The following is a 72,089-nucleotide window of genomic DNA, read 5'->3' as shown; positions in this document are numbered from 1 at the left end:
ATATAGTGCCAGTTTCTGACTGGTAATTCAAAGAATATATTGGGGTTATAAATACCCTCATTTCTTGCTACTGGTATATAGTGCCATTGTCTGACTGGGAATTCAAAGAATATATTGGGTTTATAAATACCCTCATTTCTTGCTACTGGTATATAGTGCCATTGTCTGACTGGGAATTCAAAGAATATATTGGGGTTACGTGCACCCACAATTTTTGCTACTGGTATATAGTGCCATTGTCTGACTGGGAATTCAAAGAATATATTGGGGTTACGTGCACCCACAATTTTTGCTACTGGTATATAGTGCCATTGTCTGACTGGGAATTCAAAGAATATATTGGGGTTACAAATACCCTCATTTCTTGCTACTGGTATATAGTGCCATTGTCTGACTGGGAATTCAAAGAATATATTGGGGTTATAAATACCCTCATTTCTTGCTACTGGTATATAGTGCCATTGTCTCACTGGGAATTCAAAGAATATATTGGGGTTACGTGCACCCACAATTTTTGCTACTGGTATATAGTGCCATTGTCTGACTGGGAATTCAAAGAATATATTGGGGTTACAAATACCCTCATTTCTTCCTACTGGTATATAGTGCCATTGTCTGACTGGGAATTCAAAGAATATATTGGGGTTACAAATACCCTCATTTCTTGCTACTGCCATATAGTGCCAGTTTCTGACTGGTAATTTAAAGAATATATTGGGGTTATAAATACCCTCATTTCTTGCTACTGGTGTATAGTGCCATTGTCTGACTGGGAATTCAAAGAATATATTGGGGTTACGTGCACCCACAATTTTTGCTACTGGTATATAGTGCCATTGTCTGACTGGGAATTCAAAGAATATATTGGGGTTACAAATACCCTCATTTCTTGCTACTGGTATATAGTGCCAGTTTCTGACTGGTAATTCAAAGAATATATTGGGGTTACGTGCACCCACAATTTTTGCTACTGGTATATAGTGCCATTGTCTGACTGGGAATTCAAAGAATATATTGGGGTTACAAATACCCTCATTTCTTGCTACTGGTATATAGTGCCATTGTCTGACTGGGAATTCAAAGAATATATTGGGGTTACAAATACCCTCATTTCTTGCTACTGCCATATAGTGCCAGTTTCTGACTGGTAATTCAAATAATATATTGGGGTTATAAATACCCTCATTTCTTGCTACTGGTATATAGTGCCATTGTCTGACTGGGAATTCAAATAATATATTGGGGTTATAAATACCCTCATTTCTTGCTACTGGTATATAGTGCCATTGTCTGACTGGGAATTCAAAGAATATATTGGGGTTACGTGCACCCACAATTTTTGCTACTGGTATATAGTGCCATTGTCTGACTGGGAATTCAAAGAATATATTGGGGTTACGTGCACCCACAATTTTTGCTACTGGTATATAGTGCCATTGTCTGACTGGGAATTCAAAGAATATATTGGGGTTACAAATACCCTCATTTCTTCCTACTGGTATATAGTGCCATTGTCTGACTGGGAATTCAAAGAATATATTGGGGTTACAAATACCCTCATTTCTTGCTACTGCCATATAGTGCCAGTTTCTGACTGGTAATTTAAAGAATATATTGGGGTTATAAATACCCTCATTTCTTGCTACTGGTGTATAGTGCCTTTGTCTGACTGGGAATTCAAAGAATATATTGGGGTTACGTGCACCCACAGTTTTTGCTACTGGTATATAGTGCCATTGTCTGACTGGGAATTCAAAGAATATATTGGGGTTACAAATACCCTCATTTCTTGCTACTGGTATATAGTGCCAGTTTCTGACTGGTAATTCAAAGAATATATTGGGGTTACGTGCACCCACAATTTTTGCTACTGGTATATAGTGCCATTGTCTGACTGGGAATTCAAAGAATATATTGGGGTTACAAATACCCTCATTTCTTGCTACTGGTATATAGTGCCATTGTCTGACTGGGAATTCAAAGAATATATTGGGGTTACAAATACCCTCATTTCTTGCTACTGCCATATAGTGCCAGTTTCTGACTGGTAATTCAAATAATATATTGGGGTTATAAATACCCTCATTTCTTGCTACTGGTATATAGTGCCATTGTCTGACTGGGAATTCAAAGAATATATTGGGGTTATAAATACCCTCATTTCTTGCTACTGGTATATAGTGCCATTGTCTGACTGGGAATTCAAAGAATATATTGGGGTTACGTGCACCCACAATTTTTGCTACTGGTATATAGTGCCATTGTCTGACTGGGAATTCAAAGAATATATTGGGGTTACGTGCACCCACAATTTTTGCTACTGGTATATAGTGCCAATTTCTAACTGGGAATTCAAAATGCGCAAGGCTCCCGGAAAGGGACGTGGACGTGGCCGTGGGCGAGGTCGGGGGAATGGTTCTGGGGAGCAAGGTAGCAGTGAAGCCACAGGGCGTCCCGTGCCTACTCCTGTGGGGCAGCAAGCATTGCGCCACTCCACAGTGCCAGGGTTGCTTGCCACATTAACTAAACTGCAGGGTACAAACCTTAGTAGGCCCGAGAACCAGGAACAGGTCTTGCAATGGCTGTCAGAGAACGCTTACAGCACATTGTCCAGCAGCCAGTCAGACTCTGCCTCCTCTCCTCCTATTACCCAACAGTCTTGTCCTCCTTCCTCCCAAAATTCCCAAGCTTCACAGAACAATAACCCCAACTGTCCCTGCTCCCCAGAGCTGTTCTCCGCTCCTTTCATTGTCCCTCAACCTGCCTCTCCACGTCACGATTCTACGAACCTAACAGAGGAGCATCTGTGTCCAGATGCTCAAACACTAGAGTCTCCTCCATCTCCGTTTGATTTGGTGGTGGATGACCAGCAACCCACCCTCATCGACAATGATGTGACGCAGTTGCCGTCAGGGCATCCAGTTGACCGGCGCATTGTGCGGGAGGAGGAGATGAGACAGGAGTTGGAAGAGGAAGTGGTGGATGATGAGGACACTGACCCGACCTGGACAGGGGGGATGTCAAGCGGGGAAAGTAGTGTGGATGTTGAGGCAGGTGCAGCACCAAAAAGGGTAGCTAGAGGCAGAGGCAGAGGTCAGCAGCTTAGGCGAAGCCAGGCCACACCCGGAATCTCCCAAGATGTTCCAGTTCGTACCCAGCCCCGAAAAACTCCCACCTCGAGGGCACGTTTCTCGAAGGTGTGGAGTTTTTTCAAGGAATGCGCCGAGGACAGATATAGTGTTGTCTGCACAATTTGCCTCTCGAAATTGATTAGGGGCTCTGAGAAGAGCAACCTGTCCACCACTTCAATGCGCCGTCATTTGGAATCCAAGCACTGGAATCAGTGGCAGGCAGCAACGGCAGGACAAAGGCCGCCTGCCGTTCACGCCACTGCCACTGCCTCTGCCACTGCCTCTGCCTCTGCCACTGCCACTGCTGACTGTGCTGGCGATGCACTCCAGAGGACGAGCCAGGACACCACTTCATCTGCCTCCGCCACTTTGTTGACTTCTCCCTCATCCTCCCCTGTTCCTGTCTTATCTCCTTCTCCTGCACCATCAAAGGCACCATCAGGCGCTTCTTTACAACAACCCACCATCTCTCAGACATTGGAGCGGCGGCAGAAATACACTGCTAACCACCCACACGCGCAAGCCTTGAACGCCAACATCGCTAAACTGCTGGCCCAGGAGATGTTGGCGTTCCGGCTTGTTGAAACTCCCGCCTTCCTGGACCTGATGGCAACTGCGGCACCTCGCTATGCCGTCCCTAGCCGTCACTACTTCTCCCGGTGTGCCGTCCCCGCCTTGCACCAGCACGTGTCACTCAACATCAGGCGGGCCCTTAGTTCCCCGCTTTGCACAAAGGTCCACTTGACCACCGACGCGTGGACAAGTGCATGCGGACAGGGACACTACATTTCACTGACGGCACACTGGGTGAATGTAGTTGAGGCTGGGACTGCTTCCCAAACTGGCCCGGTGTACCTCGTCTCCCCGCCTAACATTCCTGGCAGGGACACGAGAAGAACACCCCCCTCCTCCTCCTCCTCTACCGCCTCCTCCTCCGCCACCGCCTCCTCCTCCGCTGTTAGATTGACCCCAGCTACGAGTTGGAAACGTTGCAGCACTGGCGTTGGTGGACGTCAGCAGGCTGTGCTGAAGCTGATCAGCTTGGGGGACAGACAGCACACTGCCTCCAAGGTGAGGGATGCCCTCCTCGATGAGACGGCAATATGGTTTGAGCCGCTGCACCTGGGCCCAGGCATGGTCGTTTGTGATAACGGCCGGAACCTGGTAGCAGCTCTGGAGCTTGCCGGACTCCAACATGTTCCATGCCTGACCCACGACTTCAACCTAGTGGTGCAACGTTTCCTAAAGAGCTACCCCAATGTTCCAGAGCTACTGGTGAAAGTGCGGCGCATGTGCGCCCACTTTCGCAAGTCGACAGTAGCCGCTGCTAGCTTAAAATCTCTCCAGCAACGCCTGCATGTGCCACAACACCGGCTTTTGTGCAACGTCCCCACACGCTGGAACTCAACGTTTCAGATGTTGAATAGAGTGGTTGAGCAGCAGAGACCTTTGATGGAATACCAGCTACAAAACCCTAGGGTGCCACAAAGTCAGCTGCCTCAGTTTCACATCCATGAGTGGCCATGGATGAGAGACCTTTGTGACATCCTACGGGTCTTTGAGGAGTACACAAGGAGGGTGAGCTCTGAGGATGCGATGGTGAGCCTTACAATCCCGCTCTTGTGTGTTCTGAGAGAATCCCTGATTGACATCAGGGATAACTCAGATCACACAGAGGAGTTAGGGATAGCATCCTATCCGTCACAGCTGGAGAGTAGGTCCACACATCTGTCCGCTTCACTGCATTTAATGGAGGAGGAGGAGGAGGAGGAGGAGGAAGAAGAGTTGTCCGATGATGTGATGGTGATACAGGAGGCTTCCGGGCAACTTCGAATCGTCCCATTGTTGCAGCGCGGATGGGTAGACATGGAGGATGAGGAGGAAATGGAGATTGAACTTTCCGGTGGGGCCAGAGGAGTCATGCCAACTAACACTGTGGCAGACATGGCTGAGTTCATGTTGGGGTGCTTTACAACCGACAAGCGTATTGTCAAAATCATGGAGGACAACCAGTACTGGATCTTTGCTATCCTTGACCCCCGGTATAAAAACAACATCTCGTCTTTTATTCCGGTAGAGGGGAGGGCCAATCGCATCAATGCTTGCCACAGGCAATTGGTGCAGAATATGATGGAGATGTTTCCAGCATGTGACGTTGGTGGCAGGGAGGGCAGTTCCTCCAGTAGGCAACCAAGTTCTCACCGGTCCACACAAACGAGGGGCACACTGTCTAAGGTCTGGGACACCTTGATGGCACCCCCTCGCCAAAGTGCCGCCACGGAGGGTCATAGTGTCACCAGGCGTGAGAAGTATAGGCGCATGTTGCGGGAATACCTTTCCGACCACAGCCCTGTCCTCTCCGACCCCTCTGCGCCCTACACGTATTGGGTGTCAAAGTTGGACCTGTGGCTTGAACTTGCCCTATATGCCTTGGAGGTGCTGTCCTGTCCTGCCGCCAGCATCCTATCTGAGAGGGTGTTCAGTGCAGCCGGTGGCATCATCACTGACAAGCGCACCCGTCTGTCAGCTGAGAGTGCCGACCGGCTCACTTTGATAAAAATGAACCACCACTGGATAGAGCCTTCATTTTTGTGCCCACCTGTGTAAAGCACCCCAACATGAAACTCCATGTCTGTACTCAACCTCTCCAATACCTCCGCATCCTCATACTCATCCACCATAAGCGTTGCACAATTCTGCTAATACTAGGCTCCCTCCACCCTGATTTCCCCCAACTCTGCTGGTTAGAGGCTCCCTCCACCCTGATTTCCACCAACTCTGCTGGTTAGAGGCTCCCTCCACCCTGCTTTCCCACAACTCTGCTGGTTAGAGGCTCCCTCCACCCTGATTTCCACCAACTCTGCTGGTTAGAGGCTCCCTCCACCATGAATTGGTCCAAACTGGGCTGTTTAGAGGCTCCCTCCACCATGAATTGGTCCAAACTGGGGTTTTTAGAGGCTCCCTCCACCATGAATTGGTCCAAACTGGGCTGTTTAGAGGCTCCCTCCACCATGAATTGGTCCAAACTGGGGGTTTTAGAGGCTCCCTCCACCATGAATTGGTCCAAACTGGGCTGTTTAGAGGCTCCCTCCACCATGAATTGGTCCAAACTGGGGTTTTTAGAGGCTCCCTCCACCATGAATTGGTCCAAACTGGGCTGTTTAGAGGCTCCCTCCACCATGAATTGGTCCAAACTGGGGTTTTTAGAGGCTCCCTCCACCATGAATTGGTCCAAACTGGGGTTTTTAGAGGCTCCCTCCACCATGAATTGGTCCAAACTGGGGTTTTTAGAGGCTCCCTCCACCATGAATTGGTCCAAACTGGGGGTTTTTAGAGGCTCCCTCCACCATGAATTTGCCCAAACTGGGCTGTTTAGAGGCTCCCTCCATCATGAATTGGTCCAAACTGGGGTTTTTAGAGGCTCCCTCCACCATGAATTGGTCCAAACTGGGGTTTTTAGAGGCTCCCTCCACCATGAATTTGCCCCAACTCTGCTGGTTAGAGGCTCAATCCACCCTGATTTTCAAAACAAATGTTGGTGCCAACCTCAACTTACTACAAGGGCCAAATTCACTGCTGGTGACAAGCTCTCCTCACTGCAAGTGCCAAATACACATGTTTCAAGGTGTTTTCCTACTGTCAGAGAGGTGGTATTGAGTGTGTAAAGTGTGTAGTTGTTAGGCTGTGATGTTGGGGTAATAGAGGGTCTTTGGTGTGTTAGATGCCCCCAGACATGCTTCCCCTGCTGTCCCAGTGTCATTCCAGAGGTGTTGGCATCATTTCCTGGGGTGTCATAGTGGACTTGGTGACCCTCCAGACACGGATTTGGGTTTCCCCCTTAACGAGTATCTGTTCCCCATAGACTATAATGGGGTTCGAAACCCGTTCGAACACACGAACATTAAGCGGCTGTTCGAATCGAATTTTGAACCTCGAACATTTTAGTGTTCGCTCATCTCTAATGATAGATACTCCTTTAGGTGTCTGTCTGCATTCACCTTAATGTAAAAAACAAGAAGCTTTCTTATGTCATGTTTTTGCTTCTGTCATGATGGAAGATAGCGTTCGTCATGTTGTTTACATTAGTGTCAATGGGAACGGACACAGACGGAGGGATGTCCATCTGTGCCCATTACTCTGCCACAGTTAATGTACGTGATGGATGACAACAACGGATTGTAGTAAGGGTAGTGTGAACATAGGCCTATATATAAGCTATAGTAAACTGTACTGGAATTATTTTTAACTTTTTCATTCATCATGTTGCAAGTGACCTAAAAAAAAAGTAATCTTTGCAGTATGTAATGCAGATCGGATACTACCTATATCCATGACTGGTAATAAATGAGCCCATATGCTGAAACAAAAAAAAAAAACAGTATACTTGCCACTCCACAGACAACAACAGTGGGAGTCAGATCAGTTGACTAAAATAGCTGCTTTCATGAAGGTTTCAAGATAACACCTACTCAGCCTTGGACCCATCTAGGAGCAGTTTCCCGTGTCTGCAGCCTTCTCAGCCATTTCTCCATGTATACTGTTGTTGTGGCTCCACATGACTGTTCAAGATGAGCACACCACCTCTATGGCCCACGGGTATTGGTCACATTTATAGAAATAATATTAGTTTAAGGCTCCATACAGGGATTAGCTGTCCTGGTTATATCCATGACTGGGTGCGGTCAATTGACTAGTCTTTATGGCTATCTTAGCTAAATGTTAATTGAAGAGTTTGCTATACACACAACCATTATTGGTTATAGATTTACAGTTCACACTCACATTGCAATGAAAAAGATCCTCATCCCATCGGAGATAATAAGTGGGCAAATGTATAAAATGACTATGCCATAGCTGCCTTCCTGATCTTTTCTTATCCCCCAGCTTTCTTATCAGATCTTGCCTAGCCAACCAGCAACCAGTATTTTGGATTTTTGTGCCCTTTTACAAGGTGTTGTATTGTACTGCCCTGGATATGCTGGTACCATAGACCATGCTGCCATCTCAGTTTTAGAAAGCATGCCCTTTATTGCCAGCATGATCCTACTTTTCCACTGCCGGAGGACAATAAACCTGTTTCAGCATAAGTATACTGTATAAATAGCAAATTACTATCAAACACAGCCATAGTGGACAAAGTGAGGTTCTAATGACCCCAACCCGATACTGCAGCCTTATACTTGGGCCTAAAGTATATTTTATTAACCAGAGCACTAATATTTGTATTTTGAAACTACAATGAATGAAATATTTATATTTTGCTGAAAATCCGGCCTTGTAACTAGATCCTATGGTATGATGTTTAACCCTATCATCAAATTGCTGCAATTTTCCAGCTTCCAAGCAAAACATGATGATTGCACATTGGTGTACAAACAAGAAGGTGACAAGTCCTTGTACGTTGAAGCAAATTGCACATTAATGAAAACATACAGCACGTCATTCATGCACACAAACCGATTCTGATATGTCATGGGTTTCTTTAAGAGTCCTTATTTGTTCTCTTATGTATTTAGCAGAATTCCCTAAAAAAAATTGGTCTATTTTTTACATTATTGTTGCACAATAGAATAATATAGTATTGTATTTTATAATTTATAGAATAGCATTTTTGTCTAAAATGGTTTGCTCAATTTTCTTACAGTTTTTTTTTACCATTTTTTCTGCAGGATACCATATTTTTCTTGGGAGTGATTCTAGTTCTTGCATATATATCTATATCTGACATATAGGCATGTATTTTTCTTACTCATACTTATGATAATTCCTCTTCCCATGTTAGTTGTAATGTTTTTTTCTAACCAATATCCTTACCTTTTATTCCCACCTCCATCACTGGGTACTCGTGGCCACTTAGAGAAATGCTGGTAGTGGTTCCATAGTACGTGTCACCAACATGTGTGATAAAACATCTAGGTCTTGCATATATCTGACAAGATATATCACAGCTGTACCTGATATATACATGAATAGTTTATCAAAGATATTCAGGGATTAGGGAAATGTCATGCATTGTGTTGGGGTTGGGGGATGTGCATCACACATGACATTTTGTGTAATCCCTATGTTTGACGCCACATGAGTTTTTGCATTTATATTTGAATTTCCTTTACAGAACATCCATGACTATACCATGTATAACTGTGTATTATTTCCATTATAGAAAGTCATATGGCGCGACATATAGGGATTACAGAAAATGTCATGTGCAATATAAATCTAATTATAGCTTTAGGGATGTCTCATGACACCATCACTGATCCACTTCCTCTATTTTCTTTCCACTGTTTACTTGTAATTGTGAGTGAAGTTACACGTGGTTAGGCATATCCCCTGTAACGCCCATAGAAGGCAATGTAGCATTACAAATGAATGATCATTCATGATATGCATGGACCGGCCAAGTCTGGCATTCATGGCTAATTAAAGGGCAGGGTTCATCAACAGCACAATACACCTCTATGATATCTGTATGCCATAACAGGGTATATGGACAGGACTCGTCTTCATGAGACATCTCCTTTAAAGGAGGTCTCTAGTCTCCTGAATGCATAACATACTGATACTCAAATTAAATACTATAATAATAGTCTTAAAGATGTGTTCATGTTTACATCTACTGTAATATGGTTAAGATTTTACGTTTCTAAAGAATCAAATTCAATACAATCTCACAAAATGCTAAAAAAAAACCTTGACAGGGTGAAATTCACAAGACAACCTCTGGATGGCCCATATAGGATAGACGTCTCATGCCAGAGTATCGCAAAATCAAGTTTTTTAAAGTCATCTTTTGTCTCACATGCCAAGATTCTGTATCTTAAGCTAGAAGAAAACATAAGGTAGGGCACATCTGTATGTTATAAATCTGGATCTCCAGTCTCGATGCCCAGTAGTTTTGATTAAATGTAATGTAATAATGTAATGGTATCTATTAGTAGGTGTCACAGTAATAATGAAAAGTTTAGGACTACCGCTTTACCATGCGTAAGGTGAAAATGTTAGTCTGGAGGTATGGCATCATCTATGACTACAGATGTAGTTGTACTGATATCACATGAACACCACTACCCAGTATGTATACTTTGGCAACATATTTTTTTTTTTTTATTGTCTAATGAATTTTCCAAATTGTATGCTTACAGTTCCTATACAGATCTTTGTATCTCCATGGTTACAGACTACAAACAAATCCCATGTCTGATCCCGCAGTCATTTTTACTCTATATGTCAACTACTACTTACTACCGTAACATACATTCAGATGACAAATAAAAGGGAGTATCTCTGCATACTTAGACTATGTAAGATTTGTTTGCAGTCTATGACCATATAGGGACATATATAGGAGCCGTATACACAAAGTATAAAGCTATAGGAGCCGTATACACAAAGTATAAAGCTATAGGAGCCGTATACACAAAGTATAAAGCTATAGGAGCCGTATACACAAAACGTAAAATAATTCTGGTTAAAACTTTTTTTTTTTTTTTTAAATAATAAACTGGTGCAAAAATAGTATATGGTGTCTTTGCAACATTGTTTACAATGACTGTCATTTTTCTATTTTACCTACGACATTGATTTCCATTTTTCCAACCGAGATGTAAATCTTTATTACACACTGTCTCCATTAGCTCGATATTAATGTAGGGCGTATTGATCTGCTACATAGTCACAGAATGGGGTTTGAAGCCGTCTTCTAGGATTTGTGATATCTCAAGTAAATATTTGGAGAACTGTCTGGCTTTCGTCAGAAGAGGTCAAGGTTTAGTTTCGGCTGACATGTGCTGCCATTTAGTCATAATATTTTGATTCCATTAACTATATTGGCCACAAATGTTAAATGCACAGTAAAGCATCAGTCAACCTACAACTGCTCTAAGCTTTTTTCCCTACAACTTTACATCTGTTTTTGGTTTCATTTAAAGGGAATCACTCATCAGAAAAGAGAAGGGGTTTATTTACACTAGTGTTTAATACCTCGCTAAACACTACTTGTGCTCTAACCCTATAGAATAAGGAGGGTGGAAAACAAATGTACAACACAAATATGCTCCGTCGGCAGGAAGTTAGTGATATTATGAACAGTATCTGCACAATATCATGAAAGAGACTTTATAGAATGGCCTACAAAGAAGTTATATATGGAATGAAAAGATTTTGTTATTTTTTGAAGAATTATTCCCTTCTCTGCAAACCGAGAAGGGTATAAATGCTTCTATCCCGACCCCTATGGTGGGACTTATAGGAACAGCAAAGCAGTGCTTCTCTATGGTGTAACTCCCACAGAGGAGAGCGGGGCTATGGTAAAATCCTAGCACAGCTGAGCTACACTACTACGCTTTATGGGGGTTATAGGGAATAGTTTAGAGTAGTACTGCTTAGCTGTCCCCCTAAGTCCCACTCTAGGAGCCAGACTGGCGATCAGTAATACCAATCTTGGGAGAAAACCTTGAGAATAACCTTATATTTTCTTGAAGGGACTACAACCTCCCAGGGGGTGGTTACTGTAATGCAGTATATTTTATTTGCAATGGCAACCTGCACTGTTACACACAGGGTTGCGATGTCCTCTCTTAAGAAAAAGAGGCAACTATATGTGTCTATACACTAAAGCAGAGGGACAGCTAAAGCACCTTCATATAGCATTCAGAGCTTAGCTTATTTTAACTGCCATATGACTGCAGTCAAATCTGAATTATAAAGTGAACTTTAACCACTTCCGAACTGCCCATAGACTTTATACGTCCGGGAAGTGGTTGCCTAGTTCTGACAGGACGTACCGGTACGTCCAGTCAGAACACAGTAGCTGCACGGAGATTGTGCAGCTACTGAAGCTGGGAGCCGGCTGTAACTTCAACCAGAGCTCCCACAGAGATGGCAGGGAAGATTTATTACCTCCCCTGCCTTCTCGATCGCTGTGTATACAGCACTCAATGAGCGCTGTATACACGGCTATGGACCCAGCGGTCACATGATCCGTGGGGAGCAGCGTCTTGCTTGCCGACGACACCATACAAAATAAAAATTACCGTAATGGAGAGGAAAATCTATATTATAAAGTTTTTCACTTTGTGTTATTAAATAAAAAAATAATAATAAATTGAAAACCAGACACAATTTCCCTCCTATTTTGTTTATATTTTCCCGGATATAAAAAAAATTAAAACACATTTGAAAATAAAAACAACATAAAAATAAAGCTCTATGTGTCCCCGAAAAAAGACGCAAAAATTAGTTGACTGAGACATAAGGGAAAAATGTTACAGCCCTCAAAACTGCACATACAAAATAAACCTAAAATGTGTCTGGTCCTGGACCACAAATGGGCTTGGTATTGAAGTAATTAAATGGTCACTAACTTTTCAACAAACTTTGCACAAATCAATAGTACAAGTGAATATAAAAAATCAGATTTATCAGATGTACTACAGGTTTTTGTGGGCCCTTGGGCAACGGAGCCTCAGTGGGCCCATTTGGAGCAACTCATGAGCACTGCAGCCAAAAATCAACTGAAATTGGGTGTTTGTTTTGCTGAGGCGGGCCTCCTGGAGTGGAGTGTAACCCCTCATTCACATCTGAATTTGGTAATCCATTCGGACCCCAGCGAATGGAATACTAAATGCATTTGCAGGCGCTGTGCAGTAAAAGCACATGGACCCCATAGACTATAACAGGGTCCGTGTGCTTGCCATGAGATCTCCGCAGGGAACATGTGGAGAGGAAAGTACTTCACAACTTACTTTCCTCTCTTCATCTACTTTCTTGAGGCGGATTCTGAATCGCGGCATAACATTTCCTCCCGACTAGGCCCATTCATTTGGACCTAATCCAAAGTGGCATGCCACGACTGGATGCTGGTGCACTGTTTGCTCCAGTCGCGGATAGCCATTTTTTGGACCGAATTCTGAGGCAGCCTCTGCGTCAAAATCCAGTCCAAAAAACTCCTGTGTGAACCCGGCTTTAGATGTCCAGTGGGTGCTCCTATCCAGTGACAGCTGTCTCTGTGTGCACACTCATATACAGAAGGCTGATGGTCATTAATAATCCCACTTACTGGAGTACCAAACCCAGAGTGAGCAGAAATAATAATGAAAAATATATAGGTTATATTGAATTGTTTCCCACACAGCTATAAATCAATCTCCACATCCTGCTCTATAACATGCCGACTGCCAATTGGACTGGGTTTTTTTTACATAACAGGATCCAATAGCCCGTAAAAGAACTATGAAAGGCAGAGTAGACTTGAAGATCAGAAAATGTTCTGGATAGAAATAACACACAACATCTACCATTGAGAACCAGCAGAATTTTTAATGAACCTGTGTGGGAAAATTGATAAGCAGCAAAGAAGAGTACAATAATGATGAATGGAGCCCTTACTATCGTTTATAGTTTCCAGTCTGTTTGGATTTTGTTAACCAGCTGTGGAAAGATCCATATCATGCAAGGGAAAATCAAAGCTCTAATAAGACAACTGCTTTGGTTTCTGTTTATAGTTTATTGGTCTTTGTTCTTTTCTTCAATGACTCACATGGACATTCCATTTAGGCATCATTGCTATTACACAGCAACATTAGGACTGGAGAGAACATTACTACTTGATGTGGTGACCTTGTTGTATAATTGAAAAATCAAAACCTTCCAGGGACATTTGTTGAAAAATCTAAGGGCATGTGTTATAACGTGATGGAACAAAGAGTTCCAGAAGAAATGACAGTAACAATTGTTAGTTTTAGGAACTTATATGTTTGTGCTCATATAATCACTACTTTGATATTATTTTAGTTTATTTAGATTTCAGATTAGTAAATAGGATTTTCTAGGCCTGTATCTACATACCTTGGCCCAGGGCTACTTTAGCTATAGGACTTTAGCTATAGGTCAAATAGTGTACTTACACGGACCTATGGCAGCAGGGGGACCCTTTTCAGCCATCATACATACAGGAAACAGTCCCATATTTTGAGTGCTGTCCTGATGCTCCAGGACACAGGTCCTAATTTCAATGCCATTTGCTAGAGCTACCTTCAGTGGTGGCGCACAGAATCATCAGCCAATAACTACAGCATCCAGGCCTTGACTAGTATTGTCTGTTATGGAGAGACACAATGAGCTCCTAGCCAGAGATAGCACTAGAGTCAGAGCCTCCGAGCACTTAGACCACTGAGGGGTCATTTTACTATGATGGGCCATTCAGGGCACATTATATTGTATGGGGCCATTGAGGAGGCAGTATGATGTGTGAGGGATACTAGGAGAACACTAATGAAACCTTTGAAATGAATGTGACCAGCAATGTGTTAAAATGGCCCTGCCCTGACCAGGGCAAAGTGACCTGTTGACACCTTCCTTACACCTGCCTGCCTTACCTCTGCCCCACCTCCTGGGCATCAAGCACCTTGAGCACATGCCCCAGTAGTACTTCCAAACTACTAAAACCATGAGCTGTCAAGCAATGAGACACCTGTAACTGGGTACAGGAATGACCTATGAAAGAGTTTAACTATTTCCTCTTTAAGGCTGAGGCCCCACATTGTGGAAACTCAGCTTTTTTTGTTGCAGATTTTGCTGCATTTTTTTGAGCCAAAGCAAAACTACAAAAGTAATGGGAAATATGTAGGAAGTATTTAAACTTCTTTCTACCTTGTCCTCAATCCACTCCTGGCTTTGGCTCAAAAAATGCAGCAAAGTCTGCAACAAAAAAAGCTGCGTTTCCACAATGTGGAAAGACTAAGTAAGTTAGGGGTAATGATGCTCTAAGCACAAGGTCACAGACCCTAACCTCACTACCTTGGTGTGATCAGATGAAATGATGTCATTTGGTTTTTAAAGGGAATCCCTTTAAGGGAGAGTTCACACGGAGTAACGTGCTGCGTGATGTGGCACGTATATGGCGTGTGAGACTTTGAGCGCCGTATACTCTCCCATTGATTTCAATGGGAGCCTGGATCGTATATGCCACATTATTTTGCGGCCGCAAAATAACGTGGCGTATACGATCCAGGCTCCCATTGAAATCAATTGGAGTGTATACGGCGCTCAAAGTCTCACACGCCGTATACGTGCCACATCACGCGGCACATTACTCCATGTGAACTCCCCCTAAGAAGGTGATACCACTAGCTCTGATAGAGAGAGCACCTATAAATTGAACCCTTGTGATACTTGAACTATAAAAAGCAGCTATACCGGATTCATCTTCATTCCCCAGTTTATTGATTGGGAAGTGTTACTTGGACACTTTATGGCATTATAGGAATTGGACACTGTGGGGCAGGATTCTCAAGAGCAGCATTCAACATTGGTCTTAATATGTTGAGTGTAAGCGGTACATACGCTTCATTTAGGGTATGGCACATCCTACAGCAGTACATGTACCAATACTGAAATCCATGTCAGCCCATAGTTAGAGATGAGCGAACACTAAAATGTTCGAGGTTCGAAATTCGATTCGAACAGCCGCTCACTGTTCGAGTGTTCGAATGGGTGTGCACACTCGGCTCTGCTATATCAGATGGGCTGACCGGCACATGGTGTAGTTGAGCAGAACTGGCTCAGCACTGCTACCAATAGGAATGCATTGGCCAGCCTTCGGCCAATCAGCGCTGGCTCTGCCGGAGGAGGCGGAGTCTAAGGTCGGACCTGAATGGAGACTGGTGTGGAGCGATCTTAGACTCCGCCTCCTCCAGCAGAGCCAGCGCTGATTGGTCGAATTCCGTACTCTGGCCAATCAGCGCTGTCCAATGCATTCCTATGGGAAAAAGTTTATGTCACAAAAATCACAATTACACTCCCGATAGAGCCCCAAAAAGTTATTTTTTAATAACATTCCTACCTAAATAAAGGTTATCCCTAGCTATCCCTGCCTGTACATCTATCCCTGTCTCTTAGTCACAAAGTTCACATTCTCATATGACCCGGATTTGAAATCCACTATTCGTCTAAAATGGAGGTCACCTGATTTCGGCAGCCAATGACTTTTTCCGATTTTTTTCGATGCCTCCGGTGTCGTAGTTCCTGTCCCACCTCCCCTGCGCTGTTATTGGTGCAAAAAAAGCGCCAGGGAAGGTGGGAGGGGAATCAAATTTTTTTGGAGTTTGCCACGTGATGTTCGATTCGAATCGAACACATCGAACAGCCTGATATCCGATCGAACATGTGTTCGATAGAACACTGTTCGCTCATCTCTACCCATAGTAGCTGTCGATTTCAGTCTTCAATTATGTCAGAAAAACTGATGCAAATGATGGTCAGTGTGATGGGGCAATGGAGTCGACCACAGTACACCCTTGCCATGACCCATTTTTGAAAAGTAGGGAGGGCAATAGGCAACCAGTAGTTGTGATAATTTTTTCGCACATAGCATGGAGTATTTTAGATGAGCTAACTTATGTGTGAACAAGGCTTTACTCTTTGAGGATACCTGAAAGTTGTTTGTTAGGAACAGGCAGCTCTTTGTTTTGTGCTATGTTTTATGTACTGAACGTAACATAAGTTACATACTGCTATCTGTACATCCCCAGATTTGTATTAAATTACTCCTACAGAAGAATTCTTCAGGGCTTTAGGTGGATTTATTTCCTTTGGAGAAATGACCATAACAAACAATAAATCTAAAACATAGGTTCTCTTCTGCACAATTTCTGTTTGGGTTTTTGTTCAGATAATTTGTAGACTACTTTGACACATACACACTGATCTATGTACAGTGCAGAGTATTTATAGAGTCCACGGATAGTTCAGGCAATGGGAGGACACGTATTTTGAGAACGCTCCCCCAGAATATCTTTTACTCCTGATCATAAATGTATTAAGGAATTTTTATACAATTATAGTTAAATGTATTGTCTAATAAAGAAATGTCTAATAATATGCTGTAATGAATATATCTAAAGAAGATAAGGCAATAGGCGAAATTATATTTATACCAATATCTATAAGATGTGGCAAATTCCAGGTGTGTTGTTTAGTAGAGATGAGCGAACACTAAAATGTTCGAGGTTCGAAATTCGATTCGAACAGCCGCTCACTGTTCGAGTGTTCGAATGGGTTTCGAACCCCATTATAGTCTATGGGGAACATAAACTCGTTAAGGGGGAAACCCAAATTCGTGTCTGGAGGGTCACCAAGTCCACTATGACACCCCAGGAAATGATACCAACACCCTGGAATGACACTGGGACAGCAGGGGAAGCATGTCTGGGGGCATAAAAGTCACTTTATTTCATGGAAATCCCTGTCAGTTTGCGATTTTCGCAAGCTAACTTTTCCCCATAGAAATGCATTGGCCAGTGCTGATTGGCCAGAGTACGGAACTCGACCAATCAGCGCTGGCTCTGCTGGAGGAGGCGGAGTCTAAGATAGCTCCACACCAGTCTCCATTCAGGTCCGACCTTAGACTCCGCCTCCTCCGGCAGAGCCAGCGCTGATTGGCCGAAGGCTGGCCAATGCATTCCTATGCGAATGCAGACTTAGCAGTGCTGAGTCAGTTTTGCTCAACTACACATCTGATGCACACTCGGCACTGCTACATCAGATGTAGCAATCTGATGTAGCAGAGCCGAGGGTGCACTAGAACCCCTGTGCAAACTCAGTTCACGCTAATAGAATGCATTGGCCAGCGCTGATTGGCCAATGCATTCTATTAGCCCGATGAAGTAGAGCTGAATGTGTGTGCTAAGCACACACATTCAGCACTGCTTCATCAAGCCAATACAATGCATTAGCCAGTGCTGATTGGCCAGAGTACGGAATTCGGCCAATCAGCGCTGGCCAATGCATTCTATTAGCCCGATGAAGTAGAGCTGAATGTGTGTGCTAAGCACACACATTCAGCACTGCTTCATCAAGCCAATACAATGCATTAGCCAGTGCTGATTGGCCAGAGTACGGAATTCGGCCAATCAGCGCTGGCTCTGCTGGAGGAGGCGGAGTCTAAGATCGCTCCACACCAGTCTCCATTCAGGTCCGACCTTAGACTCCGCCTCCTCCGGCAGAGCCAGCGCTGATTGGCCGAAGGCTAGCCAATGCATTCCTATGCGAATGCAGACTTAGCAGTGCTGAGTCAGTTTTGCTCAACTACACATCTGATGCACACTCGGCACTGCTACATCAGATGTAGCAATCTGATGTAGCAGAGCCGAGGGTGCACTAGAACCCCTGTGCAAACTCAGTTCACGCTAATAGAATGCATTGGCCAGCGCTGATTGGCCAATGCATTCTATTAGCCCGATGAAGTAGAGCTGAATGTGTGTGCTAAGCACACACATTCAGCACTGCTTCATCAAGCCAATACAATGCATTAGCCAGTGCTGATTGGCCAGAGTACGGAATTCGGCCAATCAGCGCTGGCCAATGCATTCTATTAGCCCGATGAAGTAGAGCTGAATGTGTGTGCTAAGCACACACATTCAGCACTGCTTCATCAAGCCAATACAATGCATTAGCCAGTGCTGATTGGCCAGAGTACGGAATTCGGCCAATCAGCGCTGGCTCTGCTGGAGGAGGCGAAGTCTAAGGTCGGACCTGAATGGAGACTGGTGTGGAGCGATCTTAGACTCCGCCTCCTCCAGCAGAGCCAGCGCTGATTGGCCGAATTCCGTACTCTGGCCAATCAGCACTGGCTAATGCATTGTATTGGCGTGATGAAGCAGTGCTGAATGTGTGTGCTTAGCACACACATTCAGCTCTACTTCATCGGGCTAATAGAATGCATTGGCCAGCGCTGATTGGCCGAATTCCGTACTCTGGCCAATCAGTGCTGGCCAATGCATTCTATTAGCTTGATGAAGCAGAGTGTGCACAAGGGTTCAAGCGCACCCTCGGCTCTGATGTAGCAGAGCCGAGGCTGCACAAGGGTTCAAGCGCACCCTCGGCTCTGATGTAGGAGAGCCGAGGGTGCACTTGAACCCTTGTGCAGCCTCGGCTCTGCTACATCAGAGCCGAGGGTGCGCTTGAACCCTTGTGCACACTCTGCTTCATCAAGCTAATAGAATGCATTGGCCAGCGCTGATTGGCCAATGTATTCTATTAGCCTGATGAAGTAGAGCTGAATGTGTGTGCTAAGCACACACATTCAGCTCTACTTCATCGGGCTAATAGAATGCATTGGCCAGCGCTGATTGGCCAGAGTACGGAACTCGACCAATCAGCGCTGGCTCTGCTGGAGGAGGCGGAGTCTAAGATCGCTCCACACCAGTCTCCATTCAGGTCCGACCTTAGACTCCGCCTCCTCCAGCAGAGCCAGCGCTGATTGGCCGAATTCCGTACTCTGGCCAATCAGCACTGGCTAATGCATTGTATTGGCGTGATGAAGCAGTGCTGAATGTGTGTGCTTAGCACACACATTCAGCTCTACTTCATCGGGCTAATAGAATGCATTGGCCAATCAGCGCTGGCCAATGCATTCTATTAGCGTGAACTGAGTTTGCACAGGGGTTCTAGTGCACCCTCGGCTCTGCTACATCAGATTGCTACATCTGATGTAGCAGTGCCGAGTGTGCATCAGATGTGTAGTTGAGCAAAACTGACTCAGCACTGCTAAGTCTCTGCATTCGCATAGGAATGCATTGGCCAGCCTTCGGCCAATCAGCGCTGGCTCTGCCGGAGGAGGCGGAGTCTAAGGTCGGACCTGAATGGAGACTGGTGTGGAGCGATCTTAGACTCCGCCTCCTCCAGCAGAGCCAGCGCTGATTGGTCGAGTTCCGTACTCTGGCCAATCAGCGCTGGCCAATGCATTCTATTAGCCCGATGAAGTAGAGCTGAATGTGTGTGCTTAGCACACACATTCAGCTCTACTTCATCAGGCTAATAGAATACATTGGCCAATCAGCGCTGGCCAATGCATTCTATTAGCTTGATGAAGCAGAGTGTGCACAAGGGTTCAAGCGCACCCTCGGCTCTGATGTAGCAGAGCTGAGGGTGCACAAGGGTTCAAGTGCACCCTCGGCTCTCCTACATCAGAGCCGAGGGTGCGCTTGAACCCTTGTGCAGCCTCGGCTCTGCTACATCAGAGCCGAGGGTGCGCTTGAACCCTTGTGCACACTCTGCTTCATCAAGCTAATAGAATGCATTGGCCAGCACTGATTGGCCAGAGTACGGAATTCGGCCAATCAGCGCTGGCCAATGCATCCCTATGGGAAAAAGTTTATCTCACAAAAATCACAATTACACACCCGATAGAGCCCCAAAAAGTTATTTTTAATAACATTCCCCCCTAAATAAAGGTTATCCCTAGCTATCCCTGCCTGTACAGCTATCCCTGTCTCATAGTCACAAAGTTCACATTCTCATATGACCCGGATTTGAAATCCACTATTCGTCTAAAATGGAGGTCACCTGATTTCGGCAGCCAATGACTTTTTCCAATTTTTTTCAATGCCCCCAGTGTCGTAGTTCCTGTCCCACCTCCCCTGCGCTGTTATTGGTGCAAAAAAGGCGCCAGGGAAGGTGGGAGGGGAATCGAATTTTGGCGCACTTTACCACGTGGTGTTCGATTCGATTCGAACATGGCGAACACCCTGATATCCGATCGAACATGTGTTCGATAGAACACTGTTCGCTCATCTCTATTGTTTAGAAGACGCTTATCATCATGTAAAAAAATGTCTGAAAGAAGAGTTTCATGGAACCCAACATACTTCTAAATTCCAGGATAGGATCCTACTTTCCTCAATGAGAAAAAAATAGCATTTTATATTATTTCTAATTACACCTAGATGTCAGAATTATTTCCTTGTAGGCGTTTTGATAACAGAAGATACACCATCAGTGCAATACAGAAGCTGCCTGTGCCTGCAACATCCCAAATTCAGTGACTACTATTCTGAAAGTGTTGATCACTAAGGGTAAGTTCACGTGGGTTTTTTTAGTCAGGATTTTGAGGCAGTATCCACCTCAAAATCCTGACCAAGAAGATGACTCCCATTGAAATCAAGAAGAAGCGACATGCTCATTCTTTCAGGCAGAGTTGCCTCGCGACATTCGCCTGAAGACACTCCTTCCCAACTAGGCCCATTCATTTGCGCCTAATCCAGAGCGGAGTGTGCGACTGGATGCTGGTGCACTGCACGGGCATCCAGTCGCAGCTACCAGTATTTTGGACCGGAACCCGAGGCAGCCTACGCCTCAGGTTTCGGTTCAAAAAACCCTGTGTTTACTTACCTTAGAGGATGATGGCTCTGCCCCCTGCCTGCCTTCACCTTGCCTCATTTCTGGAAAGTGGTGGCAGCCAAGCTGGTGCTGATTTTAAATACTCATAATTTATTTGTGCAAACCCACGATTTGTGTAATAAATTGTCACTTTAATGCCTCTCTTTTATGCCAGAAAAATGCTGTACAGGCATAATAAATCTGCCCTAGTGCCTCGGAAAAGGGAGGCAAGCCAGGTGTTTTAGCTTTATTGGCCATTGGGTTACAGCTGAAATGCATTCCCCAGGTAAATGGTAAGTAGCAGATAACTATCCAGCCGTCTGTATGATCAGAATAGGCTATTTCTTCCATTGCCCCATGGTCCAATTCTGGTGCTCATTGTAGGCTCATGTGGAAGCACTGCATGGACCCTCTGACTAGTCTGCACCTACATAGTCCTATGTACAACAAACTATGATGTGCTGTGTGTTCTGACATGTTTTATGAAATACCAGATGGGCTAACCTTTACGCCTCATTCACATCATCAAGTATTAGTCTCCATTGACCCTGTCACACAGATGTCCTTCCTTGGGCCACTTATAGGAGGTACCACAATGCATAGCAAAACAGACTTGCTATTTCGGAACTACTGTGACCCAGTCTTCTAGCCTGGTCCTTGTCACTCAAATCCTAACACTCATTTTTCCTTCTTTCATCCTCAAGAACTGGCTGTTCACTTGCTGCCTAATATATCTCACCCCTTCGATGGTGTGATGGCAATACTATTCACTTCACCTGTTAAAATCTACCCACTCCCCATAAATAGCCTGAACTGATTTCAGGGAAGACCCTCTTATTCTAGAATAAGTTAATAGAAACCATCTTATTCCTGGAATGCCAGATGAGCGCTATACAGTCACGTGACTCGGCTATGAAAATGAAATGAGGCTAATACTTAGCTTTTCGGTGATTATTTGCTTGTTTACTGCATTGTGCCTGTCTATATTTATTCATGTTGCTTATATAGCACCAATAAATTATGCAGAGCGATCGTCATTGGATTAGAAGTAATCTAACTACAAATGATCCAGGGAATTATTCTGATTGTTAAATATGGAATCAGAAAGGAATTCTGTAACATGGGGTTCCTAGCATTTTCTGGATCAATGATGTAGCCTTATAGGTTGAACTTGATGGACCTGTGTTTTTTCAAGCTTGTTACCTATCATATACATCAGTCTTCGGTAAGGCTCACTATGTAATTTCCCTATCTCAGACTTAGACACAACCACCTTCTAGTATTGTTTTGTAGATTGAGACCAAAGGAAATCCATGCCACATAAATGTAATTGCTGAAACACCTTAATAATATTTATTGCCATAAATCATGTACTTTTCAACCACATGATATTTGGCAATGGTGCCTACACAGTAGATTAATATAGCCATTGAAAACCGCATAGCGCAGCCTTACAATAAAGCAGAATTCCAATGGAGAACTTGGCCGGTAAGTAATAGATGTTATTTTAATATGTGGATTAAAACTGTAGCAATGTTAAACCTAATTATACAATGCTAAGAGAGCCAAAAATGACCCAACGGATACTAAACTACACCTTGTATTTACCTTGCTAATCCAGGAAGTCTTTCTATGGCAATAAAGTAGATGAAGGCGGCTATAAGTCCCCACATCTGGAGTGCTGCAGACTGCGGAGCACGTGCTAAGAACACGTCCTCCTTCTGCAGGTTGTACATAAAACTTGTAAATTCTTTTTGCAAGAACACAATTGTATTTTACATTGGCTGATAATGGGGAAATGACATGTGTATGTCAGGACGTGCAGAAACCATGAACATAGGTAAAATAACAGAGCAACCACTGGAAGTGATTTTTTTTGTTTTGTTTTATTACTTAGACAACTATTGGGGCCCTTTGATCATCACAGTAAATCCAACCACAATGTTGACATGTTCTTCTAGATCCCCTTCTTACTCCTGGTCTTTCTCCTCACCATGGGTGATAACATAACATAGATTCTTGTAATCCAGGTTACCAGCAACATCTGGAGGGAAAGCGTTAAACATCTGGCTGATCTGGAAGATAAATGTGAAATAAGGTTACACTGAAACTCAGTAAAATCATAGTAATATCTGCTTTTCCTGATTTTAGCAATATTTTATTGTGCAATCGAGTCCAATGTGGGCCACATGTGTGATGCTGGCAAATATTGTTTGTGTTGTATTGTTCAAAGAAATATCTCTCTGGCACCACTTTTATTGTCCAAGCAATCTAAGTTTACTGTCTGCCCTGTTGGAAGATTTCTAATGCTCAGTGTCATTCATCAAAGCACAACATGCACTAAATCATGGTTAATACATACAGATGTGGCAGAGTTAACCCGAACTGCAGATGGTTAATCCGCTGCAGCAAGATATCTTAGCACAGAAGACGACAAAAAACAATGTTTTTCCAATGACTTTTCATTAGCTTTTATTGTCTTCTGTAAAAATATCATACTGCAGAAATGTAACCAATTGCAGAAGTTCGGATTAATTCTGCTATATCTGTATGTAGTAATTTTTTTTCCATACACTTAAGGGGGCAGTCCAGGCAAAAAAGGACAACCCTTTTAACTTTTAAATCTGTTGGGGTCAGTGAAAAAAAAATGTAAAAAATGCATACTCACCTGTCCCTGATGGACCGGTGTCCTCCCGCACTTCCCAGTTCTTCTGCTCCGATGGTGTATCCCAGGACCACTTCTGGAGTTGTGCTGAAGCCGTTGAAGCCGTTCAGCAGGCCTCAGGAAGAGAACCCGTGATATCACAGGTAGCGACATTCAAGTCCTTCTCTGAACTGGGAGGCACGGGAGGACACCGGAGCAACGGGGGCTGGTGAGTATGAATTTTTAAAATTCTTTTCACTGCCCCCAGTAGATCTAAATGTTAAATGGATTGTCCATTTTTGCCTGGACAACCTGTTTAACCTAAACAGGTGTTGTTAGGAATGGCAAGGTATGTTCCTCAAGTTCTGGAAACCAGGGAAGGAGTTGCAAATAACCCTTTATGCTTACCATTTTAATATACGAGGCTGCGATAGCAAAACTAATCTATGACTAAGACTACTTTGTAGTGAATAAATTGAACAATATTGTGGAAGAGAGAGAGACCTGGAAGTAGATCAGTATTTATATGAATTCCTTAAAGTTGTATTTTAACCTTAGACATTTGTGGTTTTATAAAATTTTCAAACAAAAGTTTTTTTTATTACAAAACAGAAGTCTATGGTTTATAATACATATTACATATTATATATTTGGCCCCATATCCATGAATGAAATTGAAATTTGCCAGATTATAAAAGCACAGAAGAATCCTACCTCCTCCTGGCTGAATCTATCCGCTTGAGTTGTGAGCATTTCCCGGATACTAGTACATAAGAAGAAGACAAATCAGAGATGGGACATTTCAATCATAAATATTGTAGCTTTAGAGGCGCCTTAAATGCAGATTCTTCAGGGAGCAAAGAACACGATTGTGGTGGTAACAGCATCACGTCTGCCTTGAATATATTGCTTTACTAGAATTAACTGATGTTGTGGGCTCTGGAATTCTTGCCCTGGATTGCTGTTCAGAAGACTTGTATTGGACTATGTCTGATCTGTGTCCTTGGCTTAGACTTCTGACTTGTCAAAGCACACTTGTTTAGCTCACTTGGTTACAACTCCTGGTTGTCTACCACTACTTGCTACATTCCTGTTTTGGTGACCGCCTTTTCTCCTACTGAGTAGCAACTATCAGCAGATGAAAACTTCTGCAACATCAATAACCTCAAATTCCAACCAATAAAGGTCCTAACTAGAGATGAGCGAGTAGTACTCGATCGAGTAGGTGTTCGATCGAATACTACGGTATTCGAAATACTCGTACTCGATCGAATACTATTAGCTGTTCGAAGTTAAGATTCGATACAGAACCAGTGTTGATTGGCAGAATGCTATACATTGCCAATCAACGCTGGTTCTTCTCTTACCTTTAGAAGTCTTCTCCCTGTGCAGCGTCCCCGCGTCCTCTTCCGGCTCTGCATTCACTCTGCTTAGGCATCGGGCCTGGGCAGAGCCGACTGCGCATGTCCGCGCGGGCGCGGGCATGCGCAGTCAGCTCTGCCTAGGCCCGATGCCTAGCAGAGTGAATTCAAGGCCGGAAGAGGACGCGGGGACGCTGCGCAGGGAGAAGAATCCAGCCCGACCCTCACTCATGGACTTGGTAAGTAGAATTTGATCGAATGTTGCGTACCCCTGAAACGAGCATTTCCCCCCATAGACTATAATGGGGTTCGAAACCCGTTCGAACAGTCGAACAGTGTGCAGCTGTTCGAATCGGATTTCGAACCTCGAACATTTTAGTGTTTGCTCATTTCTAGTCCTAACACATTACGGTAAAGGGTGAAGATCAGAAAAATAACTCCTCATCTTTACCAAACCAAATGTGTTCAAGAGAGTCCACATTCTCCCAGTTATCTGCAATGACTATTGGACAAAATGCAGCAATGTTATACATAACAATTTGGTTATTGATTTCCTTTTCCAATCTGTATTGGAGGAGTAATGGCTATATCAGTGCTTCTATTTGTACTGGATGTTGTACATCATTCATATTTTCTGTTACATGTGGTGGTTATTGGCTCATGTCATTGTGGTCATGATCAGTCGACAAGAGAGCAATCCCTCGTGTGTCCGCTGACTGCAGCTTTTATGCAGGATATTATATACCAGATTATCGGTGTGTAAACAGGGATGCGCTCCCAATAAACAATACACCATAATGGACCATGCTGATCAATCACAGTAAGGGTTATTCTTCCCCCAAGTACTTTGCATCAGGTCGTGCAAAAGGCTGATGCAAACAAATCCCAATGGACATGTTTATCACTGATTGATGTTTGTTCTTATGTTTGTTATATGGATAGATATTAAATGACCACTTCTACCTAACATTTATGACATATCCACATCTATCTTTTGCTTTATTTGTCAGTCCATAGACCCTGAATCGAGCAGCAGTACGCAGGTGTGACCACTGATCCATTTGAAATCTTCTGGAACAGGGGTTCTGGATCTGTGTTCCAGTGATCAATGGGGCCACTATCCATTATACATTCAATCACCTGCCCTATGTATAGGTAATAATACAGTAAACATTGCATACTTACTAATCTGCTTTTATATGGCCTTTACCATCAGGATCAAAAATCTTGAATGCATTTAAGATGGTTTCTTCTGGATCAGTGCCTAAAATAGATATAATTCATAAAACATCTGTCTTCAGTTTTCATCATTTTAATGTGAAGCTAGTCAGGTCCATATCTATCACTTTCCCCGAATGTCTCAAGAAAGGAGTTACTTCTGACATTATGCTCTTCTGTCCGCTTTGGCCCTGCTTAAAGAGTCCAAAAACCATAAACTACTTTAGCACCTTGCAAACTTTAAATTACTGAAAGAGTGACAGGGCCTGGGGAAAAGCTGTCAAGTGGCGTTGAGTGAAATGAACTTATTAGACAGCACCATCATTGATGTCTCACTCAATATTTCCAGCCGTTCTGTTTGTTACCTGGAGGGCAATATCATTATTACATTTTCTTTGCTGGACATTGATACATGTGTAAAAAGGGGTCATAGAGTTAAACGTTTTTCTTAAGATGCCTATTGTTAGAAATGTAATAGCCATAATATACAGAAACAATTACTTGTCAACTTCAGTCAAATAGTTAGAATGTAACAATATCATGGTAATACTGTATATAAGATGTGTCATACTCATATTATACTGTAGGTCACACATAAAAAAGAGAAAAAACCCAGTGAATACTGTTTTATCTGTATTGGTACCCATATATATATTCACTTTATGAATTTATGGAATCAGAATATGACGTATTATTGGGATAGACCATTATTATCAAATTAGCGGAGGTGCTACTCCTGATTTCTCAGCTATTTTTATAAGTGTTTACAGCAATATCTTAAAGGGAGTTTCCAATCAAAGCAAATTATCCCTATCCATAAGACAGGGTATAAGTTGTAGATCGGTGAGGGTCTAGCCAGTCAAATCCCCACTGAACAGGAGTCCTTCCCATTCTTAATGGAGTGGTGATTGGGCAGCATGCAACGCACCATTCTTTCCAATGCAAGAGCCAGAGATAACGAAAATACAACAAAAGTCCCCATTCTCCTGATCAGTAATGATCTAAATGGTCGGACCCCCAATGATCTGCAGGTTATGGATACAGGATAACTTGCTTTAAATTGGTTATGCAGTTTCTACTATTAATGTCCCATGCTTAAGATAGGCCACTAATATTAGATCTGTAGGTGTCCTGGTTGTCAGACCTTACTGAGAACGCTGCTCCACACTGTCTTGGTTCAGCTGATCTACTCGTTCCCAGAGCACTAGGACTACTGGGCACTTTAGTGTTTGCTACTTCATAAGGCCGGGTTCACACGGAGTATTCTGGCTCGTCATTTGGTACGTAGACGCTGCGGGAGGATTTGCGGGCCGTATACGCTCCCATTGTTTTCAATGAGAGCCGATACCGTACACGTGGCGCTATTTTGCGGCCGCCGCAAAATCACGGCTGCAAAATAGCGCCGCGTGTACGGTACCAGCTCCCATTGAAAACAATGGGAGCGTATACGGCCCGCAAATCCTCCCGCGGTGTCTACGTACCAAATGACGAGCCAGAATACTCCATGTGAACCCGGCCTAAGTATAAAAGAACAGATGAATAACTAAGGAACTTCTCTTAAGAGACAAGTAACCGCTGTCACTATGTACTCCTTACCTTTCCTTATTATGTCTTAGTTAATAATCGCCCTGGTCAAATAATACAATAGTATTATAATACTTGGGGTCCATCAATTACTAATATATACATTATGATAGGTCCCATTACCTAGTCCAAAGACAAAGCAAGAATGGAAAAACAAGTGGAAGAAATGTGAGAGCTGGTAAAAGTAAAATTTATTAAAAAAAGAGATTTCGAAAATTGGATTTACTGTATTGCTGTAATTTGTTCCAAATTGTATGAAATGTTGCTCAAACTTCATAAATTTGTCGTACTCTCTATTCTAGCACTTCTGTCCTGAGATGTTACTCAAGTGTCTATTCTACTCCCTTACTGAAGTTGAAGATACGATCATTTTGGAAACTTTTGTAAAAGTTGCATTTGATAAGTAGAGCCCTGCAGCTTGACAGGCTAGCCGCATCCACTTGCAGGGCAGTGAACAGTGAAACTAAAAGGTAAAAAAAAAAGTTGAAAAGTTACAAGAATCGTCATCGTCACCCTAGTTGACCCTATTTTTGATTGAATAGTATTCGATTGAGTAGGTATTCAATTGAATAATACGGTATTTGAAATATTCGTACTGGGTCGAATACCACACGGTAAACACAGTAAAAATTTGATTCCCCTCCCACCTTCCCTGGCGCTTTTTTTACACCAATAACTATGCAGGGGAGGTGGGACAGGAAGGAGGAAAACGTAGGCATTGAAAAAAAAACGTATACAGTCATTGGCTGGCTAAATCAGGTGACCTCCAATTTATAAGAATAGTGGGTGTCAGTTTCGGTTCAGATGCGACTAGTGAAATAGAGAGGGATAGATGTTCTGCCAGGGTTAGCTAGCAATTAGAATTATTTAGGCAGTAATCTTACAACAACAGCTCTTATAAGAGCTAAACTTAGATCTACCACTGCTTGAAGATTGGATATACACCATCAGTATATACAATCTTTTTGCAAATAATTTACCCAAAAGCCCTTGTTAGGGCTCCAATTCCGTATCACTTTTTCCTCCAATCTACCTTGCCCATCTCCAGTTCTTGTTGTAAGCTCAGTATATACTTGTAACATACAGAGGTATACACAGGTACACACACATACACAATGACAGTTAAGGGTGGGGGCTGTTTGATTTCCCCTTGCCTATGCCATCTGTGGTTGTCATGGGCAATGTGATTTAAAGGGGTGCATGCTAATGTTTCTTTAGCTTAAAATTTGTCTTTCTGTCCATACTAATGTAGAGGAAAGAAGGTTTCCAAGTATTTTCCACTTTCCATAGAGGTTATATTGAGTTTGGAGTGTGTAGTTGTTAGGCTGTGATAGTGGGGTAATCTTGTGACTTGGGCATGTTATATGCCCCCAGACATGCTTCCCCTGCTGTCCCAGTTGCATTCCAGAGGTGTTGGCATCATTTCCTGGGGTGTCATTGAGGACTTGGTGACTCCAATTGGTCAAATTTTGGTTTCCCTGAAATGAGCATTTTTTTTCCCATAGACTATAATGGGATTTGATATTCGATTGAATAATCGAATATTGAGGTTCTACTCGAATCAAATATCGAATATTTCACTACTCGCTCGTCTCTAGTAACAAACAATAGGGCCATCCTCTCATTATCCAGGACTGGGCCCCTGGTATTTTATAGGTAGATGTGCTTTGAAGCCATTTGGGGAAATTATCTCAATTCATGCCGGATTTTCATTTCTCTTGCGTAGAATTGCTGACATGCTCTTCCGCCACTACAGAACATGTAGAAGAAGCAGGTAGAGCAATTTGATTAGTAAAATGACTTGTGATATCACATAACACCACATGCGTCCATTGTGTTATCAGTGGGTACCAGGTCTGGTTGATGTGGAGTTCATTAAATAAAAATGATAATTGAAAATTCAGAGCAATAAAGCCGAGGGGAACAATATAATGCTATAGTCATGAACATATATAAGGATCAAAAATGTTCTACCTCTCCGAGTGTAGAGAAATAGTGGCAAGTAATATGCTGCAAAAGACTGTATAATGAGAACATCCTAACTAAGATTCTATCATTACTATCTATTCTCCTCATTCACCCAATGAAAACTGTACACTGACATACTGTACTTCTAAATAGCAAGAAACAGCAATGTCACCTTATAGTCACATATAGCCACAGACACCGACAATGTTATCAGCCATCCAGAGGAGAATGAGGCCATGCGTGGCCATAAACATTTCATGAATGTTGTCTGACATGAATTTTGGTCATCATTTAATATGCATGCTGGTGTTTTAATTTTGTCATGATGGAGGATATTTTGGGAAAGAGGGTCAGACATGTTGGATTTCAACATGCTCTTACTTAAACAAAGCACTGCCACAGGTGTCTGGCAGTGGCTTACTCCCATTGAGACACATATATCTAAGTTGTCAACCAAATGAGTGTTGGGCAGCTAATCTAGTCAAAAATTTTGTGTTAGGCCCCATAAACCCAACGGAGTGTGCTTCTGATATGGGGCAAAGTTTGCAGTGGAATACACTTGGATGTCACTTGGAGTGACACCCGAGTGTCATCTGAAGGCATCCCAGTAGGACCTGCTCTGTGTCATCGGAATAAATCAGAAGCCCCATAGATGTATATCAGAATGAACGTGGATGACATTCGGATGTCACTCAGAGTGTCATCCAGGTACATTCCACTGCAACCTTGAGCCCATATTGGAAGCACACTCAGTCGTGTGCATGGGGATTTGTGTTATTTTTCCTAGGCAGGCCATATATAATGGATACATTTAATAAAATTTGTGAGGTGTAACTCAAACTATGATGTTGTTTGTGGTCCGGAGGCAGTAGTGTCACCTAAAAAGACTTTGTATTGCAAAATTCAGCCCAAGGTAATTTCTTTTGGCTGTCATATTGGTATAAGGATGTTAAATGATTGATCATCTACGTCTCAGTTTGGCTGAGGGCTACAGGTAAAATTGACTTATGTAGGTTTCATCTGGAGCAGTCCACATTCTTAGCTTCTTGAAGAAAATTATACTCATAACAAACAATGAGAATTGTAGATAGGAAAATATTGGAAACATTGCATTATAGACACATTTGTATCTTTCCTGCTTATGTTCCACAAACACAGCATAATATATTGTGTAAAGGAACACACAATTCTGTTCATACAGGATTCATACTGTTCATACAGTACTAGATGATTTTCCAATATTTTCCGACTCTGGCGCAAACTGACTTGTAGCTGAATTATGTGTCACGTGCCATTAGGGTCTATTATCTGTGGGTTTATTTGTAAGTATATTTCATTACACCTAATGATAGTATATTCTGAGCGTGCCGTGATAACAACACAGAGTGATTTGAGTGCAGTGTTGTTTAGTTTCTGTATGGCAGGTGAACCTCAAATACCCGAGTATAAGCTGACCCGAATATAAGACGAGGCCCCTAATTTTACCACAAAAAACTGGGAAAACGTGTTGACTCGAGTATAAGTCTTGGGAAGGGGGGGGGGGTTTGAATGCAGCAGCTACTGGAAAATTTCAAAAATTAAAATGGTCGGAGTTTTTGGGTGCAGTAGTTGCTGGGGAAGGGGAGGGGATGTTTTGGTTGTCTGTCTGCCCCTTCCCTGAGCTTGAGGACTGGGGTTTTTTCTTCCCTCGCTTGGAATTGAGCCTGGCTGAATATAGGGTATCTGCAGTGCTCCTATTAACCCCTTCCCATGAGGAGCACTGCAGATACCCTATATTCAGTAGACCGGGCACTTTCAGACACAGGGATACCTAATGTGTTTCACAGTCATTTTCTACTTTTGTATATATTCTAGGGAAAGGAAGGATTTAGAACTTTTATTTATTTATTTATTTATTAAATCTTCTTTTTTTTTTTTTTTGCACTATTTTATGGGAGATTCTATACATTGATATTGTGGCTGGTCATAGACCCCCCCCCCCCCAAGCTGACTTGAGTATAAGCCGAGGGGGGCTTTCTCAGCACAAAAACTAGGCTGAAAGATTCGGCTTATACTCGAGTATATACGGTAATTTTTTTCTGATGGACCCAAAGTACCCAAATCTGATATGATTTTCTTCATAGATGTAACTTGAAGCTCCTGAACCCCAGTTAAAATCCTTTAACGGGGCCCCCACTTACCATGTGTTAGGGCTAGTTCACATCTGCGCCCTGGGTCTCTGAAGAAGACGGCAACTTGTAGTCATTTTTCAAACAAAATGAATGGGTTTGAAAAGTGTCTGTCCGTGAGCGCCGGTGAACATTTTCTGCTCTCCATGGCGAAACCGTTTTTTTTTTAACTTGACACAAAGTCAGACATGCAGGACTTTGTGTCCGATTAAAAGAACCCGGTTTCGCCATGGAGGGCACAAAACACTCACTGGTGCTCACAGCCAAACATGGTCTAACAGGTTTCCGTCTTCTGTCTGCAGAAGACGGAAACCTGAAAACAGAAATCAAGTGCTGGTGTGAACCCAGCGTCATCTATAATAATGGAGTTTTCTTATCTTATATAGAGGTCGTTCAGCTTCCTCAGGCTCCTGTCCTTAATCTTCATGGGCAGTTCAAGTTTTTATAGATTTTAGCTCCTGTAAATCAAACCTTTTAACTCCTACTAAGCTCTTATTTAAATCCAGCATTGTATGTGCTGGGATATATGTGATGTGTAGGCAGGATGGCAGTCAGGACTCATTCCTGGATCGTAAGCTTATTTGTATACCATTATTATCTTTAATATTTATCGAACACACGTATGTCATATATGTAGTATATCATATGTAGTACCAGAAACTGCAATGAAAAACATATTCTCAATCACATAAGTACTATGCACCTAGAAAAAATGAATAGGCTTTTCTGTACTGTATACGGCTACCACTAAACAGACAAATACCAGTAATCTGCAATAAAAACATACAAAGGCTGTTATCAGACACTTCCAAGTAATTGGAGCTAAGAGCTCCCACCATACAGCTGTCCATACTGTTACATTGCTTCGGCCTACTCACTGAAGTCGCTCAATACCAGGAGGGCTGGCTAAAATTAGCATTTAAAGTACAGGCATCACCCTTCAAAAAAAGACTAAAGAGTATAAGTAAATGTAAGTAATAAGTAAATGTCCTTTACTTCATTGCTGAGTGGTTCAGAAATTCAACAGCGTAACTAAATTTTCAGACAACTTCTGATTTTCTGGCAATATTTGTGTCATTAATCAATTTTGTAATATACTTTATTAACAAATTTTGGCTCCTTTCTGTGAAATCCTGGTTCCCTTTATTCTCTCCCTGGCTTCTGTATTGAGATCTGTTCCTGCCTCTCACTGAATGTTGTTGTGTATGGAGTACGGACTTGGAGTACGGGGCTGTTTAACATGTATTGAACAGTTATATTGCGAGCATTATAACTTCTGAGACAGGTTACATCAATAGCCCTAAAATCTAGTAAATCTGATGATTCAGTTCAGTTTTCATAGTACAAGACACCACATTATGAGAATTTTACGGTAATAACTTCAGATTTAAAACATTACAAAACTGAGAAGAGGGGCTTACAGACTGAATATTGTATCATCGGATTGATTGTCTAAAATCTCTGCGATTCCCATGTGCCCTATGTGCTCTACTTCTACATTAACCATTAGTATTCCTCTTCAGATCACTTCATCTGCTGTATTATTTGTTACATGTATATTCAGCTCTTCATTTTGTATGATGCTGAGTCAATAAAGCAAATGCATTTTCCTTGGGATTTACTTGTTCAATATCCAAGTGCATCACTTAAGTTTCACTTGAGCAGACTGTCGATAAAGGAAATAAAAATCTCCTGAAATATACTTAAGGGCAGAAAGATGCATTATTGTAGTTTGAAGATTGTGTGCTATGTGCCTTCAAGGGATCACTGAGCGTCTTTCCTTTTCAATCAATATCTCTTTACGCTCAGATCCCTATTGTCAATCATGCTGCCGGTGGCAAACATGAGGCCTTTCACAAAGCTTGGGTTCCCACCATTTCATGCAGTGTTCTACATTTGTCTCTTACTATTTCTCCGGGCTTTGTCTGAAACAATGTCATATATAACTCATCCTTTATTGATTAGTTGGTAAATAAAGTGCTCCTTTTCATGTGTATCAAAGTTATTTTCTCCACAAGCTGCAAATGCATTTTTCTAGCACTCAATAGAAAGCATCAAGCAGTTAATATTACGTAAATAGACTTTTAGGGATAACTCTTAATTTTACGGCAGCTCTCCATCTTCCCTGCATAAGCTACTGTTGATTTAATGTAAAAAAGACATAAAATGGAAAATATAAATGAGAAGTTCAGCTATTTGTGAAACAACTGTAATACTGGAAGGAAAATATTATCCTGCATGGACAAAAGGATGACTCCTGAGCTTAAAGGAGAACTAGCAAAGGTAATATAGAAACAGCTTTTCATTTTAATCTATATTAAAAACGTATCATCCTTTATTCTTGGAAGAAATTGCAAACAGTAGCATCCAAAATTGCTCTATATTTGCTCAAAAATGTACATTTAAGGCCTGGTTCACATCTGTGCTCAGTATTCTGTTCAAGGAGTCCAGTGTAACCCATGTCTGTGATGTCATTGAGGCGGACTTTTGTGTAGCCCAAGAGAGGTGAGTACCACTGTTTTTATGATTGTCCCCCTGGGCCTCCGATCATTATACTCTGGGGTCTGAAAAATAGTTTGTGTGCGGTGCACCCCAAAATTTCGGGTTCTGCTGAACCCAAAACTTTGCAATATTTGCAACAAACACTATTGGGGCCACAAAGGGACATACTACTGTGTGGAGGCTGTTACGGAACATTATACTGTGTGGTGCAGACTCTTTGGGACATTATAGTATGTGTAAATGGGTGATCATACTGTGTGGGTGCTATGCCATGGGGGCCCCATGTCAATCCTGAGACAGACTGCCCCATACCATTAGACTCCTAAGAAACTCGCAGAAAAGTAACCTTTCGTTGCCAAACAGCCATGATCCATATCCATGGCTGAAATGAACCCTGCATTTCCCCAACAGTGGATGAAAGTAAGGGACAAGTTTTTGACCGGAGAGTGGACTTTAATCCTGGATCACCCCATATTACCACATAAGAAAGGGCAGTGGATAAGGGAAAGGAGGAAGGAGAGAATGATAATTCTATGTGTTGTAAACAGCCCTGTAACTGGATGCTGCAACTTAGAAAACGTGGTCCCTCCATGTTGTCTGACTGGAAGTGTTAGATTGCTGAAATAAAGCAAGTCACAAGCTGGAGCTCCTTATTTTTGCAACTAACATCCAAGAGAACCTTCCCCCCATCAACCAGGAGGTTGCCATCAGGGTGTGCATTGGGGACAGTACACCTCCTGTGTCTCCCTGGGGTCTGGGAAAGGTTTTAGTATGAAAGCTGCCATATTCCATCTTTGGCCTACTTCCCCTTGCCATCTCCATTACCGCTCTACCAGGGATGCTGCATTAGTAAAAAGAATAAGCTGTTGCTAGCGGCAACTAATAAGACATTAATTTTTGTTTCAGGACACCAAAATATTAAACTGACAGCGCCTGGAAAATAAAAATAAAATATAAGCCATCTTTTGTTGAAATATGATGGCTTAGATTATACATCTGATGGAGCTAATGCTGATTCTTCCACCCGGTACCTCTCCAAACCCCAATATACATATGCACGCAGGATTTGGCATGAGGATATAAATGTTCTGAATATGACAAGAGGTATAAATCCCTGCAAGACTCCGTTGGTGGCAGCTTATCTTCCAGAGAACAGGCAGAGCAGACATATTGAAATCCAACAGCCCTACCCTTCTCTTCCTTGACATCTCCCCGCAAAGGAAAGTCCGAGAGCCCCCCATACACATTAGATGGTCATCTAAATCAGTTGTATGTTCCATTGAGGGGAAATACTAGTGCAGTGTTCATATGGTGCTCCCCAATTTGCTAAGTCTTACCCAATATTACTTTTCAGTTTTGTGCCACTTTCTATCAGTAAAATGTCCTGAACACTGTTCATTATATTCTTCTCACTGACATAAATACCCAGCAATAACCGTGGGATAATTCTGCAGCCATGGTTGACAGAGTTTTATAGTTCTTTATAGTATGAAGACTCTGCATATGCTATTATGGCTGTCGTTATTATTTTTGCAGTGTTTACTATGAACAGTTTTATTAGCATGTAGACTTCAAGAAGCATTAAACAATATGCATATTATAATTAGATGTATTATCCTTCCTAAATTACATCTCTTCCTTCTGCTTTAAAGAAATCGCTGCCAATTCTGAGGCAAGCTAATGATCTGTGTTAAATCGTGTAAGAAGATTACACAACAAGCTTCTTACATTTAATGCAGAATTGACAAACAAAGCTGGATTGAACCGAAAACACCTGTCTGTGCTTACCATACTGGCCAACATTGTATGTGCATTACCCACGCTAGGTCTTCTACTATGGATTCCTATCATCTCCATGTGTGGTGACAGCCAGGTAGTCAAATAAGCTAGTCTTAAAATGCACATGTGTTGTAATTTTAGGCCTTATTCTAATGTAAATTTTATGTATTTTGATGTGAGAATGAAAATAAGCCTTATCTCCCTCAACAACAAAAGACAGACATGTTGTTCAACTGGTCAGATCCTACGTATACCTAAAATTTTATTTAACATATATGTCCAGTTTAAGAAGGAGTACTGTGTTAGGGAGGGTTCACACGGTGTAACGTGCCGCGTGATGTGGCACGTCTACGCCGCGGGACCCTTTGCGGGCCGTACACGCTCCCATTGATTTCAATGGGAGCGGGGGTCGTATGCGCCAAGCTAGTTTGCGGCCGTGATGAAAATGAAAATCACGGCCACAAACTAGCGCGGCGCATACGATCCCCGCTCCCATTGAAATCAATGGGAGCGTGTACGGCCCGCAAAGGGTCCCGCGGCGTAGACGTGCCACATCACGTGGCACGTTACACCGTGTGAACCCTCCCTTAGGCTGTCTTTAAAGTATAATCTAACAGACCACTCGGAAAGGAATATGTATAATGAATTCTTGAAAAAGGAATACTTAAACAAGTTTTCCTTGATAGAAGAGTTCTCTAGTACTACTTTTCGGAAGGTAGTGCCCTAGAGATCAATGCCTGGTTTTCTATGATACCTACATAGTCTGGGATTAAAGCCAAAAAAGACTAGGGACCTACCGTACAAGAGGTGGCGCTAGAATCAGTTATTTTTACTATTAAAGAGAATTTATTTCCATATTCTTTCCCCGTAATTCCTAGTAGACTATGCATTGTCTGTTTAACTCTATGCAGCATAAATTGGCTCCCAATCTACCTACAGAGGTATAGTACCCCTTTTTTTTCAATGTAGATTGTGAGCCCCACATAGGGCTCACAATGTACTTTTTTTTTCCCCCCTATCAGTACGTCTTTTTGGAATATGGGATGGAAATCCATGTAAACACAGGGAGAACATACAAACTCCTTGCATATGGTTTTTCGCCCTTGGCGGGATTTGAACGCCAGGACCCAGCACTGCAAGGCTGCAGTGCTAACCACTGAGCCACCATGTGGCCCTAGGTCTAGTACCCCTTTTGAAACAATGCCCTTTTAGCCAGCCAAACCAGTACCCTGTTTTGCACTGAAGGGCAATAACCCCAAAACAGCTGTCTGCAGATGGGTCTCTATTTCTTTTCAAAAAGTTGTTCTGGTTTAGCCTTAATCCCACACAATGTTTCTAGGTTTCATAGAAATCTAAATGGAAATATCTTACAAAAGTGGTGCTAGAGTGAGTTTCCTTTATTCCATTAAGGTAAACTATGATGGATGAGAGCAACAGACTTTTATAACGGTAGTACGAACTTATCCTTAGCAATTTATTATCCTTATATTTTTTATGGTAGTCAGAGCTTTGTATTTCTGATACAGAGCTCCAACTCTCAGACAGAACCGTAAAAGATAACATGCTGATAATGGTCTTAAAATAATTTAACCTTAAAAGACCATACAATATTATTTTATAGTCTACAACATCACAGGTAAAATTTGGAAGTTGCAATTCCAAGAAAGGATCTTTTTTTACGCCTGTCACTTAGAATTGTGCCATATAACAGCCCTTCTTTCTAGGACTATAGAATATCCCAGGTCTGAGAGCTGTCTAAATGCTAGAGAATGTCGTGATACTAAAGTACATTCTTAAATGGATCAGGTTTAGCTATGTACTTGATGGTTCCAGGTGCCTTGTAATACAGTATATTGTACCTCACTATTATCACATGTAGAACTAAGAACCTGGCAGCGAGACCTATCGCCGGTGTTAGAAATTTGCATGAATATTAATACCGAATGTTTAATGCTCTATCACCTGATTTAAAATCAATCTATCAAGAAGCAGATCCCAGAATTCTTGTACATTGTAGTGTCATACATTTTCTCTGCAATTGTTAAACAACAATGTCCAAGAGTAGTTTATGTTGAAATGCAACTTATTTATATCACTCAGAAGCATTTTCATATTAAGCCCATAGGAGGCATGATGTATGTAATTCCTTTATTTAGTTCTTAGTCAAACATTTCTTTATGAAAAAAATAAAAATTGAGTCTGCAGAAGAGAAATAGAAAGTTTTTTAGACTACTTAGGTTTCTTTATTAGGCATAGTATAACACAATATCCGAAGAGTCATATGTTTACACATAAAAGGGCATGGAATCGTGTGGTAGATGAGACAAGTGATGTAAAGCAGATCTATCAATATAAAGTGGGTGCATATAGCTAAAGCCATGTATACTGGAGCAGTACCTAGATAAGGAAATGGCATCAGTTTCATTATAAGTATAATTGAAGCAGAAAGTTCACAGAGGAAATCTCTGCGCTCTATCTGTGAAAAGCGTTGCAGTAAAAACCACAATGTGATGCTGCCGCAGTTTTGCCTGCAGTGCCTTTTTGCTGCGGAACGCTACCTGGGGTCTTTGCCTTATACCCGATTCCTAATGAAGAGCAGGGGTGAACCTTCCCCTTTCGCCGCCCGAGCTAACTGCAGAAAGCCGCCCCCCCCCCTGCCGGGAGGAGGGGGCGGATCGGGGGCATGGCCGGGTGGATCGGGGCGTGGTTGGGTGGATCGGGGGCGTGGCCGGGTGAAGGGGCGGGGCTTAGCCCCGTTTGCCGGCAGAGAGTAGGCCCGGAGACTGCCTGCTCTCTGCCTGAACGTGAGGGGAGGCTGCCGAAGCAGCGTTGCTCCAGTGGCCTCCCCAAACCACCGCTCGGTAATAAGCCAGTCCAGGACAGCTTGTTCTGGACTGGCTTAGGTTAGCAAAAATGCCGCCCTCCCTGAGGCCCTGGCATAGTGCCGCCTGAAGCGCTCGCTTCAGGTCGCCTCATGGGAGGTGCGGCACTGATGAAGAGATATAAGTAGTCTAGAAAATTTGCTATTTTTCATCATCCTTTCAGTTAGCCATTAAAATGTAGCAAGTACTAAAGACTTCCAATTTTTATCTTTTATAACTACAGGCTAATACGGTACAATGATATGCATATATTTTTTCCTTATAAAATTAATACCAGTCACTCTAACAATAACTAATGCTAGAATTAATCCTACATAAACATTATATGTATTTTCTAAATCTTATCTTGATATTCTTATCTTTTGTTCATCATTATACCTTTAAGTTTTTCACCAAACATTGTAAGGAAGACAGTAAAATTGATAGGTCCAGGCGCCTCCTTCACCATGTCATCTAGTTCTTCACTCTTTACATTGATACGACCTAAATAAGAACATAACAACAAGAAAGATACCAACTTAAAAGGTTTTTAAGGCTACAGTATGTGTATATCAAGTTCAGGCCTGACACGTGGCATATATCTGACTATCTCTTGCCTATGGGCTTCTTAATATATACATCAGGAAAGGCTCCTGCATAATAAGAAAGCTAATGAAAACACAGTAACATCTTTCTAGCCATGAAATCCATGGACAACCAATATAAAAAGTGGTTCATAATTGTCTGGAATAATGAAAATTGTATATCCATGCACCCATATTCATGGATACTGTGAAGAGTGTGTCTAAAACCATAGATAAAAAGATAAAAGCAAGAAAATTGCAAACCAACATGTAAGATTCAAAAATAGTTTCTTTATCACTAAAATTGGCAGATTTAGAGGTTCAGAAATAGAATGTCGTATATTAGTCAATACCATACAAGGTTAAGGGGATATCGTCACTCCATAGGGAGAGACCACCATATAGGTGTGTGGAGTCTTATTAAGCCATGAGCGCTTAATAGGCGCTGCAAAGGAACATGGGAAGAATATGCAAATCTGACTTCCATGATGTAATTAGGAAGACAGAGTCTCAATCAAGCAAGCCTATAGAGGGCGCTCCCTTTAACATCATGCCGACCTTTTCAGAGGCCTTTGTTTGCAATGATGTTGGGATTTAACCAGATACAGTCTTCTCAGTCAAGGACAGCTGTTTCGATGTACTTGCATCTCGTCAGCTTGGCACAGAGAGGACTGATCTGGCAGAGGTGAGAGGCTTAAACAGGGTTAAGAGGATATCGTCACTCCATAGGGAGAGACCACTATATAGGTGTGTGGAGTCTTATTAAGCCATGAGCGCTCCACTGCAAAGGAACATAGGATACCATACCATACAGTAATTTATAGTATAATTATAACCCATAATAGTGTCCCTAAAGAAGGTATTACTAAATTCATTGAAGGTTTCTGTCATGTTTTTTCTTATTGTGTTTTATTAACACACAGTTTTGCAACTTTAATTCCTTTTTGCCATGAATCCTGCAGATGCAAACTTTTTTAAATGAAATTTTTCACAGTAAACTTCCCAGAAGTATGGAGAGGAGAAGATATTTAAGGTACTGCATATATACTTCACTATATTTATTATATGTTAGAAATTGGTTGACGATAGATCTTTTACTCAGATGCATGATAAAGCATAAGAATACAAAAATCTTTTTACCTTTTATTGCTAATGTGACAGCCCAACTATGTGCTTTGAGGTGAGATAGACCTTTGTCAGGTTTAGACTAACTGTGTGATAGATATACCAACATATATCAGCCCAAATACAGGACACTCTATTGGCCTCTTTCTGGTAAACGGAGGCCTACAGATATGTTTGCTGTATATACTAGGAACTTTTCTAGTGCATAGAGTAAATAGACACTGCAAACGCAATGTAAAAGCAGCCCATATATATACACCACCCATATCACCTAGATAAAGAAGTGTGTTCCATAATAAGGCCACTTTAACTAGCATAATGGTAGACAAACTCTTTCCATAATTTTATATCAGCTTTTAATATTGTTGTTGAGAAAATGTATCCGCTTCTCTTGGTAGAGCTGCATTTATTCCAACAGGCTGGAAGGTTTTCAGAATGAACTGCTTATTTCGGGTCCTGCCAAAGCATCTCTTGTGAGTTCACTCCAGGACTTTGTCTTGGCCAGTCCAAAAGTTTAATTTTATTTTCCTCTAGCCATTCAGATATAGATTTCTTTTTATGATCTGGACCTCTGTCTTCCTAAATAACCCAATCTTCAGCTTTATTGTACATGCAGAAGAGATATTCAGTTTAAGAATTTTCTAGAACTGTATAGAATGACTTCCTCAAAAATGGCAAGTGTACCAAGTCCGGACACACCACAGTATTCCACACCATCACATTATATTATATTGTACTATATTATACATTATATTATATTATATTATATTATACTATCACATTATATTGCGCACATATCCTTTATTCTTCTGAGTTCCAATCACATCACATTATCTAATGCTGGGCTCACACTAGCGCTCGGTTTACGTTCAGGGACTCTGTCCCCAAATTGACTTTAAAAACACTGACAGAAAAGTGACTTTTTTCTGCATTTTTCAGGCGGAAACCCAGCAGACCCTTTATGAAGTCTATGAGGTCTATTTCCGTGGGTAACCGCTTTTTAAGTGGATTGGGTTTCCATTTTTCAAGTCTAGATGTTTTATATTTAGGTACTTCTAATAGTATACTATCGTGCTGATTTTCACTTTCAGTAGTCATACTTTCTGCAGTTTGTACCCCATTGTTCAGAGAGTTGAGCCAAATTTTAAAGTGATCCTATGGATAGGAAAAAAGGGGATAACCTACCGATCGGTAGGGGACTAACTAGAGAGACCACAATCCCAAGAATAGGTGTCCTGTACACCCATCTGAATATAGCAGCAGGCCAAACACATACTCTGCCTCTCCATTCACTGTCTATGGCACTGCCTGTGATGGCTGACTATAGCCAACTATACCAGTAACTTCGAAGTATAAAAAAAATAATTAAAAAAAAAAAGCAATGTGTGTTATTTTTATTTTTTTTACACTGTTAAGCTGCTGGCACACAGAGATATGCAGCATTTCTATGTACCAGTACTTTTACCTCTAAAGAAGAACATACATATTAAAGTTTTTAGGCTCAGAAAATCCTCCCTCTCATAAAAGGTGAGCCTTTGGTTCACTTCGATAGGTGGTTGCCTTGCCCAGAGGTCTTGGGAAGAAGACCCAATATAAAAGAAGACTTACTATAAAAACTGTCTGAGATATTCAGAGTCATCTCCTTAAATGCTAGGAGGTCAAGGCATCTCAAAACAGAATAAAAAGGCAACATTTCATTGAAAGTGGAAAAAAAGAAGCTTCCTGTCAAGGAAGAAGGAAGTGTTTTATATTCCTAAAATCCATCATTTGGAAACAACGATCACCACCAACATCTCTCCTAAGCCACTTATATAGTTTGTTAGGGGCTGTTAATGACATAGTGATCATAACTGTTTGCTCTTTGACACAATCTTTCCACTTTGAAAATTGAGTTTAATCCGTATTGAAATGAGTTGTTCTGCGCCTCGGGAATTTGCTAGAGCAACAGTTTTCATCTCTGTTTGTGGGGTACACCTAAACAGCTCATTGACATATGGAAAAATTAATCTTCTTGGCAGCAAGACTGTACTTTAACACAAACAAAGATATATTCAATGTGTTCAATTTGTGGTGTAGAAGTTCTTTTGGGGAGGTAGTGTTATTAACATTATACTAATTAAAATAATAGTTTTAGCACAGTCATAAATGTCATAGCCGATTAAATGTCCCCATGGTCATCTATGACATAGTGTGATATCTAGTTCTGAACTTCATCATTCACCTGGAATTTAAGATCTGTCTGCTTGTAAATCTGTCTGCAGTCAAAGGCTGACATAACATAGATGCAAGCCTTGGACTTGTTTAGTCTGTGCATGTATCAACATGAAATTCACACTAAGTTATTTACTAGGATTGGACATACGGTAAAGAGGTTTTCCCAGGAAGATATTTAAGTTTCTTGACAATTAAATGTTAAATATTTTTGTATATATAAATAATTACAATGTTTGCAGAGTTTTAAAGATTCTCAAAAAGCATTTTGGAGGCTACATTGGCACTGCCATTGTTCTGTCAGGGCTCGCTCACATCTGCGCCTGGGACTCCGTTCTGCAGGTTTCCGTTTCCTGCACAAAACGAGCAGGAGATGGAAACCTGCCGGCATGTTTCAATCCCATTCATTTGAATGGGCTTGAAAAGTCTCCGGCCGTGAGCTCCGATGAGCGTTTCATGCACTCCGCAGCAAAACCAGTTTTTTTAAAGCGGACACAGAGTCGGACATGCAGTACTCTGAGTCCGGTTTAAAAAAAATGGTTTCGCCACAAAGCGCATAAAACACTCACTGGAGCTAACGGCCAGACTCAGCATGACAGGTTTCCATCTTCTGCATGCAGAAGACGGAAACCTGAAAACTGAGTGCAGGCGCTGGTGTGAACCCAGCGTCAATGTTCCTGTCTAGTCAAAGGATCAGGACAACAGACTTATAGAATAAAGGATACAAAGTACTCTCTGTTTCCATGCTTCACTATTGACTCAAACATAAAAACAAGATGGAAGCTTTCTTCCGATGTGTTTATTCTTTTGTTTTTGCATACAGCGCTTTATCTTCATGTTAAAACAATATTGTCTAGCATTTATCAGAAATGCAGATATGAGTCCCTTATTGTGTTAGATTATATTCTGGTGCACTTTCCCTGCCTGTTTCTTTGTTTTTGCAAGAGACAGTTCCTGGATTTATGGTTGTATCCATTGGCAACCTGTCTATACAAAGTCATTTGCAACCAAGGCACCTAAAGAGTGGTGGGGCCCATACTGGACCAAATCAGTGGTAGCCATCCAGGAGCCTTTGAAAGGCCCTAATGGGCAAGAACAGTTTGGGCAGCACAAGAGAGTCTACACAATATTTGGTAGGTTATTGTAATGTTATGGCCAACGTATAAAGGGGTTATCCAAGAATCATAGAGAAGTCAGGGGCAGCTGTCCTGGATGTAAAATTAAAAAAAAGTAACATATAACCATCCCTGCTGATCAGTGTACAGTCCCAGTCCCTTTCACTCCCATGCTGAGAGTTGCTAGGTTGGAAGTCAAGAGGCTCTCATGACCAGTGAGGCCCATCAGTGTCCCTTATCCCTTGTGAGGGACTGGAGACAGGCTGATGATTGGTCTTAGAGGTCGTGCAAGTCTCTCCACTTCCAGCCCAGCAACTTAGGGCATGGGGGTAAAAGGGGGCCAGGACTGTACAACAGAGCACCGAGATAGGCCACCATTGAGATTCCTGAATACCCCTTTTAACAAAGATCCATCTACTACAAAGGATCGACACACTGCTATGCAATAAATAAAGTTTAATGAGTTTTAATGGATGCTATTGCCCAGTCTATTTTATGTAATGTATCACTTTCAGATAGATAAATAGATTTTGAGGTTTATAATTAGGGTTGAGCAATCGTGTTCGGAAAAGATTGGATTTCGATCAGCGATCGAGAAAATTTCACGATCGCGATCGGAATTCCGAACACGATCTTTTTAGGTGGGATCGAGATCGGTACTATTTCCCACAATGCTTTGCTTAGCCTTCACACTGAGTATATGCTCTGCTAATTCTGAGTGGAGTGTATACTCAGTGTGAAGGCTCCGCTGCGGTTCCATAGGACTGAATGGAAGCAGCCGGCACACAGCCTTAACCCCCTGCGCGCTGGCTGCCTCCATTCATTCTAATGGGAGACTAAACTAACATCTCTAGTAGCTACTTACCTCCGGAGATGGCTGCTCCGGTGCCCGGTGTTCTCCTTCTTCTTCGCCTCGATGCCGCTCCACGCTGCTCTTCTCGCCTCGCTGCCGCCACCTCCCAGGTTAGTGTTTAAAGAGCTAGGAAGGCGGGGCTTGTGGCTTAGGAGAGTGTGGGCGGGTACAGGGTGGGGAGACGCCTCCCCTCCCAGTACCCGCCCACACTCTCCTAACCCGCCCACACTCTCCTAACCTGGGCGGCAGGGGGCAGCGAGGCGAGAAGAGCAGCGTGGAGCGGCAGCGAGGCGAAGAAGAACACCAGGCACTGGAGCAGCCATCTCTGCAGGTAAGTGGACACCAGGGGGGACTAAGTAGCCAGAGGATTAAAAAAAAAAAATCCTCTGGCTACTTAGTGATTCACTACACTGCGTGGATTCTAACAATTAAAGCGTTCAATTGTTAGATTCCATGCTGTATAGTGAATAGGATTGCTTTTAAAATCCGATCTCCGATTAATAAAAAAATCCCATTGACTTACATTGGGATCGGAATTGGGATCGAGATCGCGTTCGAATGAAAAATGATCGGAAATCGGATTTTAAAATCAATCCTGAAAAGTCAAGATCGGCTCAACCCTATTTATAATATATAATGAAGAACATAGGCAGTGGCCTCTTTTTCTAAAGAGAGAGCGAACTTAGTGCTGAAATAAGTGAATCTTTGATGCATTTTTATAAGAGCTATCTTATGCACTTCCAACTTACCTACTTATACATTCAATGTGCGTATACATATATGTATATACTGTATATTTATATATATACGTATAGTTACAAAGTATAGACTATAACTAATATGTAATTGTATTGTAATAAAATGTAACAAGTAAAACCGTGCTTCACTACACACAAAGTGGCTCTAACCCCATAAACAAGAGGATCACATTAAATCAGTTTGGCAGACTTCCCTTTTGGCTCACTGACTCTGACATATCTCCTTTGACTCACGCAGCTTTAGTTTAAGTATAATCATTTCCTACATACTTGAGCATGTGAATTTGATTTAGATATCACTTTTCCTTTACCCAGAGCGGCAAATGTGTCTCTCAGGTCTCCTTTATCAATGAAGCCATCTCTGTTCTGGTCCATAATGGTGAAGGCCTAGTGACAAGGAAACAGCACAGCATTAGTAAGATCCGCAGGATCTCCCATCCTCTCTGATCCACGCTTACAGCCTGTGACACATTTCACTTTCAGTTAAAAATAAGCAACAAACAAAGCCTGTGTGAATTACGCACGTTTAGTATGCTAATGAATCCTGACAAGGGGTTTAATTAAAATACAATTAACCCACCCCAAGTTCCTTGAACTAAATTAATACTAGGCACAATATGCTGCTGGATCTGTTCCAATATACGATTAGATACAGCCAGCATTAACTCTCTACTGGAGCTGAATAGACAACAATACCCAAAGCTATAATGACACAGTACACTAAATGCACATCACAGAATTATTTCTCTGATTAACCCCGCGGTTTATGCACAGAATCCAAAAACACATCCACATCTGCAGAATACAACCATATTTAATTCTGCTAAAAACTATAAAATTGTTGTTTTAATCTAAAAAATCATGTTCTGTAGTGCAACATGCCATTATAGCTTTAAATATTCTGGCCTCCTCAACTCCACATTTAATGTAACCACTTCTATACTGGAATGTATCCAGCATGTAGTAATATGAGCCAAACTTCCTCTGTATATAAAGCCTAGTATATCACTCCCTAATAATTAAGGTTTTTACATTTTAAACAATATAAGGCCTTTTTCACATGTTTCTCATAGTTTGTCATTATTATTACAGATGAGCTATCCTATAGGTCATTAATATCAGATCAGTGATGATGTTAAATCAGAACACATAGCAGTGATTTGTATAATTATCCTTTGCCTGATGTACGCAGGAGCCTGTGCGCACCTTTTATTGTCCTCCTGGCTCCCTTGGCTTCTGTGCAGTACCATAGAGCAAGAGACAATAGAGGGGAGGACAATAGGAGGTGCACATAGGCTTCCAAATGCCTCACCGGTGCTGTGTAGTTGAACGATAATTATGCACATCACTGCAGTGTACTCTGTTGGGGTGAATTGAATGGTATGTGGGAAGAGGGGAGCTGTTACTTGTGGGGGGCACTATTATTTTTTTTGGGGGGGACTAGTGTATTATCTGTGAGAGTGCACTATTACCTATGTAGAATAGACTGTATTAGAGTGCTATTATCCATGTGGAAGGGAGAATTAGTTCCTTTGGAGGGCACTATTATCCACTGTGATGGGGGACTATACCTGTGGGGGAATTACTAGTTGTGGGGTTACTATTACTTTACTGGGGTCAACATTACCTTGTGTGAGCCACAAATAGTGGCTTTTAGGTTGTTACAATTAGGTAGTGGTAGGGGAGAAAGAGAGTTCTGATCCTGGAAGCCATGTGAGCAGACCAAGGCTCTATTACTGACTTAAGCATATACCCGGAGGCCTAGGAATGAGGCCCCAGCGAACCAAACTACAGACTCGTTTTGTTATTGTTTCCTTTCTACCTTTTATTCCCATTGTATTCTATGTATTGTATTGTTCTTTTACCTGTATTTGCTTGTCCATGCATTGATGTATATATCTGCATATCTTAGTGGCTAGTACTGACTCACTTAGGTTAATAAATATATAAAATTTATAAAGCTCGTTTCATATTATCCTATGAGCTCAGCACACTCATGGGGCATGAGTGGAAAGTAATGAGGGTGATCATGGGTGTGACAAGTGGCTTGGAAAGCTGATATCCTTCACAGACATCACAAGTCAATTCCATACATAGCACCTCCCAACCTAAGAGCGGCCCTGATTACAGTAACCAAAAGATTTTACTGTTACGTTGACCATACACACTAGATTAATATTATCATATCTCTTATAATTTTATGTAATCTTATATGTATTGGGACAGCTTGAGTCTCCATCAGATGAATGAGGTTTTTACCCCCAGATCTGGTATTGATCAGCTGTCCAGGTAGCCTCCGTCACCAGAACTTATACAAGGGTTGGCATCGAAAGCAGATAATTCCTTCTACTGTACAACGATTGAGCACCCATTCAAGGGAATAAGAGCATAGATCATCAGTATCAAAAAGGGCTCAAAAGCAAATCCCCTTGTTTGAGATAAAGTTTGCAAGTTTAATATTAAAACTAAACATACTGATCCCATCACATAATGTATTATTGATAACAAGAATGGATTTATTACTTTTCCATAGAATGGTCTATAACAATATAAATGTCTTCAGCTCTTCTTGTCCTTTAGTTTGTAATTCCAGGTGACAGAAATAAGTCATGTATTATATGAATGTTATCATAGTTACCTCTTTAAATTCCTGGATTTGACTTTGATCAAACATGGAGAACACATTGGAACCAGCTCCTTCAACTTTCTTTTTTGCTTTCTTGGGAGACTTAGAAAAAATAACAACAGACAAATGAAGTTTACAAGTGCTCACATCCATCGATGAATACAATTATCTATACTTTATTTTATAAAGCTGTACATTTTATCTGTATGCATAATTTCAACTTTACATCATAATTTATAAGAAGTCTTGGTTTTGATGTTAGGGTGGATTATTTTGTTCTGTATGACTTTATTTACAATAAGACTGACAATGGGTTTGCTCTTCAGTCATCATAGCAAGAAAATAATGCGTTGAACTTAATCCAATTTTTTTCAATTAAGTCTAGGTTTGTACTGAACTTGATAGACTAGGTGAATCTCATGATGTTTACGTCTAACAAACCCATTGTCTTTCAACAGTCAGGATATGCCAAAAAAGTGTTGGCCAGTTATATATGGTTTTCAACACAGCTGTATGCAAGAACAAAACATATTATTTAGCATTTCTTATGGTAATCTATTGGCTATGACCTATTTTCCTTGTACATTAGGCAGACCACTGAATTTAACTGACGAATGCAATGCCTAAAATTGTGGTCCTTCATGCAATCTATTATAGAGATAGACACAACTAAGATAATTTTCTCTGCATGAAGCCCTAGAGATAAGTATATGTTCTCAGGTCAGTGGTCAGTCCTGCCAGAGATAACTGGCTTAAATTACAAACCTTTTTGCGGCACCATTGCTCAGAGAATGCAGACATTGGAAACTCTATCCAGAGCAACATCTATTCCTCGTATATCTTTGTATTGGATAACTCTAGTCTGCAATATGTTGTTTCTCCACCAATTAACTTTTTTCTAAGTAAAAACTGACTTGATAGATTCCCACAAATGGAGACTCAGAGCAAGTTTTACAAGTTCACAGAAGAACCATTAAAATTCCAAATGCAACCTCTTTTACACCCTTGTACTTTTGCCGCTATATGCTCAGATAATGACACCACCATGTATTTCAAGTCATGTGCGGAACACACACGATCTGTGATTTCAGCTGTCTCTCCTAATACTTTGTATCAACAACTTTTTTTTCTTAATAATGAATCAATTACACGGAAGTGCAAAGTTCAACACTCATTTCAGTTGTGCGGCTGATTCTGAAGTTGTATGTTAAGTGTAAACGGAGGCGCTTTTCATAACCAATACTCCAGAAGGAGAGCCGCACATTATTTGATTCACAGGGTAACACTGTTAAATCACACATGCTTATTAAACAACATAAATTAAGATAACACATAAACCAGTGATAGATCTGGGTGTGACCTCACATTCTCACACAACCAAGAGCCTAAAAGTCTCCCCATGGTACTCCTAATCTCTAGACGAGAAATCATTGAGGGTGGTTTGAGTTTTATTGGATATTGTTCTGCTGAACTATGAAATGACTTAGACTTCTATTTTATAATTGCTCAGCGTCTCCGGGAGGAGTCCTGGCTTGACATTTGTTTATCTGTAAAATAATTATGAGTCCATCAATGTGATGGATACAATGGTAAAAACACAGTTTATAGCTTATAATTAAAGGAACATTACCATGATACAAATACATATATGATTTATGTTAAATATGGCCACTTATACTTCTATACTGCTGTAAAGCTCAGGCCATGCATAGAGAGGCACAGCGAAAAAGTGCTGCGGGAAAAACCACAGTGGAAATGCATCTATGGACTCTGCGGACTTTCTGCTTCAATTACACCTATAGGGAAACAGCCAGTATTTCCATAGGTATAATTGACATGCTGAGATTTCCAAAAATCATTGTGAAACTGGCCTGGGCGCAGTTGCAGTAACCATTTGTGGCAGCGCCCTTAGGCTACATTCCCAGAAATGAATTTTGTTGACATCCGTTTTTTGCCATGCATCACACAGCAGCATTCATTTCAATGTCAGTGAATGGGTTATTTTAATGGTCCGTTGTCATAATATAGGTTATGTCCTATTTTTGGCCATTTTCACAGATCCCGCCATACACTGAAATGTGTTGGGGGGGCCATAAAATAGGGGTTCATATACTGTGGGGGGCATAAAAAGGGGAGTCATATACAGTGTGGGGGCCAAAAAAGGGATCATATACTGGGGGCATAAAAACAACGGGCTTATACTGTTGGGGGGGTCATATACTGTAGGGGGCATAAAAAAGCGGGTCATAGTGTGAGCAGTCAAAAAGAAGTCATATCGAATCATATACTGGGGCAAAAAAGGTTATCAATATACTGTGGGGGCCAAAAAAAGGAGGAGGTCATATACTGTGGAGGGGGGCTAAAAAAAAAAGGAGGTCATATACTGTGTAGGTGGCCAGAAAAGGGGGGCATATACCATGCAGGGCCCCCTCCCGAAAAAAGTAGGAGCCAAAAAAAAGTTGATGGTATCATGTGGGGGCTAAAAACAAGGTGGTTATGTACCATGTTGGAGCCAAATGATCTGCAAATAGGAGGGTGTGTCCCACAATTTTAATTAAGGGGCCCAAAAGTAGTCTGTGTGTACATTAAATGTATGGATCCGAATAGTAATGTAGTGAGTTCACCAAAAATTCACCCCAAATGTTGTGCGATGCTACAGATAGAGAGACAAAGTTGTGGATGGTTCTTAGTCTTCTATCTCTTCTCCGCTCTCACTACGCAGTCACTGAGCCCCAAGTCTGAACTAAACAGCCAAGTGATTTTAAACAACATGGTTGCTAGGGACACACTGCCTGACAACCACACTTAAGGCTGAAGCCCCACATTGCGAAAGCACAGCATTTTAAAGTAACTGCAAAGTAAATGAGATTCTGGCAAATTCCATCAACACGTCACATACCAAATCTGGGGAAAGCGGGCATTTTTGAAAATCGCATCATGTCAGTTATACTTGCGGAATGGCTGGTGTTTTCCATATAAGTATAATAAAAGCAGAAGAAAACTGCAAAAACACAATGAAAAACACTTCAGAAAACACACATAATGTGTTTCCCAGCATTTTTTTTTTTTTGTTGCGTTTCGCTACGTGGGCCTTAGCCTCAAAGACTGTTAGGCGATGTATCCATTAGCAACCAGTTTATTTGAAATGATAATTTAGTTCAAATCAGAATTGGAGACACAAAAGGACAAAGGTAGCGTATCAGCAGCTATGCCCACCTACTCCTATGCCTGTCCAACTACTCCTATTGCTGCCCACCTACTCCTACTGCTGCCTACCTATTCCTATTCCTAACGCATCTACTTCTATGCCTGCACACCTAAACCTATTCCTGCCCTCCTACTCCTATGCCTGCCCACCTACTCCTATGCCTTCCCACTTAGTCCTATTGCTGCCCACCTACTCCTATTCCTGCCCACCTACTCCTACTGCTGCCTACCTATTCCTATTCCTAACGCATCTACTTCTATGCCTGCACACCTAAACCTATTCCTGCCCTCCTACTCCTATGCCTGCCCACCTACTCCTATGCCTTCCCACTTAGTCCTATTGCTGCCCACCTACTCCTATTCCTGCCCATCTACTTCTATGCCTGCACACCTAAACCTATTCCTGCCCACCTACTCCTATGTCTGCCCACCTACTCCTATGTCTGCCCACCTACTCCTATGTCTGCCCACCTACTCCTATGCCTTTACACTTACTCCTCTTCCTGCCCACCTACTCCTATGCCTGCCCACCTACTTATATGCCTTTACACCTACTCCTATTCCTGCCCACCTACTCCTATGCCTGCCCACCTACTTCTATGCCTTTACACCTACTCCTATTCCTGCCCACCTACTCCTATGCCTGCCCACCTACTTCTATGCCTTTACACCTACTCCTATTCCTGCCCACCTACTCTTATTAATAGTGTTTTTCTCAACAATAAATTGTAGGCAGAGAACCTGTTGTGAATCTTAAGACTAAGGCCCTCTGTACAGTATCTCAAAGGAGAAGAAAATACTAAAAGAGAAATATAAATGCAAAGGCAATAACCAGAGTAAAACTAACCACTGTGACGAAAATAAAATGGCACAAAATAGAACTACATTTCAGACATTCTGAAAACTTTAAGAACTCTTCCTAGAAAATTGGGCTCTGAACTTTCCTTTACTGTGATGTCTATTATTTTTACAAGGACATGTTGATTTCTCAGCTCAGGTGGTACATTCCAGACAGTTTATCAGGAGAGCATCTATTTTCAGACATATGAATCACTGCCCCCAAAATCCTCCTGCATACACAGCTCAGTCCGAAGTGTCGCCAAGCTCAATAAACCCTCCCTGGGCTCATGGAATATAAAAATAGAGAATACTTTTATGTCACCCTCAGTTACATTCCAGTGTTTTACTTAAAACAACACAGCCTCCGCTCAGTAAATTTGTGTGGTCTCATTGCACACGTCATTACTGTTTGTCAGTATCCTACAGCTCAAGCTAAACGTGTAATTATTTTCACTCTGCCGCTTTTGTGTGGACTAATCCTTTGAAAGTAGATTTACCAACCATTTGAAATATTACGATGCCTTCAACATTTCTGTAATATTGAAGAATCCCTTCAGACATCAGAAAGAACAAATTCCCAGCAGAGTTCATTTGACATAATTACTACTTGAACATTTCTAGAGGATTAGAAAAACAATTATCAGCTTTTTCCACATCCTTCTAACACTAAGACAAATACACTTATTTCATTTCTGAGCATTTTATCCATTTCCATCCATCAGAGAGGCACAAAATAAATACATAAAAAATCCCAAAATCACCCAATTAATTCTGACCTGTGGAACAAAATCAGATTTAGCTTCAATCAAGGAGGCCAGATTGGGTCAATACTTTCATCCCAATAGCGAAAGTTTTACTACCGTAGAAACCGACAGATGAACAGATGAATAGAGATAAAGATATATGCTGATTTTAGATATGCCGGGTAGATTTATTTATATTGCCTAATAGACAATGCATTGTTCGGCCTCATTTACATCTCTGTATCCGTGGATGTGCAAAGTCCATGCTATTCACAGACAGCACCCCAGGTGGTGCGCTGTCCGTGGTTGTTCCACTTTTCATGTGTGTCAACTATTTTGTTTCTTCTTCTATACTTTGTATGTCTCTGGGTCTGTGGAAAATGGATGACATACGGATTATCATCTGTTTTTTTCACACACCCAAAGACTTTTATGTTATATGGACGCCTGTGATCAAGATTGAGCATAGCTGGCACCAAGACCCATATTCAAATACCACTGTACTGTTAGGCTAAGGTCCTTTAACACAGATAAGTGATCAGGTGATCACATGATTATTGCTCATTGTACAAGCAGCGATCAGTCGATGAACAAGGAGATGCACTTTTATTGGCTGATCACACATTTTACTCTCCGTTCACACCAGCGCCTGGTTTTCACTCTTCAGATCTGCTTGGGGACCCGAAAAATGGAAACCCAATTTGTTTAAAAAGTGGTTATCTGCAAAAATAGATTATAATGGGGTCCACCTAGTTTCTGCCCAAAAAATGTGGAGGGAAAAGTCTTGCTTTCATCACTTTTCATTCTGCATATTTCAAGCACAATGGGGGACAGAATCTCCAAAAGCAATCCAGGCGCAAGTGTGAATTTAGCCTTATGAAGGCCCAAAAAATCATTGTTGTTAACATCTCGCCATGAAAACAGGGAATGATCAGTCGTTCCCATTCAGTTTGCAAGGGCTCATGCAAAAGGCTCTTTAAACAAGCACCGATCAATGTTTTATATAATCAACCGACTCTAATTTGAGCAGAAAATCCATCCCTGCTCAGATTTGTAACAGATTATACCCTATGTATTGCATTAAATTTCTGTAAAATAGAATATACAGCATATAGACATTTTAAATGCATTCAATTAGACTTGTATTTTTTTCACTGCATATTGCAGGGGATTTTAAAGCCCCATCTATATGGGTTGAACTGTAAATTGTTGTAGATTTTCAGTATAGAATCCACACCAAAATCCTTTAGCAATTCTGTAGCATGTGAATTCACCCCTCCACTCCATACATGCTGTTTATAAGTAGGAGTGCTATGATAATACAGAATTCCTTGCAGAATACAGGCTGCCATAAACATCAAACTTCACATTATTGTTGGAATTGCTGTAGTCATACCCTTCAACGTTATATTTTCAATGGAAAATGCAATCTAATAGTTACTTAGACCATATCTCCAATTATAAAGCAACTTTTCATAAGTGAATAGAACAGATGAATATAAAACTTTATAATGTATCATATTAAAGAAGTAAGTTTTCTTTTCCATTTATGAGGCTGAGTTACTTCTTACATAGGAGTCTATGGAGAGGGGTGAGAGGAGAAGGCTGCTGGAAAAGACACGCACTTACCAAAGCTGCTGATCTCTGCTACAGTGTGAAATAGCTATTTTGCCAATATTGTATCTTTAAAGATAAAACTCTGAGCAGAACAATCCAGCAGCCGCCCGACCCCTCACTTATGTGTGTGAGGATGAAAATATACATGGAGATTATTAGAGATAAAAGTCTAAGTGTAGCGAATAAGTAGGAAAACTGTGATAAGCGGAGAAGGACACATCTATTCTTTAATCAGATGTATAACAATGTTTCTATATTGACCTGCACTATTCATCTGTGCAAGGTTGTTTTAGAATTGGAGGTATGCTTTAAGAGTAAGAATTAGAGAGGCAATTTACTATAAGAAGGTTATATACTGTTCCTAGCAAATCATGGATAACAAGTATATCAGCCAGGACTCATTGAGGCAGATAAACTAAAACGGTCTAACTTTTAGACTGTGCAAAGTTAGAATAGACATCCTTAAACAGCCCCGGATTTTCCAGTGTCTAAGGCTACATTCACACGACATTGATTAATGACAGGTGATGTCCATTTTTTTTCTAACGGACTTCACGCAGTGGCATTACATTCAATATCAGTGAATGGGAGCTATTCACATTATCATTACCGTTCATGGATCCCTCCAAACACTCAAATGTATGCATGGGGGATCTGTGAAAATGGGCACCGCTCAGGTGCAAGATGGTTATTTTGTACTTCGTTCATCTGAATATAAGGTCTCTTGTACATGACAGTGAAAGACAGATATGTGATGTCCATTTTTGCAATGTCCATCATACGTCCGATTTGAGAACACATTGAACTGAATGTGTCTTTTTTTTTTTTTTTTGACGGTCTATTTATATTGGCTGTCAAAAAAACTAACCTGCAACATCTTTGTCCCTTTTTACAAAAACAAAAACTCAATAGAAAGCAATGTATCAATTTTTATCTGATATAATATGGATTGTCATCTGTATCATATCCTTTAAAAATGGACCAGTGGGTTGAGTCAAAAAATAGACCAATGAAATTCATCCAATGTTTTCACTGACAGTTAAAAACTAATGCAAAGCCAATGACATTTGGCCATCAAAAATGGAAAACTGGAACGAAACAGATACCAAACTAATGGAAAACTGACGTCAAAATAAACATTAATGTCCCTTTTTAATGGATTCTGAATCCATTAAATCATTACTGTCGTGTGCAAGTGGCATAAAGCTGTTTGAAAACCTGGGGCACTTTAAGACTGTCTGATCTAACTTTACACCACTTATTAATTGGCTTCGATTCTGACAAGATTGTGGTGCAAAAATGTGGCGGAGTTGCTGAAATTGAGGCAAAACTTCCAAAATTGTGTCGCAATGTTAGGCTCACAGTTTAGAATAGTAAACCTTTTTAATAAGCCCCTTTCAAATGTTGTATGAGGTACAAAAACTATTAGAAAGTATCTAAAAAACACAAAGAAAATGAGCTGAAAACAGTTTTTATTGTTGCAAATTACACCAGTATTCCCGTGTATATTTATTAATTTATCTGCCGCCATTATGTTTGTAAATGAGACCAATATATGCAATTTGCTTCTTGTACCAGCAGAAATAGGCCGCCTAGACTGCAAATACATATAAATATATCTATATCATTTAAATCTAAGTATTAACAAGCCGTATTGTATGGACTTTCACAGCATTTACTCCCCGTATGTCAGGTTTAGGCTCCAGGGTTCTATAAAACCTGTTGGTGCATAACTGGATTTTGTGTAGCTTTTGTTATTTGATGCATTTCTGATCTGTAAAAATATTCCACTAAGCACTTAGTGGCATCACCGAGACAGATGAAGTCATTATTATAGGTAACATATGTAGGGACGTTTTTATATTTGTAGAATTCTGTGTATTTTAACATGACCAACAGCTTTTTATCACACAATTAACAGACCCCAAACCATAGAAAGTGAACTTTGATATGAATTTGTAACCTACCTGAACCATTAGTTGTTGACTATTTATAAATGAATGCCATCAATTTACACCACCCATATTCTTTGCAGAATACACGCTGGTCAAGGCAAAACAATCTAGATAACAACTTTAAGCATTATGAGTAAATTTAGCAAAAGCTGGCCTACTAGTGGTCCATTGTATACTTTACGGGGAAATCTATACAGTAGGCCCAATAGAAGCACTATATGGAATATCATTGGAATAAATGGGTATCCATTGATTTAAATGATTCATAGGCACCCATTATAATACCGCCACATATTACAAAGGCTTATTTAAACCAGATATCTCCTTTAAATGACAATTCATTTATAACAGGTAAGATTGATGGGTAATGCTATTTAATAAAAACTATACTTCAAGAATAGTCAAGATGACATCTAAGCTTGACAAACATGTCTGGATTGCTAACAAACAAACAATCATAGATTCTATAAACGATTTTAGATAACAGTTATTGGTATTTATCGCAGTAGTAGTATTCTCTCTTATCAGAAGATTTACTAATAATGGTTCACCAATAAGGCACAAAAATAGTTACATATATACTCTTACACTGGCCTTAAACATTAGACTTTAAGCCTATCATGTTACACACAATTTTCAGCCAACCAATTGTTTGGAAAAAAAAAAGGACAACCAATTGCTATGGTAGACTTTTGCATGCCAAGAAAAATCTGAGGTGTTGAAAATGTTCACTGATTCGGCAGCTGAAAATAAAACTGTGGCATGATCTAACAAATTTGCCCCATCAGTTGCCATTTTGTACAGATTCAGTAAATTTCTGGTTTAAAACTGTTGCCCTGGACATTTTATTTCTTCTCGTTGATGGTGGGATTTTGTGTTGAATGTCACCGATCGTTGCCGCTGATAGTTACGTGATGTGTATGGCTAGTCTGAGACTACTAGGTGTCTTGTTGGTACCAGTGGCTAATGACATCTATGGACCTGATGTATGACAAGAGTGTCTTTTTGGCATACATCTAAGCAGAACATGTTGATACAACTTATTTCCCGGTTTAAAAAAGATATCCATCATACTGTTAGGTAGGTTTTGAGTTTTTCATGGCATACACACAAGACCTAAACTATAAACAAAATATGAGCAGAGCCTGAAATTGCTAATCATTTTAGTATTCATTAACATAATACATTAGCATCCATACAAACTATAAGTCAGATAGAAATATAACAGCAATACACATTGTAGTATACAATATAGAGTTAAATACTGCTACGATTTACCATAACTAATAGGTCTTACCATGTTGCTGCTGCTCCCTTGCCCCCTCAGTGCCAACTATCAAGCCAGCTGAATCCATAGTGATTGTCTTTTTATAGTGTCACTCGGGATTAAATACGTTTGTTCCAAGTTTAGACAATAGATGTAAGGTTGGAAAAGTTCAGTAATTGGATATGAGAATATCCAAGGCATCTGTCCCAAGGGCCATTGTTCTTCAGGGAAATATTAGTTGATTGCGGAAAGCCTTTTTACATTTTATGTGGAGTGCTTCTGGACCTGTAAACATTATATGGAATGACAGCTGTGAATAAAAGCCTTCATAGAACAGTATGTCGCAGACACAAAGGGTGCATAGAGAATATAAAGCGACCCATGTGATCGCAACATGTTCCTAGAACTCCTAAGGTTCTCCTTCAGCACCATGTTCAAAACTGTGACGCTAACTCTTTCATAAAAGGAAAATGTTTGTTTTGGTACCGTGTTAGCCAGTGGTTATAAAATATAAAAAACAAAAAAACTTTGCAAGTCTTCAGTAGCTGATACCTTTTTTAATGGCTAACTCATAATGATGACAGAATATGACGTTTCGAAGCTTCCTCTGAGCTTCTTTCTGAAGAAGAAGCTCAGAGGAAGCTTCGAAACGTCATATTCTGTCATTATTATGAGTTAGCCATTAAAAAAGGTAGCACCTACTGAAGACTTGCAAAGTTTTTTGTCTTTTATATTTTATAACTCTTTCATGACAATAGACTACAAGTTTTCTAATACGGCAGTCATGAAACCTTATATCTGTCCTCTACTTTTTGCTAGCAGAAACTGGATTCAGTCAAGGGATGTACATGGTTAAAGGTTAAGGATTAACCAAAATCATCATTACAACCTTGCATTCAATTGGACCCTTTACACATTACAATGATTGGCAAAACAATCAATAGTTAATCAATAAACATTCATTCTCAATCATTGCCCTAAGAAAATGTAACCAATATAGGGTTGTTTTTGCATATTGGTTGGCCGTTTGCAAAGGTTTCAGAAGTAAGCCCTCCTGTTTTCCCATTGCTTAGACATATCTCCTCTCAAAGAGGACAAACATAGAGGAATAACACTGCTATTACACACAGTGCATTGAGGAAAATTAAAACATGTTTGTGTTAAACCACTCTCCTTGACCCGACCCAGTCTCTTTGTAGCTGAAAATAATGTCCTTCTTTATGTAACACACAGTGAGGATATCTCTTCAGCTTCCCTTAGTGGCCTCCACACACTATGATGTCACTTTAGTGGCCAACACAGAGTAAAATGCCCCTTTGTAACCTCCACACATATAATAGTATAATGTGCTCTTAGTGGCCTCACACGGAAAATTACCTCTTTAAATACACACACTCAGTATAATGCCCTCTTAGTGGCCCTGCACAGTATAATGCCTGCTGTAGAGAAGTTAACTCGGTAGAAGCAGTGGTGTGGACCCAAATAGTCAAGGCAGGGACAAAAAATGTGCAGGAAACTGGTTTATTTAGAAAAAAACAGGAAAATAAATAAACCTTGACTTCAGGCACAAAATGAGCAAAGTAAAATATAGCCTTAACTTCAGGCAAAAACAAAATGAAAACCTGCTCGTCTGAGCAACTAGCTAAATAGAATGCTAAACCTAACTATACGTGTGGCTCACTTCTAGCCACACGAACAAAACAGGCGCAATATAGTTTCACCAGACTAAGGGTTACAGGACAGAACCCTACACCTCCTTCTACCTCATGGAATTGCAATGCAAGAGCTGCAGCTTCTTCTGGCCCAGTAATGAGGCAAGGATCTACACCTGGGCTGAGGCCTACTCCAGATCTGTCCTGGACCACCCATATGTCAGAAACCTAGGGCTGCGATATCTGGACTCCAGCACTCTACCTGTCACCTTCTCACACTGCTTATTGGTCCTGACATAGAGTAATTTCCCCTAGAGTTCTCCAGACTGTATAATGTTCACCAGGGTTATTCTGCTGGATCAATGAAGGCTGGCAGGGGACTCTCTGGTGCCATAGGGTCAAAGCAATCCTGCGCCATGATCAATAAACACATTGCTTGTTGGCTGCACATCTCCTCATGTAAACAGACTACATGGACTGCCTTCCTAATACACCATAGTCATCATTCACTTGTAATAAAACTCATCGGTGGTTCTGTTAGACCAAACAATAATTTGTTAAAATGAAAGAAGTGTCAATCAACTTCCTACATTGTCAGTTTTTTGAGTAGTTTATCTGTTCATGTAAATATAGTAGCAAAATATGTTTTGGATTTGCAATATGCATGTGAACATACTTTGAGGTATCATAGTCCTTTGTTCTGATTCTGGTTTCATTTCTGTATTTTTCACCCTAGTCAATACAAATTTAGAGTTTAGTTCCTCTTACTATGCTGTAGTCATCCCATGTACCACATATAGTAACATTAAAGGATGAAGAGGTCACCAGCATGTCAACGTCAATGTTACAATAACTACAGAACGGTATAACAACCCAGAAAACCTTCAAATTGCAAAGTGCTGAAGTACAACAAATACCAGAATATATGCCACCATAAAATACCCATAATGTAATAATCAGCTGTCTGGCATCCACCATGATGTATGTTTCAGCACCATTTTCTTCATGAATGAAAATTTAATATTTTTCAATATACATGAATTTTTGCATTACTGTGTATACTCGAGTATAAGCCGACCTGAATATAAGCCGACCCCCCTAATTTTACCACACAAAAAACTGGAAAATCTTATCTCCAGACACTGTATTGTTTGCACGCACGGTGTACTTACATTCTGTTGCAGTTGTTCCAGGGAGAGAAGGTTGCCCAGCCAGAAGGTCCACGGGGAGTGCAGCAGGATGCCCTCACAGTCCGGCTCCTGCGACAGCTCCAGGTGATGGTTCAAGTGCAGCTGCTCGTCGCTCTCTGCCTTCAACTCCCGCCGGCCCGGATCCGCGGGGAGCGCCATCTTCCTGTGGACCCCAGCAACATCGTCACTTAACTGGGCAGAGCGTCAGCAGTTTTGGCGGCACGGTCCGGACCCGTGCGAAGCGCCATCTTCCTGTGGACCCCACCAGCATTGTCACTTAACTGTGCAGAGTCAGCAGTTTTGGCGACAAGGTCCACGGGGAGTGCCCTCACTGTCCGGCTCCTGCAGCAGCTCCAGGCTGGTGATCGTTCAGGTACAGCTGCTCCTCGCTCTCTGCCTTCAGCTGCCGCCGGTCCGGACCCACGGGGAGTGCCATCTTCCTGTGGACTCGACGCCGAAACTGCTGACTCTCTGCGCAGTTAGTGATGATGCTGGTGCTCCCTGCGGGTCCGGACCGGCGGTAGCTGAAGGCGGAGAGCGAGGAGCAGCTGCACCTGAACCATCACCAGCCTGGAGCTGCTGCAGGAGCCGAATAGTGAGGGCATCCCGCTGCACTCCCCGTGGACCTTCTGGCTGCACAACCGCAGTAGAATGTGAGTGCAAACAATACAGTGTCTGGAGTGTATATACCAATATAACCCCCTACGCTTGACTCGAGTATAAGCCGAGGGGGACTTTTTCAGCGCAAAAACTGTGCTGAAAAACTCCGCTTATACTCGAGTATATACGGTATGTTCATTTTTTTTTTTTGATAGGCCCATTAGTAGTTTCATTATCATCCCCATATATAATACTTTCATGTGTGATCTATCTCATATATTGATATGTAGTTATTATTTTTGGTGCTATTCAGTAAGTGTATCCATATATGACATCTAATGCTAGATTTTCCTTTAACAATGCATATTCTATAACCATTGGAGACTCTTTTGCACATTTTGCTATTGAGTACTGCATTCAAATGAGAAGATATTGACGATACCTGAAAAATAATAGAAATATATAAAAATAATAAAAACGTGACATACATTTCTATCCACAGCAAGACTACAGGATTGTATCTTGGTATTGATCTAAGCCCATAGCCTATGTCAAGGCAAATAAATTGTCAAAACTGAACATCTGTTTTCCTCACACACCTACGTAAAATGAATATATCAGGGGTTTATGTTATATGTCTGCACTCCATGATAACTGGATTAATTGCTTGCCATGGGCAAAATTTGTCATAATCAATCATGTATATACTGTCAGCTAGAAAAATGCTCATTCATTGTTGGGATATGTCCAAGGATACATAGCTTGGTCTTTTTATACAGGTATTAATACACCTATTTTCAATATTTAGTGCTATAGTACTATCAGGCTTTATAACAAAATCTTTAGGTACCTCATAGTCCCAAATATTAGTAAATGATATCTGTCTGTACTGAGTTATATCAGAATTAAGGGGCAGGGGCAGGTGTCTATTGTTGTCAGTCACAGAAATACTAGTAAGGGCTCATTCACATCAACACCCGTACCCCGATCTGCAGGTTTCCGTTTCCTGCACAAAACAGGGGCAGGAGACGGAAACCTGCCGGCATGTTTCAATCCCATTCATTTGAATGGGCTTGAAAAGTGTCCGGCCGTGAGCACCGGTGAGCGTTTTATGCTCTCTGCGGTGAAACCGTTTTTTTAAACTAGACACAGAGTCGGACATGCAGTACTCTGTGTCCGGTTTTAAAATAAAACGGTTTCGCCGCGGAGAGCATAAAACGCTCACCAGCGCTCACGGCCGGACTCGGCATGACAGGTTTCCTTCTTCTGCATGCAGAAGACAGAAACCTGAAAACAGAGTTCAGGCGCTGGTGTGAACCCAGCGTAATTCAAATTATTAGTAAGATTCCTGCTCTACATTAAGCCCGCCCTTCAAACAATATGTTTTGATGTTTTTAGAACCCCATCACATCACAGATGCTTTGCTCTATATCTAAAAAACCTTCTAACATCTATCTAATAACATCTATATTAAAAATATTATAATAATAATAATAATAATATAAAATAATATTAAATAAAACAAGCTATGCCACTTAAGATGTCACATCTACTAAAAAATACACATCTGATTCAATAATGATGCCTCAAAAATCTCTATATATAAAACTCAAAAACTGTAGTAGTCTGCTCTATAAAAATCCACCGTTCTCGTCCGATTTGGGTGAAATTTGGCATGCCCCCTCTCCACGGGGGCCCCCAAAGTTAGGCCCTATAGATATAATAGGGAAACGTGAAAGCAAAAGTGCTGAAGGAAAAACAACAGTTATGACTAACAAGGATGGATTATAGCGACGACACCAAAGAGTCGCTGCTGAAGGGGCGGTATCACCACACACAACACGCAAGTATTTCACAAACACCATATGAACATCACACAGACAGCACACATACACCAACCCACAAGTACAACACCACACAAATGCCACAACACACCACACAAACACCAGACACCTCTAGACACACACAACACAAACACCACCCCACAAATACCACAACACCACCCCATAAATACCACATGCACACCACACACACATACACACGCACACGCAAGGACCACACACTACACATACGGACGAACAGATCACATGCGTACTCACACACATCTATCACACAGCTGGACACTTGAACTGCACACGAACAAACACATGGATCCTATGCACACATAAACGCACACATTTACATGGACCACACACGTGAATGCACACACGCATACATACACTGGGATCACATGCGTGCACACACACACAAAAATATACACAGACCACACACTTGCATGCACACACAAACATACATACACATGGATCACACGTGTGCACACACACATGACACGCACTGACAAAACACGTCTGGTATTCTTAGTGACTATCAAAACAAATAATGTCCAGCTCACCCCATAATTTCAGAACCTTTTCCTGGGCTGCTCGGATGTGGATGGGCTTCAACCAGCATAGACCAGAACAACGTAAGTGGAAGGATCCAGCGTCAACCAGGCGGTTAAAATATAACTTTTATTCCTCCATTAAAAAAGCATTTACAGAATACCCGAAGGTAATGGCAAGTAACTGCGTATAGAGATAGGCTACTCATTTCGGAAGTGTCTGTTCCTTCTTCATGGCATGCCAGTACGCATGCGGTGGCACAGGAGGCGTGCACAGTTTGTTAACTTGCTTAGAGTTTTTGGTTGCATTGTCTGAACACTGTCATATTCCTTCACCTTGTTAATTGATTTCCCACCACACCCGTCTCCTTCACCTTCATTTCCCTCTGCTCCTCTAGGAGTTAGTTTTGTTTTGCCCTGTGATTGACAGCCTGCCTTCCTATCAGATTCAGGGTGGGTTCTTCTTCCCTATTTATTCTTGGTTCGCATTCACATTGTTGCTTGCTATTGCCTTGTGCGTACTTGCTTTTTTTCTGTCACTGTTATTACTTGTATTCTAATCCTTGACCTCTGGCTTTCCCTACTGACTATTCTTTAAGACTTCGATTTGGCACTGCATTGCTCGACTGTTTCCTGACCCCTGGCTAGCTGACCTCCCTTTGTTGTTCATCTTGTCTGCGTTTTATGTGTCACATACAGTGGGGCAAAAAAGTATTTAGTCAGTCACCAATAGTGCAAGTTCCACCACTTAAAAAGATGAGAGGCGTCTGTAATTTACATCATAGGTAGACCTCAACTATGAGAGACAAAATGAGAAAACAAATCCAGAAAATCACATTGTCTGATTTGTAAGAATTTATTTGCAAATTATGGTGGAAAATAAGTATTTGGTTAGTAACAAAATTTCATCTCAATACTTTGTTATATATCCTTTGTTGGCAATGACAGAGGTCAAACGTTTTCTGTAAGTCTTCACAAGGTTGGCACACACTGTTGTTGGTCTGTTGGCCCATTCCTCCATGCAGATCTCCTCTAGAGCAGTGATGTTTTGGGGCTGTCGCTTGGCAACACAGACTTTCAACTCCCTCCAAAGGTTTTCTATAGGGTTGAGATCTGGAGACTGGCTAGGCCACTCCAGGACCTTGAAATGCTTCTTACAAAGCCACTCCTTCGTTGCCCTGGCGGTGTGCTTTGTATCATTGTCATGTTGAAAGACCCAGCCACGTTTCATCTTCAATGCCCTTGCTGATGGAAGGAGGTTTGCACTCAAAATCTCATGATACATGGCCCCATTCATTCTTTCATGTACCCGGATCAGTCATCCTGGCCCCTTTGCAGAGAAACAGCCCCAAAGCATGATGTTTCCACCCCCATGCTTTACAGTAGGTATGGTGTTTGATGGATGCAACTCAGTATTCTTTTTCCTCCAAACACGAAAAGTTGTGTTTCTATCAAACAGTTCCAGTTTGGTTTCATCAGACCATAGGACATTCTCCCAGTACTCTTCTGGATCATTCAAATGCTCTCTAGCAAACTTCAGACGGGCCCGGACATGTACTGGCTTAAGCAGTGGGACACGTCTGGCACTGCAGGATCTGAGTCCCTGGCGGCATAGTGTGTTACTGATGGTAGGCTTTGTTACATTGGTCCCAGCTCTCTGCAGTTCATTCACTAGGTCCCCCGCGTTGTTGTGGGATTTTTGCTCACCGTTCGTGTGATCATTTTGACTCCACAGGGTGAGATTTTGCGTGGAGCCCCAGATCGAGGGAGATTATCAGTGATCTTGTATGTCTTCCATTTTCTAATTATTGCTCCCACAGTTGATTTCTTCAATCCAAGCTGGTTTCCTATTGCAGATTCAGTCTTCCCAGCCTGGTGCAGGGCTACAATTTTGTTTCTGGTGTCCTTTGACAGCTCTTTGGTCTTCACCATAGTGGAGTTTGGAGTCTGACTGTTTGAGGGTGTGCACAGGTGTCTTTTTATACTGATAACAAGTTTAAACAGGTGCCATTACTACAGGTAACGAGTGGAGGAAAGAGGAGACTCTTAAAGAAGAAGTTACAGGTCTGTGAGAGCCAGAAATCTTGATTGCTTGTAGGTGACCAAATACTTATTTTCCACCATAATTAGCAAAAAAATTCTTACAAAATCAGACAATGTGATTTTCTGGATTTGTTTTCTCATTTTGTCTCTCATAGTTGAGGACTACCTATGATGTAAATTACAGACGCCTCTCATCTTTTTAAGAGGTGGAACTTGCACTATTGGTGACTGACTAAATACTGTATATAGGAAGGGATCATCCGCGAGTTGCCGCCTATTACATAGGATATGGCCTGGCAATAGGAAGGGACAGTGGGGGGCTTCAGCTTAGGGCTCACTGTCCCTTGTGGCCCTTCCTCCAGGGTTCTCCAGCAGCTTCTGGGGAATTGTCATCTAGCTATTCCCTAACATTTTCCCTGATATTTTAACAACCATCAGTGGCTTTGTGAACGTGCAATCCTTGCGCCTAAAAATGATAGTGTCAGCTATGTACTAATTCAGGGAAGGCCGCCTGGTCTAGCAACCACATACATGTCCATTGATTCAGTCATGGAGAGTGAACAAGCCGTACTGTATCCATTGGAGTTCCTGAATTCTTTGGAGCCTCCTGGAATGCCACAGCATAAGCTCACTTTAAAAATAGGAGCCACAATAATTTTGCTTCAGAACCTTGACCAACCCAAAATGTATAACAGCACAAGATTATGCATTAAGAGTCTCATGCCCAATGTTATTGAAGCCTTTATTCTTATTGGAAATTCTAAGGGAGCAAATGCCCTTCAATTTTAAGCGTCTGCAGTTCCCAATCCGACTTGCATTTGCTATGACTATAAACAAAGCACAAGGTCAATCACTTAAAGTAGCCGACATTAATTTGGAGAGCCCATGTTTTTCACATGGACAGTTGTATGTTGCTTGCTCTAGAGTGGGTAACCCCAAAAATCTTTTCATATACAGGTATGCACCTGAAGGTAAAACGAGAAACATTGTTACCAAAAAGCAACTACAATAGATAGTTGTGTAACTGGAAACCAATTTTACTCTACTTATAGATTACATTGGAGGGAGGGGGAAGGGTTGCACTATGTTGATAATTGGGTGTAAATGTTATATATGTTTGTGTAAGGTGCATAAATTTTAATTTTTATTAAAAAAAAACTTTAAAAAATTGTAATTGTTTAAACTACATAATATGTATTGAATATATAAAATCAATAAAAATGTTGAAAATAAAAAAAAGTTGTTCACATTAATGTCACACAAATTAGTAAAATTACAAAATAATAAAAATTTAAAGTGGAAAAAAAAGATTTACTGTAGCACTCTGAAAATGTCAATTTATGTGTGACACTGAAAATTTTACTTTAGCATAACCAACAATTTAACATATTTTCCGCGAGCGAAGCCGTGGGTATTCGACTAGTATATCATAAGAATAATGGTCAGAATGCTCCATTTTACAAATAAACAAAAATTGATAATATCAAAAAGAGCATCCCTAAGTATGAATAAGCTGAAAAAATTGTAGCAAATTCGAGAGGACTTCATTTGAATAGGGTAAGGTAATACTAGATAGGTCTTATATAGGCCCTGCGGGTGGAAGTAGTATACAGTTTTCATAGGTAACAGTAACTGGCTGCTGAGGGTTAGTAAGTCCATATGGGACAATCCCTACTAGGTCCTATGAGGTCTGGGTACAATATTGAAATGACATTTTTGCACGCCTATTAAAACCTAATAGGATACCTGTCAGCATTATGATTACAGGAATAATACACTGCAATACAGGAGTATCAAGTTCATACAGAGTGATCAAGTTCAAACCAGGTCAAGTCTCCTAGGGGAACTGAAAAAAGGAAAAAAAAAAGTCAAATGAAATGTTTAAAGTGTATTAAAGGGGTTGTCCGGTACATTTTATTTGACGACCTATTGTCAGGACATCAATAAGAAATCAGTGTGGGTCCAACACCTAGTACACCCGCTGATCAGCTGTTTAAAGGTTCCACAGGCCTTGTGCAAGCGCTGTGACTTGTTAGCCAGCGCCGCACCTCCCATGAGGCGACCTGAAGCGACCGCTTCAGGCGGCGCTATGTCAGGACCCCAGGGAGGGTGGCATTTTTGATTACCTAAGCCAGTGCAGGACAAGCTGTCCTGGACTGGCTTAGCACCGAGCGGTGGTTTGGGGAGGCCACTGGAGCAGCGCTGCTCCAGCAGCTTCCCCTCACGCTCAGGCAGAGAGCAGGTCCTCTCTGTGCCTGCTCTCTGCCTGCGAACGGCACTAAGCCCCGCCCCCTTAGTTTCGTCACGCCCCCTCCTCCCGGGGGGGGAGGGGTGGCTTTCTGTAGTTCGCCTCGGGCGGCGAAAGGGGTAGGTTCACCCCTGTTGTTAGCTGTACTCTTTTTTCATAGCAACCATGCAATGTTATTACAGTCTCATCTTATGTGAAAGGGACAAAGCCACATGGGATGGCCACAGATAGCGTACATTGTAAGCCATGAAGAAGACATGGTGCTCGCACAAGTACCGTGGCCCCTTTAAACAGTGGATCAGTGGGGGTCCTACATGTCAAATCCACACTGGTCTCTGGATAACCGCTTTAAAAAGAAAACAAAAACATTTTTCACAAAAAAGAATCCTGTATAATTTAGAAGCTTTGATACCGTACAATACTGGATAAAAAAAAGACTGCAACGCATACAAGATATACATGAAGGCAAGTCAGAATTTAAAACATATAAATTTCTCCAAATCCATGCATTCTTGAGACCATGGAAGAATTCTCTTCTTCCGCTTTTATACAGGCAATAATAATGAATGGAAAGGAATTAACACGTTTTACAATACCATTTACTGATATAGAGAATTTAAAGATTACCTACATATTCAAAAGTGGCAACGATACACCAATTCCATGTTCCAGTGCATTTAATTCCCACTACTTTCAGACTGGTAGCCTAAAATATCATTTCTACTACCTTGTCCTCAATAGCACAGAACTGGAGGTCTAGTAATATCTTTCCAAAATCAGAAATTGTTAGGAAAGTTAACAATAATTTTGAATATGAGTTCACATAGGGGCGTAACTACTGGGGTAGCAGCAGACATTAGAGGGCCCCTGAGGTTTTTTTTTTTTTTAAATATGCCGTTACCTGCTGGATTACGAAGCTACAGCAGGAGTCAACTAGTAACTTCAGAAGGTAACGGGTCCTAACTAGAGATGAGCGAACAGTGTTCTATCGAACACATGTTCGATCGGATATCAGGGTGTTCGCCATGTTCGAATCGAATCGAACACCACGTGGTAAAGTGCGCCAAAATTCGATTCCCCTCCCACCTTCCCTGGCGCCTTTTTTGCACCAATAACAGCGCAGGGGAGGTGGGACAGGAACTACGACACTGGGGGCATTGAAAAAAATTGGAAAAAGTCATTGGCTGCCGAAATCAGGTGACCTCCATTTTAGACGAATAGTGGATTTCAAATCCGGGTCATATGAGAATGTGAACTTTGTGACTATGAGACAGGGATAGCTGTACAGGCAGGGATAGCTAGGGATAACCTTTATTTAGGGGGGAATGTTATTAAAAATAACTTTTTGGGGCTCTATCGGGTGTGTAATTGTGATTTTTGTGAGATAAACTTTTTCCCATAGGGATGCATTGGCCAGCGCTGATTGGCCGAATTCCGTACTCTGGCCAATCAGTGCTGGCCAATGCATTCTATTAGCTTGATGAAGCAGAGTGTGCACAAGGGTTCAAGCGCACCCTCGGCTCTGATGTAGCAGAGCCGAGGCTGCACAAGGGTTCAAGCGCACCCTCGGCTCTGATGTAGGAGAGCCGAGGGTGCACTTGAACCCTTGTGCACCCTCAGCTCTGCTACATCAGAGCCGAGGGTGCGCTTGAACCCTTGTGCACACTCTGCTTCATCAAGCTAATAGAATGCATTGGCCAGCGCTGATTGGCCAATGTATTCTATTAGCCTGATGAAGTAGAGCTGAATGTGTGTGCTAAGCACACACATTCAGCTCTACTTCATCGGGCTAATAGAATGCATTGGCCAGCGCTGATTGGCCAGAGTACGGAACTCGACCAATCAGCGCTGGCTCTGCTGGAGGAGGCGGAGTCTAAGATCGCTCCACACCAGTCTCCATTCAGGTCCGACCTTAGACTCCGCCTCCTTCGGCAGAGCCAGCGCTGATTGGCCGAAGGCTGGCCAATGCATTCCTATGCGAATGCAGAGACTTAGCAGTGCTGAGTCAGTTTTGCTCAACTACACATCTGATGCACACTCGGCACTGCTACATCAGATGTAGCAATCTGATGTAGCAGAGCCGAGGGTGCACTAGAACCCCTGTGCAAACTCAGTTCACGCTAATAGAATGCATTGGCCAGCGCTGATTGGCCAATGCATTCTATTAGCCCGATGAAGTAGAGCTGAATGTGTGTGCTAAGCACACACATTCAGCACTGCTTCATCACGCCAATACAATGCATTAGCCAGTGCTGATTGGCCAGAGTACGGAAGTCGGCCAATCAGCGCTGGCTCTGCTGGAGGAGGCGGAGTCTAAGATCGCTCCACACCAGTCTCCATTCAGGTCCGACCTTAGACTCCGCCTCCTCCAGCAGAGCCAGCGCTGATTGGCCGAATTCCGTACTCTGGCCAATCAGCACTGGCTAATGCATTGTATTGGCTTGATGAAGCAGTGCTGAATGTGTGTGCTTAGCACACACATTCAGCTCTACTTCATCGGGCTAATAGAATGCATTGGCCAGCGCTGATTGGCCGAATTCCGTACTCTGGCCAATCAGCACTGGCTAATGCATTGTATTGGCTTGATGAAGCAGTGCTGAATGTGTGTGCTTAGCACACACATTCAGCTCTACTTCATCGGGCTAATAGAATGCATTGGCCAATCAGCGCTGGCCAATGCATTCTATTAGCGTGAACTGAGTTTGCACAGGGGTTCTAGTGCACCCTCGGCTCTGCTACATCAGATTGCTACATCTGATGTAGCAGTGCCGAGTGTGCATCAGATGTGTAGTTGAGCAAAACTGACTCAGCACTGCTAAGTCTGCATTCGCATAGGAATGCATTGGCCAGCCTTCGGCCAATCAGCGCTGGCTCTGCCGGAGGAGGCGGAGTCTAAGGTCGGACCTGAATGGAGACTGGTGTGGAGCGATCTTAGACTCCGCCTCCTCCAGCAGAGCCAGCGCTGATTGGCCGAATTCCGTACTCTGGCCAATCAGCACTGGCTAATGCATTGTATTGGCTTGATGAAGCAGTGCTGAATGTGTGTGCTTAGCACACACATTCAGCTCTACTTCATCGGGCTAATAGAATGCATTGGCCAGCGCTGATTGGCCGAATTCCGTACTCTGGCCAATCAGCACTGGCTAATGCATTGTATTGGCTTGATGAAGCAGTGCTGAATGTGTGTGCTTAGCACACACATTCAGCTCTACTTCATCGGGCTAATAGAATGCATTGGCCAATCAGCGCTGGCCAATGCATTCTATTAGCGTGAACTGAGTTTGCACAGGGGTTCTAGTGCACCCTCGGCTCTGCTACATCAGATTGCTACATCTGATGTAGCAGTGCCGAGTGTGCATCAGATGTGTAGTTGAGCAAAACTGACTCAGCACTGCTAAGTCTCTGCATTCGCATAGGAATGCATTGGCCAGCCTTCGGCCAATCAGCGCTGGCTCTGCCGGAGGAGGCGGAGTCTAAGGTCGGACCTGAATGGAGACTGGTGTGGAGCTATCTTAGACTCCGCCTCCTCCAGCAGAGCCAGCGCTGATTGGTCGAGTTCCGTACTCTGGCCAATCAGCACTGGCCAATGCATTTCTATGGGGAAAAGTTAGCTTGCGAAAATCGCAAACTGACAGGGATTTCCATGAAATAAAGTGACTTTTATGCCCCCAGACATGCTTCCCCTGCTGTCCCAGTGTCA

At 41.8% G+C, this 72,089-nt stretch overlaps 1 protein-coding gene and 1 long non-coding RNA gene across 2 annotated transcripts; both read right to left on the bottom strand.

Moving 5' to 3' along the window:
* Positions 1-23,163: 23,163 nt before the first annotated feature.
* MYL10 (myosin light chain 10) lies at positions 23,164-58,342 on the bottom strand. Its single transcript, XM_075263960.1, has 7 exons — positions 58,307-58,342; positions 48,660-48,749; positions 46,333-46,408; positions 39,775-39,879; positions 26,481-26,559; positions 24,649-24,697; positions 23,164-23,365 (listed from the first exon to the last, which is right to left on the bottom strand). Exons 1-7 carry the CDS (start codon positions 58,307-58,309, stop codon positions 23,261-23,263), a joined length of 507 nt encoding a protein of 168 aa, XP_075120061.1. The 5' UTR covers positions 58,310-58,342; the 3' UTR covers positions 23,164-23,260.
* LOC142193666 (uncharacterized) lies at positions 51,881-52,154 on the bottom strand. Its single transcript, XR_012714995.1, has 3 exons — positions 52,110-52,154; positions 52,025-52,064; positions 51,881-51,903 (listed from the first exon to the last, which is right to left on the bottom strand). It is a non-coding gene; the product is annotated as an uncharacterized LOC142193666 (long non-coding RNA).
* Positions 58,343-72,089: the final 13,747 nt, after the last annotated feature.

This window comes from Leptodactylus fuscus, chromosome 2 (genome assembly GCF_031893055.1).
Source record: "Leptodactylus fuscus isolate aLepFus1 chromosome 2, aLepFus1.hap2, whole genome shotgun sequence".
In the NCBI taxonomy this organism is placed as follows: Eukaryota; Metazoa; Chordata; class Amphibia; order Anura; family Leptodactylidae; genus Leptodactylus; species Leptodactylus fuscus.
The sequence above is the reverse complement of the archived record's forward strand: the minus strand, read 5'-3'. Positions and strand labels throughout refer to the sequence as shown.

What these genes read in the sequence shown, in the direction of transcription:
- MYL10 (XM_075263960.1), bottom strand. An exon ending in AGACACATTTGCCGCTCTGG is followed by an intron (nt 39,880 to 46,332) that starts GTAAAGGAAAAG and finishes GTTCTTATTTAG; the next exon opens with GTCGTATCAATGTAAAGAGT. An exon ending in GGCCATATAAAAGCAGATTA is followed by an intron (nt 24,698 to 26,480) that starts GTAAGTATGCAA and finishes CTTATGTACTAG; the next exon opens with TATCCGGGAAATGCTCACAA.